The sequence below is a fragment of the Mustela putorius genome, unplaced genomic scaffold (assembly GCF_011764305.1).
Source record: "Mustela putorius furo isolate JIRA1106 unplaced genomic scaffold, ASM1176430v1.1 tig00000107_pilon_pilon_pilon, whole genome shotgun sequence".
Classification (NCBI taxonomy): domain Eukaryota; kingdom Metazoa; phylum Chordata; class Mammalia; order Carnivora; family Mustelidae; genus Mustela; species Mustela putorius.
The window spans coordinates 2,557,226-2,629,314 of NW_025421284.1; the positions used below are offsets into that span (position 1 = coordinate 2,557,226).

General features: G+C 44.3%; 1 long non-coding RNA gene across 1 annotated transcript; it reads right to left on the minus strand.

Annotated features, from left to right (window-relative positions):
• Positions 1 to 36,853: 36,853 nt before the first annotated feature.
• LOC106007384 lies at positions 36,854 to 49,239 on the minus strand. The gene is made up of 3 exons (XR_001182089.2): positions 48,943 to 49,239; positions 39,922 to 39,998; positions 36,854 to 37,649 (listed from the first exon to the last, which is right to left on the minus strand). It is a non-coding gene; the product is annotated as an uncharacterized LOC106007384 (long non-coding RNA).
• Between the last annotated feature and the right edge of the window lie 22,850 nt (positions 49,240 to 72,089).

Sequence of the window (72,089 nt, forward strand, 5' to 3'; positions counted from 1 at the left end):
GATTTCCTAAGTGTTGCTTAAAGTTTCCCCCACGCCCCCCCCCACTGCCATTTTTTAAAAGGACCAATTGAAATATAATAGAGGTGCTGAGAAGATTTGCTATAATCTTTTCTTGCCCAGTTTCGCAGTCCAAGTAAAGCTACTTTAAAGTCCTTTTACATTCCTGAATGGAGATGAACTGATTAAGAAATTCCGTGGGGAGAGTCACACCACTGTCTTGTGTGAGTGTTGGAAGCCCGCATGCATGGAGCCTTACAGAGAAGCCCACCTCTCCAGTTCCATGTGGGACCAGGGTCTGTTTCTGGAAGGACGATCTCTACTGAAAGGTCCATCCTAAGCTACAGGCACACTATGGATCAGGGCATATTTTAAAATTTGAGAAAGCTAATCCTCTGTGTTTCTATTCAAGATAATAAACACAGATTTTAAGTTATTTATTTAGGTATACTTTTGAAATCAAGTTCTCAAGGAGATATTATTATGCTAAAAGACATACTTTTGTTAATTCAATGGAAACATCTGAAAAAGTGTACATTCACCACATAGAAGTCATATCATACAATATGCTCACAAGAAAAAGATAATAATTTCCTTATGAACCTTATTTGGAATGTCGAAGCTTCAGGCATCATCTCTTTATATATAACTTCACAGCTGAGTTCATCTGTTGGAAGGAATAGGGAAGCTTCGACAAATTCCCGAGAGAACAGAGAACATTTTCTAATAGAGAGACCCCAATACTCAGCTGAAACAAATGTTTGTGACATTGGCTTTCTGTGTCTCTATTATCAGCTCAAGCTTTAAAAATAGGCATCAATTAAGCATTGCTGATAAGATATTTTATCCCAACTAAAAATAATTCTGTATCTCTTCACAATTACATCTTCCAAAAGAACAGAATATTCAAATTCTCTACCAGATAATCACTAAATAAAATAAAATTTGTCTCTCAAAATTTCTGTTAAGAGCTAATCTTTTCAAAGATTTTTCACATGAAAATCTTGCCAACAATTATTTTATCAAACTCAGTTCATGAATGGTGGAGAGTCCAAGGTCATTTTACTGGAATCACTCATGGAACATGATCTAAACTCTCAACTACCTATGTTTAACTGATATTTCAGTTGTTTTCCCCTTTATGGACATTTTCTGCCTCTTGAACAGGAGAGAGGTGCACTTTATTTTGCTTTTTAAAATATGGTAAGTGTAAACCATATGGTTGTCTAAGAGGAAACGCCTATAAATAACCAAATTGGGCATTTACATTATATTTAATTCCTCTAAGTTTTGTCCTAATTTCGGAGCATTATTTCATTCACACACATGTCAATTTCAGCAAACGATCCGTCTGACAAACTTGTCAGGATCATTCTCTCCACGAGGTAAGGGGAGATGGCAGCATTTGAGAGCGCGTGGGGTAAACAAGCCGCGGGCGAGTCATTTGTTTAAATCCCCCCGGATGCCTGTGCTTTACTGCCGTTACATGGACTCACGGTGCTCAGTGTTGAGGGTAGAGAAATAAGGGGAAGGTGAAACCTACCCACAAGTGTATCAAGGTGTGGCAAGCAAAAACAAAAATAAAACAAAAGAAACCCCCCCCAAAACAAAACAGTTTTGTGGTGTGTGAACTGTTCTGTAAGTACCCGGGTAAGGACAAGCCCAGGATAACAAAGGACCCTGGGGGAAGAGTGGCCTGGGAGGTGCGTAAAGGCAGTTAGGGAGAGCAGGTGGTGCCAGCGGTTAAAAAAAAATGTGTGTGTGTGTGTGTGTGTGCACATGTGCGCGTGCGCGTGTGCATGCACTAAATGACCTCAACCTTCTGGGAAATTTCAAGTGGTTTCTCTTAGCTGGAGATGGGAGCCGGGGGGAGATGAGTCCAGAGAGGCAAGTGCACTGTGGACAGGGATGTGCTCGTAACACTTAATTCAGGCTTCTGGGCTTCAGCCTATGGATAATGTGGTGCTCCTGAAGGGTTCTTCAGTGGGACAGTAACATGCTGGCAACGTTGGAGTTGACACAGTGACACAAGGAAACTGGAGACAAGGCAGGACAATATCTGAGTAGAAATTGCAAAACACGGGGTGACCAGATGAAGGGAATACTGATGGGGGAAGGTGCTGGGAGGCTTTGAATCAGAATCCCCGGGTTGCTGATCCAGTAGCTGTTCTCTGAACTGGCCCCCGCCATGTCTGCCTCCTGGTATTCAGGGCCTTGTGTCATGTCCTCTTCATGTGCACTTGCTCCTCCCCAGCAGAAGACGGTGAGGCTGAGGGATGCCGCATTTTAGTCAAGTAACAAAATACTGCCCCTATCTCCTTGCTAGCAGGCTGGCCGCATTGTCCTCTTGGCTCACGTACTTTGATGAAACAAGACACCATGTTGAGAGTCCAAGAAACTAAATTAATCTAAACTAAACCAAAACTCAATCCTTAGTCCAACAGGCATCAAAGGTTTGAATTCTACTGACAGATACCCCAGCTTGGAAACAGACCTTTCCCCACGTACATGTTCACATGAGACCTCAGGTTCAGCCAACTCCTGACTCCAGCCTGTGGGGAACTGAGAGAGAAGGTCTGGTGAAGTCATGGCCAGACGCCTGACCCACTAAAATGTAAGATATTAGATCTGTGGTATTTCCGGCTGCTAAAGTTAGGGCAATTTGCTAGGCATCATTCAATAACTGAGGCCACACGAGAGAAAGAACACGTATGATACATTTTCAAAGAGTGACCCAAGACGGGGGAAGAGAAAGAGAGAGTGTGCTCTTTATGACATGCCAAAGGAGGGAAGTTCAAGGACAAAGGGGATGGGCAGGGTGCTAGAGGAAAGTCGACTGAGTGAGAACAGACATTTCACCAAGGAGGAGCTTCAGGCTAATACGGAGGCTGTTTTCACTTGCTTTCAAGTTCAGGGGGTGGTGTTCTTAGCTAAAGGGAGAGGACGATGGTGGTGAAACAAGGAATAGGCAGAACAGCATGTGAAAAACAGAAAAGGGGAAAAATGCATGAGAGCTACTATTAGGATGAATTAGGGCTGAGCGAGGGAGTTATTTGGGCAATGCCCAGTTGGGAATGACTTGAGCATACTTAGTCAAGAGCACTGCCGGAAAGTGCTAGTGTGAGAGCGTTATTGGTATGAGTTTGAAAACATTAATTTATATATATATATATATTCCCCCCCCCACACACAATTGTTGGAGTCGACCCAGGGGGCAGAGTGGAAGGAAAGTCATCAGGGCTCTCTGGCAAATGAATCACGATAAGTGCTAAAGAAATGGCACTTGAGTCCTGAGCATGTCCTTGTGCCCATACGAGGAACCCTGCACCCCAGGAGTCTCTCTGGTCCTTCAGGCTAATTCCTGCAGCTCGGGACAGTGGGGCTGGGAGGGGCTGACACTCCGTCAAAGAACAGGCTGGTGCCCCTCTCTGTGGACGTGCTCTGGTATATTCGCCTTTTTTGTCGTTGTTGTTTGTTTGTTTGTTTGTTTCCCAGGTAGGGTTCAGCGACTCCTCGGCGCATAGAACACCCAGCGCTCATCACATCACGTGCCCTTCTTAATGCCCCTCCCCCGTTGCCCAGCCCCCCTCCCCATCCCTCCAGTAACCCTCAGTTTCTTTCCTAGAGTTAAGAGCCTCATGGCTTATCTCCCTCTCTGATTTCATCTTACTTTATATTTTGCTTTTCTAACCCCTTGGTTCACTTTGCTTGCTCTTAGATACAGTTGTTCAGTCTGTCCCACATTTATTTCTTCATTGTTTCTGGCTGCCCTCATGTCTTTCGGTGGGACTGTCCAACTCTGATTGTGAGGGAAAACATGTGTCTTTCATGAAATGTATGCAATTCAAAAATCGCTACCATTACATTTTAACAATGCATCCGTATTTAATCAGTGTTTGCGATAAAACTGGCTTTGTAATCTCCAGCATTTCTCCAGCCATACTTACAAAATAACAACAGAAGCCCTGAGAAAACTAGAATGCGCTGGATTGGTTCTGCTTTACATGCAGGGCTATCCAGATGGAGGTCTGTATCATTTGCATAGTTAACCCCTCTCTTTCCTAAAGTCTGTGATAACCCCCGGGGAGGGGCCATGGGTATGCGCGACCCACAGGGCCTGCAGTTCTTTGACATCGAGTTGATTTTTCTAAACCCACAGCGTGATATTCTAGCACTTAATTTCAGAATGCAGCTTAAATCACAGAAGCCATAATATGTCAAATGATCCCACACTCACACGGGGAAAACAGTAAGTAATGAAAAAGCTATGATTGCTTTTCTGTCCCTCCAAATGACAGTTATCACCTCAATGACCTGCTCCGGGCGGACCGGTCTAAACCTGACACACTAAGGGATAACGTCATCTAACAGGGTAGTTACAAAAATCAATACAAAACCCATTTCAGAGATACTCTGTGTAAGAATCCTGGTGTAATGTTCATTTATTGAATAGGCCTGGGGAAAAAAACACAACAACTTTTTCTGATATATATGCCTTACCTCTTGAGCAAAGGAATTCTGTAGGTAAGCAATAATTGTATTTTTCAATCTATTACTTAGACTTGCCATGGCTCGGGCTGGAATCTAATATATGGATGGCGGCTATAACTCAATTATGGGGCCTCCACAGAGTCCCAGGGTGTTCAGAGAGCAAAGGAACAGAACAGGACAGCTCTCTGTGCTCCTCTAGATGCGTGAGTATGGGGGCACGGATGCGTGGGAGCTCTTCCTTTATTAGCTCACCTTGTTGCCTCTTTGACTATGAAGATATTAGAATATTAAAATAGTTGTATTTAATCAGATCATGTAATTTGCTGGCATTCCTTGCCCCTGCCTGCTTATCCCATGGTAGGTCCGCAGTGAGGAAGGAATGAGCTTGTTTTGGATAAACAGACGCACAGTTGCCACAAGACACTGTCTGGTTGGGACTGTCCTCATAAATGTTGGATGCTGACAGCCAGCTGGTACCAGGGTGTTCTCCCACATGCGTGCCTGGTGCCAGCCACGGAGACGGAGCACTGGGATTGGTAAAACTTGGGCTCAACCAGAGTGACAGTTATTACCAAAAATTAAAAATAAATAAATAAAAATAAATAAGAAAGTTACAAAAGGCATGTAGGGAGGTCGCCCTACACAACAATTTGCAAGGAAATATTCCGACAGCTGGTGAAAAGATTTTAACTCAAATTAGTGCCACTCCTGGGAAATGCTAATGAAACCTGTTAAATCAACCTACACACCAGAAGTCCAATCATCTTAACCTTCACACTTGATGACCATCACATTGTTTCATTACCTGGACATTCTGATTCTAAACGAAGAACCATCATGACATTCTTCAAATCACAGAATATTAACACCAGCATTGTATGGTCAGAATAATTCCTTTTTGGGTTTTTAATGCTGATTTCATAGGTCTAATATCCATTGACCATACTTCTTATTAAACCTAATAATCTACTGAATTTTAACTATTCTCTACCCCTCCATAATTTTCCAAACATGTATTGATGGAATGACCTAGAAAGTCTTATTACTACAGCTCATACTTGCTTGTTCAACAAGTTTTAAAATTTGGAATATATCTTGGCTTCTGACCAACCCCTTACATGCTTATGTGGACTGAAGGTCACATTCAAACGTCTCGTGTTACTCTAATCAATCATAATCAGGGTGTGTGTGTGAAGTCTGCATGCTAGCAACACTCAGCTTCAAATATTTATGTTTGCATTGACTACAGTACGGTGAGAGCATAATCTTACTCTTGTGTTAAAGTCAATTTTGTATTATTGTCTCATTTCGAATATTAAGACAATTATATTTCAAGCTGCAAAGTGCGTTCATTGCCAGTTCATTGACAACTTTTGAAACCTTTATTCTTTCCATGCCTATACTTGGGAGCACAAGTACCCAGATTCTGTCCCCAGATCACCCCAGTTCAAATCGTCACTTCAATGTGTGCTGCATATCTTGGGCCAATCACCCAACCCTCTGCACTTCGGTTTCCTCTTTGGTACAGTGGGCGTGGAAACAGCATGAAACTCGCAGAGCTGGCATGGATCTTGAATGTGTCAGCCTGTGTAAAGCTTTAAGATCAGTATCTCTAGTAGTTTTCTGTTTCAGGTGTGTCCCTTAGGTCTTTAATCCACTTTAAGTTGATTTTTGTATATGGTGTCGGGTAAGGGTCCAATTGCATTCCCATGCATGTAGATATCCGGCTTTCCCAACACCAGTTACTAAATAGACTATCTTTCCCCATTGTGTGTGCTCGGCACTCTTGTCAAAGGTCAGTTAACTCTAGATTTATGGATTTATTTCTGGACTCTGTTCTGTCCCATTTTTCTATATGCTTGCTTTACGTTAGTTAGTACCATGCAAAACTACCTTACGAAATCAGGGAGCCTGATGGCGTCAGCTTTGTTCTTTCCTTCAGGATCACTTAGCTTCACATGGAGTGTTTATGGCTCCATATGAATTCTAGGATTTTTTTTTCTGTTTCTGTAAGAATGCTACTGGAATTTTGGGAGGGATTGCACGTAATCTATAGATCATTTGGGAGCAGTATGGAAATTTTAACAATATTAATTCTTTCATTCCATGAGTACAGCATGTGTTTTCATTTATCTGTGCCTTTTAAAATTTTCTTAATGATTTATAACATTTAGTGTACAAACCTTTGACCTCTTTGGTTAAGTTTACTCCTAACTGTTTTATTCTCTTAGTTGCTATTGTGAACAGAATTAGGAAAACTAATTTTGACATGGGCTTGAGCAATTATATTTTGGCCGTGACACCAAGATCACAGTCAATAAAAGCAAAAATAATCAAGTGGAGTTGCGGAAAAAGAAAGAGCTTCTGTGTAGCCATGTAAATAATCAACAGAGCGAAAAAGTGACTTATAGAATGGGGGACTATTTGCACAATATGTCAATATATATATATATGTATAATAAAAAGTTAATATCCAAAATATGTAAGGAACTCAGTAATTCAATAGCAAAAGCATCAAAACAAATAACCTGGTTTAAAAAAAAAAAAATGAGCTAAGTACCCGAATAGACATTTCTCAGTGAAAGACATACAATGGCCAGGAGATAGAAGAGAAGATGTCCAAGAGCAGAGATCATCAGAGAAATGCAAGTTGTAGCATCAGTGAGGTAGTAGCACCTCCCACCTGCTGTAACGGTTACGACCTAATGGACAGATGAGAACTAGTGTCGGTAAGGATGTGGAGAAAAGGCAACCTGTGTGTGCCATTGGTGGGGATATAAACTGACACAAGCACTACGGGAGACAGTACGGGGGTCCTCAGAAGTGTCAGCATAGATACCTCACACGATACAGCCACACAACTCCTGGCTCCATTTCCTAAGGAAACGAAATCAGGATCTTTAAGAGGGATCCGCCCTTCCATGCCCATCGGGACATCATGTATGACTGCCAGGATGTGAAAACAACTTCAGTGTCCATGGTGGATGAAAAAATGGAAAATGTGGTTAAAAAAATACATGTATGTGTGTGTGTATATATATATATAAAATATTATTCAGCTTTTTAAAAAGAAGGAAAGTCTGCTGTCGTCTGCAACAACACTGACACACTTAGAGGACATTACGCCAAGCGAAATAATCCAGACGCAGAAAGAAATGTTGCATGACTCCCTGATGTGTGGACTCCTCATAGCTGAACTCATGGAACCAGGAAGTCCAAGGCTGGCTGAGGGGTAGAAGCTGAGGAATACGGGGAGATGTCAGTCGTAGGTACCAAGTTTCCATTGTAAGATGAATGTATTCTAGCGATCTAATGTACAATGTGGTGAGTCTAGTTAGCAACAGTGCATTGTGTCCTGAAATTTGCTGAGAGAGCAGATCATAAGTGTTCCTGCCACATACACACACACGAAAGCTAACTCTGTGAGGTAACAGGTGTGCTAATAAATTAGCGAGACTGTGGTGATCACTTCACAGTCTGTATCAAAAAATTGTACAGCTGCACTGTACATATACCTATATAATTTTATTTGAGTTCTATTTCAGTAAAGCAATAAATACAATTTTAAAATTATCTCTAAAAATTATCTCTAGGAGCATAAAACATCACAATCTCAGAGAAAGCATTACCTATTTTAAACTTAAAGTTCTAATTATCTGAATTTCATACTGTGGACATCTCTCTTGGTATCGGAGGATCGAGGGCTCCCTCCCAGGGATAAGATGAGCAGGACTTCAGGGAATTGGGTGCCTTGCTCAAGGACTGCACTGATGCTTTCCACAGGCTGCCTCAGCCACTGCTGTAGTCCATGGCCTGATGACTTATAGCCTCCGTTTTGCTTCCTTTGGCCTCCAGAAGATGGGTAAGAAAGCCCGTAATAACTGAATGTTTAGCAACCATCCCCGGAGCGCTGGAGTTTTGCCCTGCTCATACCGTTTTATTGACAATCGTTCCTATAGGAGATGAGTACCGAACTTTTCCTAAGTGTGATGGAGAAGGGGTGACTCGAGACGGCTAGAAAGTAGAATGTGACCTAATGTTCTTATATTTAGATCTTCTAACTGCTTATGCATTTTGCCTTCAAAGCTATATGAAATGTATGCTAGGGTCATTTAGTTTTACAATACAGAATTATCACTGGAAAGGAAAGTCTGCGGAAGTAATCCAGGTTGCATTTCAAAGTTCACCACGTCAGATGGGATGAACAAGCCAACCAAGTGAACATTTTATGACACGTTGCAAACCTTTCTGTATTAGAAGCGTGGGGATAATGTAGGGCAAAGTTGCCGATTTGTTTGAAAACCCAGGTGACATTATCTCTAGAGTATAGTCATACTTGCAAAAAAAAAAAAAAAAAAGGAAAAGACAGGTACTAGTTTACTACATTTAATGCATATGGTTATTGTTTCTGTGTTTTAATAAGGAGAAAGGGAAATTCTACATCCACGGGCAAGCAATACAGAAAAGCAAACCCTTTTCAAGGCAATACACTCACATCAGAGAATTCAAGTAAAGGACTCAATTTTTCTATTAACAGTTAAAACAGCCAAAGTTCACCCATTAAGTCATTAACAATAAGATCAGATTGTTAGATACCGGCATCCCTGGCCACAGTGTTTCATGCTGTAAGAACACGGAGGAGAAAGACAAAACCCCCTTCCAAATAATGGTTTGTGCTGTTACTTACCGAACAAGTCAAGCATGACATGCTGTGGTTTGAAGCCATTTAAAGAGATAAATACTCATGCCGTAAATACAGGAGAGGACGCTTAGAGAATGTCTGCAACACTGTGTCATTTGAAATCGCTCCCTCCGAGCAGTGCTCTTGGGGCTTGGGGCCCCCACAGCCCTGTAACCTGCATGACAGTCGGGTACCTGGTGTCCAGGTGGTTCTCCCCCATGTCATACCTGGAGTGAATTTTGTTTTCCCTAGGTGAGTCATGACTGTTTTACACACCATGACTTACCGGCTTTGAAACAAGGGAGCTTGGGCATGTTTCGAAGGTTCCGGCTCTGTTCGCTAAGAAGCTCCTCTCGGGCACTCGCACAGTTGCTGCGTCTATGGAGTGCAGGAATCCAAGTTCCTCGGCCGGTGCCTGAGTTCTGGAGACTTCTTAGCAGGAGACCCTCGAGAGCACCTGTGTGGCTCTTTTGCTAAGTAGGAGCACAATTGTAACAGCCCTGTCCCATCACTGAGCCCTGGGGATTGTATGAAAATAAGGAAAATGCGCTTTTTTTGGCCTTACTGCGTACTGAGGGAATTATGGAAACAGAATACTTAACAAGAACATTATCTGGCTTAGGGCGCACACACACAAAGCTGCCGTTTTAAGGTTTGCCCTGTCTTTCTGTAGCTAAGAATGGCCAATGAGAGAAAAGCTTGTCTTCCTTAGTAGGAAACTGCAATGTACACTTTCTAATGATTGACTTTGATCCTTGGATCACGTGAGTATGTGCACAAGCTCCCTATCCGAAGATCTTTATTCTTGAACTTACACGATCGAGAAAGAGGCAGAACATTTGCTGAGAATTCTGCTTCCTGTTCTGAATAGTGTGTTACAGCCAGATGTGCGAACCGCAGTCGGAGTCCTCTCCCCACGGCTCACTCTGGTTTTATCCCAGCCTTGGCTAGTGCACGTTAGGAAAAACCGTGCTGTGTTCTTCCTCATCTCAGTAAATGCTACCACCACCCACTCTGCTCCCTCAGTGGGCCTTCTGTGGCTCTCTTCCGTTCTGCTCGTGACTGCCTCCTCCTCTAGCCCATAACCATGTCCTCTTAGCTCACTGACACGATATGTTATCAAATACACATTTATCCACTGCAATAATTTGTTCCTAGGGATCCTCAACAGCAGAGCTAGAGCAGATCAAAGTCTATGCCCAAGCCCCTTCCCTAAAGAAAGATGAAAACTCACTCTGTGCAGGTTTGAAGGAAGAGGTTAAAGTCAAGAAAAGACTGGAAACCAGGTGACTTGTCATGCTCGCAGCATAAAAGCAATCGTGCCTGTCAAGAGTTTTACATTCTAAAACCCTTTTAAACAGACGGAGTAACTCCTGCCAGTTACACTCAGGACTTGAGCAGAATCTCATCACCCATAATCCCTGATAGGTGGTGCTGCGGGGTTAAGGGACAGGTTTAGAGAGAGGGTGTCCTTTCAATCCCGTCTCCTCCCTGTCAGGAGGAGGCAGAGGCAGGAGTCCAAGGTCACCAGCAGTGCCTGGCCTAGAGAAACAGCAGCAAGTGTCAGGGGTGCTCCCTCTGCGCGGGGGCTGGGGGTACCTGTGCAGCTCAGGAGCCCAGCGGAGACGAAGCCTTGCAAACACACACACGTATGCAAGCACATACGTGTGCACGCACGCTCGCACACGGGAACGTGGAGTCGGAATGCATGCTCTGGGCAGCACGGCCCGGAGGATTGGACACGACCAATATTTTAGGAGGAATCCATCAGTGCTTGTATTTGACAGTTGGCAGTAAACTGTAGCACGTGGTAAGTGCCTGAAGGATATACGGACATTTTTTTTTTTTTCCTGCTGTGGCAGGTATGTGGCCATGCCCTACTGCTGCCCTAGAATGTGCAGCGCCCATGCCCCTTCCTTCCAGTCAAAGAAGGACCTAGAAAGGAAGACCTGTCGGGCCCAAGACCAAGTTTACCAAGAAACTCTTGGGACCAGTGCTGTTGATGACTGATTATTCTTGAAACTTTCTGTGATTTTAGTCTTGGCATCATCTGGATTTTGACAATTCTGGACCTGGGAGCTAGTTTATAAATATTCAAGATGGATGGTGGGCTGTGAGCCTCGCCATCTGAGTTTGGGGTCCGAGCCACCTGAACGGCAGGTGGTGCTTGGGGTGGTAAGAACCCACTTGGGTCGGCCGGACAAGCCCTCTGCACTGAGGCTGTGCATGCTCCAGTCAAACCAGGCCCGCCACGTCCCTCCATCGCGAAATTAGGGCACACTTCAGTAATCATGTGGAAAGCATTTTGATTTTCTGTGTTATTTATTTCCCGTAGAGTAAGTCCCCAATCGTCACTTAGTATTATTTCATTGTGACTTATAGTGAGTCAAAGTAACAAAATGAAAAGTCTCCAGAATACTATTTGTTAGAGGTTTTATTTATTTGTGAAGTTTTAATCAATGATTCTATTTGTTCCTCTGAAGAGTGAGAAAAAAAAATAAATAACCGTCTGTGGTCTCTAAAACCAAAGATTACGGGAGGAAGAATATACTTCATTCTTGCTGGTTTACTGTTTTCTTTCACCTGTTTTCAGAAACGATGATAAAGTAGAGGTGTTTGTTTCCCCTCACAAGGACCCACCCACCCATATTGGAAAATACATGCATGTATTTTAAAATTTGATTTTGCTTTAGGATTGATACTGTGTATGTCTGTGTGTGTACACATGTACAATAAAGTAACTTCAAAATTATCAAATTACAGAGCAAGCTTGTCACCCATGTCAGAATCACATGGCGATAGTAGACACTTCTGTACATCATGAAGTCTGGGACCGCACGGCCCAACCTGGTTATCTCAGTCCATGAAGCAAGGATCGTACACTAACATACGCTGAAGGAGAGACCTACAGTGGAGACCTAGTTCCTTTTATTTTCTAAATGGAAAGAGGCATGCAAAAATATGAATAAAACTGATGATGAAAATACATTTCACTTTGATTCATGAACAGTACCATGGCAATATTCCAGAAAGCACAAACGCATGTAAGCACATGCGCGCGCGCGCACACACACACACACACACACACACACATCGGGGAGGGAGACCAAGGCAGGGCCAAAAATGTCATTTGTTAGTGTAAGAGTTTGTTAAGACAACGAGATCTCCATATTCTACCCAGATCCCACTGGGAATCTTCAGTCCACAGAATGATCCTAATTGAATTTTCCCTGCCTAAATGGAGTTGCCCTGATGTGAACTTGCTTTGAACATGATGACAGGATAGGACGTCTCAGAGCATCCATTCCCGGAGACCTGCGGCCCTCCTTCTATTACCTCCATTATCTAAACAAATAACCTTGGACAAATCAATTTACATTAATCCAACCTTGCGGTATACAACTCCCCACTCTCCTTCAAAATGTCTCAATCAAGATTCAAATGAATTTGCTTCAATATTTAACTGCAAAAGAACTTAATCTTCTTACTTAAAACTCAAGTCCATTGAACATTAACTTCTTTTTGAATTAAAAAAGAAGAGGTAGAAATTTAAATGGACAAGGAAAGAGATAGTATGGAATTATAGCCTCTTTATATTATGAACAGTAGAATTCAGAACTTAAAGAGTTCAAAACAAATAAATAAACCAAAGAAGTAAGATTAGGGTATACATTTGTCAAAGTCATTCTTTCTCTTGCTAATGAAAGTAGCCCTTTGGTTGACAGGAAGCTTTCTAGCATGTCCCAGTGCTCAAAGCTGATAGGACTGAGCCTTTGCACAGTTCGCTAGAATCTTCAGACATGTGGAAGGTTAGAATGTTCAGAAACAGTCACACTTTCTACCCCTTCCAACTCTTACATTCAGTTTATATTGGGTTTTGCCATGTGTGTTGGTTTAACACAAAGGGCTGATATGGTGGACAGAGGATGCTTCCCTTCTCCATGATTTGGCACCCAGCCAAATAACTTGCTTGGGTCATTGGGATGTTACCAAAGGTCAGGCAAGAAAATCACCCCTGGATTTTTACCACCCTTTCAGCCTGTGTCCAAGATTGGCTTGGAGCTCACTTCAGCCAAAGGTACAGGGACACACCACACCCTCCTGGCCCACAGAAGATCCAGTGAGCTGAGTCTGGTCTGTGTCAGTGACTCCCAAACTCATGAACCACAAACAATGATTATTGTTTAACCAATGAGTTTTGGGGAGAGATGGGTGGTTACAGAGAAATAGCTCATTGAAACGGCATGATGCACCAATGACCAGCTGCGTTAGCTTGATGATGCCAGGTCTCCACTGTCCATCCTCCCATTACAGACCATCCTTAGGTTAACCCTTACTCATGGTTGGGACGGATGTGACGGAGTGGGCAGTGGTGTGGGGGGAGGACTGAATTAGGGATTCTGAATGGAATCTGGAACAAACAATGTAACTTCCAGGAAAAAAAGGGGGGAGATATTTGAACCCATTTAGGATGCCAAAGTTTGAATGAGCTTCATTTTTGTTCAGTGTTGGCTAGAGTAATAAAGTTTGTATCGTCTATAGGCAGATAAGACTTGTCCCTCTCAATAGGGAACCCTTGGGACATGCTTGGAATGTTCACACTTCATGGTTCTAAATCGGGAACAAAGGCTTCTTGGAGGTGGATGGTCAGGTCTCGATTTTGATTTACCAACTTCTTCAGTAGGGACATTCTCTCATCCTCATTCTATACCACGTTACACAAGTATCTGTCTCGTCAAAAGGCAATGGCTGCATTCTTAGGCAGACCAAAAAAATAAAAAATAAAAGCAAGCCCAGGGCCTTGTTTTCAAAGATTTTTTTATAGTCCAATAAAAATGATCTGAATAGAGAAACAATTAATTACGGTTTGCACGAGAAATATATATGACAATAATGACAATAATGATCAGATCATTTCTGAGGGCTCACCATATATCAGGGAACACCGTCAATGTTTCATACATCCTTCCTACATAATTGTGATAAAATCTGTCTAAACTTGACATTGTTATATGCAATTTACAAGTGGGAATATAAAAGCACACATGGTTCAAGACAGTGGCACATCTCACTGGGGCAAGGGTGTGTGTGTGTGTCAGGCGCGCACGTGAATTTTGCCCATGATCAGCCTGACCGCAGAGGGCCTGTTTTAACCATTATGCTGTTCTACCTCTGAGATTCTCTTGTTAGACACGGTAGAGCTGAGAAGGAAACAAGATATTATCTCAGGGAGGTGAGTGCAACAGAACTTTATGACCAGTGACCCATGAGGATTATCCCAGGAGCCTGGCCTAAAATCTGACAAACAGGGATAGAAACAGGAGGCCCGCGACGCTGGTTCATTAGAAACAGTTTCTCAGAATAGCTGAAGGAAGAACTAAAGCAGCAGGACCTGCCCGGGGGAAAGAAGAAGATTTTGATTAGAAAGGTGGCAAGTGTCAAAAGTCAGTTCTGATTTTATTTTTCACACCCTTCCCTCAGACCAGCCCGGACACCCCTACCGAGCAGCGCGCGCCACAGACTGGGGGTCTCCGTCCGCTCTAAGTCGTGCTTTCCAAGTTCAGTACTTCTCAGTGTTCCTCACAAAGGTTGATTGTGTGTGTGTGTGTGTGTGTGTGTGTGTGTGTTCATACCCCTGTCTATTAATTGAAAAAAAAATGAGTTTCAACTTATACTTTGTTCAGGAATACGTTAAGTACGGTAACACTCAGAAAGAAATTCACTGGGAAAGTGGAATTTCATTTGCTAGATTTATAGGTAAGTGCTGTGTCTATGCAACCATTTGCTCCCTTAATGATTATTTTGCATGTTTTGTCATCCATTCCACGTCCCCTGCCATCGAATGTAAAGCCCGATGGGTACAATTTATACCAGGAACTTGCTAAGAGTCCGAAAAGTGCTCTTCCGTGTTATGAGGTATCGATTCCTATGACCAAAACTCTGGTGAAGAAAAGCCCGCGCCTGGGTTCCGTGGCATGAAGAGCAGACGACCCCTTGCCTTCCAACCCACAGGGTCCCATTCTTTACGACCTCCCAGGCTCTTATCTTTATAATGAATTTCCCAAACTATGTAAAACCGGAATTTGACTATGGCCTGAAATGAGATGGAGGCCAAGCGGTGCGGCCAGGAGGGTGGGGTGTGCCGACCCGACCGGGGTGCTGCCTGGGGGCAGGGGGCTTAGACCGGCATCAGGGGGGCCTGAATGATCACCTCTGCTGGGGCTGGGCTCAAGTCGGCTCCCAAGCAGAAATCCTGGAATGGACTGACTGGAGGCCCATCAACCTTCCAGGAGAGAGACTGAGTATTTCCTGCTGTGCTCAGAGGCTGGGTAGGACTTTGGACAATACGCACAAGGAGAGACATGTGCCAGTTTCTCAAGTTGGTTGAATGAAACGAGAAAGGGAACAGACTGGCAGAGTCGTGGCCATCAGGCTGGGATTGATCTAGAAGCAGTCTAGGACTCAAGGTCAGGATGGATTCAGAATGGGATGTGCCCCAGAAGCAGACGTGAGGGCTGTCTTCCTCCTGGACAGAGGACCATGAAAAGTCCAAGGTTTTAATTAAAAAATACAAATTTTGCAGGAGTTACCTGACATTTGTTTTTAAACTTTTTTTTTTTTTTCCAACTTAAAAACCCAGACAAGGAACTGCAGGGCACACTGGCAGATTTTTTTGACAACAATGTTGAAAAAAAAGCATCTGCTTTGGTCTCTATTTTTAGTTGGCTATGGTGAACAAATTCCGATAGCAGTGCTATCGAATCTACAGCGAAAGCCAGCCAGCCTCTCCACCTCTATTTCAAATGGAAATTTAATGATATCAGTAACCAGAGGATTAACTTATTTGGCACAAGCACACAAGACCAACTACTATCTTAGAGGGGAAGAACTTTTCTCATCGCTTCAAAATAAAGATAAATTCACTGGACTTGAACTCGCCTGCATTTTAATACACAGGATGAGAGTAGCCAAGCATACAGGCTTCTTTCTTTGGAGACACTCGCGACACTTCACAGGAATTTGAGCTCCCTTTATCCTCAATAAAGCTTCTAAGTAGGCAAATTAGATTACTTCTGAGGAGCGGCAGGAATTTCGCACGTGGGATCACTTTATCCTCTCAGGATCTCTGGCCAAGCAGAAGCAGGATGCAAATACCACTGGGAGGCTCCGGCTTCCCTCTCTGCCAGAGATGGGATTTGAGGCAAGGAGACGCTTGTGAGTTTCTGCACTTTGCCCATTAATCACGGCGACGTCGGAATTAGAAAAGAGATTTCTGATGGCAAGCACAGGCAAAGAGAGGGTCATTAATATTGTTTTCGTTTACGTTAATGTGTAAAAAACGCATTGTGAAGTACTCAGGGGCGGTCTCCATATTGGATGTTTTAACAAGGGGAATTTGAGAGACAAAATCTGCCTTATCTCCCAATGATATTCCACATGTGCTTGAGTTTTCGAGTTCCAATCTCAGGTTTGGGGTTCGCTGTGTCTCACTGTGACAGAGCTCTAGAAGCTAATCCACCATACACGATTCCTAGAAAGTTTTACCCGTCTATAATAATAAAAAAATGTGGAAATTAGGAAACACCTATGATTTTAATCCAAGAAGAATCCTGATGTCCCCCATTTTCTCCTTTGTTTGTTAGATTATAAAAAAATTAAAATTTTATGGGAGTTACGTGACATCTGTTTTTAAACTTATTTCTCAACTTAAAAAGAAAGTCTGCTGTCCTTTTGTAAATTGGCCACCCTTCTGTCTCACGGGCAACCCTTCCCACTCGCAAACATGTCTAGGTGACGCCGTCCGTTCGCCTTTGCTGTGAGCCAGCGAACAGTTTGCTCCTTCCGTCCCCAGACTTCCATCCTGGCCTCTCGGTCTGCCCCCTTCAGCCTGGGGGGACGCACTGGGGACGCCGGGCCACCACGGAGCCCCTCCTGGTGTCAGGTGTGGCTTTGGGGGCAGTGAAGGGGGGACGGAGGACCGTCCGGGAGCACAGCAGCACCCTCCGCTCCCCGTGTGAGAGACAAGAAGTCTGAAATCGAGGAGTTCTGGGGCGGGCTCCTCTGGTGAGCTCTGAGGGAGAAAATGCCCGGTGCCTCTCCCAGTTTCTAGAAGCGCCCACAGTCCTTGGCCTTCCATGGTGGGGGGCTCGCGTCCCCGCTAATTCCTGCCTCCGTCATCCATGGAGATCTTCCAGCGAGCCTGTTGTCTTCACGCCTGTCCTTGTTAGAAGGACACAAGGCTCCAGTTCAGGGCCTACCCTGATCCTTTACGACCTCATCTTAACCTGCTCACACCTGTGATGACCGTTTTTCCAAACACGATCCCATTCACAGGGATCAGAAGATCGAACTTCGACATATTCCTTTTTGAGGCACCCTTCAACCCACAACAGAAGAATGAGACCAGAAGGCCCATTTGGAAGGAAAGTCAGCTGACGTGTCCGCGGAATCTGGGGTGCCTGAGAGGAAAGGAAGCAGACGTCACCTCTGACTGAGGTTCATGTTTGCTCAGCAGTCCCACGAGGCAAAGCAGGCTCTGTCACCAGAGAATGTGTAAGAAGCTACAAGGGGCTCAGAGAGCCGGGCTTCGGGAAGGGAGCTGGAAATACAATCATCTCCAAAAGCAAAGCTTGTCTCTGCTCATCTGCCCATGAAGTTGTGGGAAGTAACCTAATGCGTGATAAAATATTAACCTGGGAAATGCAACTTAAAGGTACTGTCCCTCAGGTGTTGCTCTTACTCTACTTTGGTTTAATAAAGGGCAAGCATTATTTTCAAATAAGTATTAAAAAGCATAGCAGGATATTCATTATTTTTTAGATCAATAATGTTCTCTGGACACCAGCAAAATGTGCATTTTGAAACTGATGCGGAGCCTTCATCATGCAAAGGTTATCTGTAACGTATGGGTTACATTGGGTCTGCCCTAGACAGCACTTCAGAATAATGGAGAACACGGATTCCTGCACTTTCCGCAAATGGTGGCCAATCCTGTCTCTTGTCCTGCAGCAGGAGCTGGAGGGAGCTCACAGCCATGGTGCACTCTGGTCTTTTCCCCATGTTTGTTTCTTGGATTCTTGTCATCATTCTCACTGCATGGCCCCTGACAATGGGGTCCTCAGCCATTCGTGCCAATGTCTTAGTTTCCTCTCAGCTCAAGTCTTAGCGGTTTTGTATTTTTTTAATGGTTTAACTGCAAAATTGAAAACATAAATATGTGTCACTCGCATTAAAATAATTTTGCATGACAACAGACACTTTGCCGTGTGGTTCTTGTATCAGCTGCCAGCCACTGGTGCGGTAACCTATTCTCATGGATCGGCTCTCTCCATTGCAATGACAGTTCCATATCATAGCTGTCTTCACAACTTTTTTATATGGAATAGTTACTAAAGGTGTTATATTTCTACATTCCCCTTTCTGCCCATCCAAATGGAACAGACTTTTTTCTTCATTTTTTTTTTTTCTTTTTTCTCAGTGTTTGAGTTCTGTTCATTGGCAAGCAACTCAACAGTCAGAACTCAGCAATCAGAAAATCAGACAGGGTGTAATGTTTTAATGACAAATCATGTTAAACGTGTTCCCGATTTCCCTTCCAGGTTTTTTCTGAATACATAACCTTTGCTTGAACTCACCTCATTAATCTTAGGGGGAAAATGCAGCTACCACAGCAAAGGAAACAGTCAACAAAACAAAGAGGCAACCCTCAGAATGGGAGAAGATATTCACAAAAGACACTACAGTTGAGGAAGAATGTATGAGAGTCTGCTAGCATGCTCACTTCTCAAAGAATGGAGGAGTGCAGGGGGTCCGGCTCAGATAGCCTTGTTTTTCTGTCAATATGTTCTGAGAAGTTTGCCCAGTTGCTCTGGGCTGTGAAACGGGCTTGCCAACGAGTAACTCAGCCCCCAGGACGGCTGTGCGTGGTGTTCTCACTGTCATTTCTGCTGTAAGTCGTGCCCAGAAGGAAGCAGAGGAACCTAAATTCACTGGTAAATAAATGCGTGATTCTTGGTTTTGGACGGTAAAGCAGAAAGAAGGCAGTTTAAATAATTTTGGTTATTTTTTATATATACCTGCAAATATTTATTTATTCCCTGGGAACTTTGGGGGGGAGGCAATATCCACATTTTCCTTACTTAGTGAGCATCACACAGTGAGTGATGTTTGGGAATGGTTCAAATTCAAGCTCAACCCCGTTCGCTGGGGGGCAGCTGCCCTCTCTCCTGCAGCGGGCCTCCCAGTCGAGGCCAACGACCTCTTTCACTGATGCAAACCCCAACACACAATCACCAAGCAAAAGTTTTGTTCTCCGAACATCTGAGATTGGCAAGCACATTTGGTACCTTTCTGACCACATTCTAGTCATACCAGTAATGGGAGCAGCTAAGAATTTAAAACCCAAAGCTTTGAACTTCAACTGACATGATACAGGAGGTGAGTGGGAAAGAAGCGTATGTCATCTTCCCGCTTGAAAGAAGCAAATTCAGCTCATGATCTTCTCTGACTAGACTGTGCAGCTGTTAAGTGAATCTGAAGAACCTCTACTTGGGGCTTCTTGTATTAATCAAGAAAAATATGTTCAAATCGGGTAAAAATACAATTGCCGCCAAAATTGACAAGAACATCTGGGGAGAGTTTTAGCTCTCTCCTGAAGGCACATGGCTTCAATATTAGCAGGCAGATGAAGCCTGGAAGAATCAAAGGGAAGCACAAAAATTAAAGGCAGTCTCACTGGACGCCTTTTCTTGAGCATGTTTAGACTGAACACAAGATCTGTGAGCGAGAATCCACATCTTACTCACTTTCCGAAGCCTGGGGGGCACTCGTGGGACTCGTTCCTAGCGATTCACCAGTGTCTATACTTTCAGAAGACTGCAAACGAGAAAGCCACAGCCTTTGCTCTTTTCTTCAGCCAGTATTCACTCAACATCTACTATGTGTCCGGCCATTTGTCCAGGCATTAAGGATCAAGCTATGAAGAAGAGTGCCACAAAACAGAACAAAACACAGAAACTCCCGTCCTCATGCAGTTCCCCTTCTAGAACACAGAGAGAGAGAACAAGCACAGGGAAACAGTAAAACATATGCCCCGTCTTACGCAGGGGTGAGTTACAGGAAAATGTCAGCAGGGGTGAGACCCGAGAGGTCTGAAAGGCGAAGGCCGTGTTGAAAAGGCTGAAAAGGTGAGTGACGGCGACAAGGTGCCCTTTGAGCAGAACTCCAAAGGCCCAGCGTGGATTGCAGGGTGGGCTCAGCGAGGCCACAGCGAGTGTCTGTGCGGAGCAGGTGTGCGGGGCTGTGCAGCGGTGAGGCGGTGGGGGCGCTGCAGGTACAGCGCGCCCGGTCTGGTGAAGCATATGTCAGCCTTGCCTGAGCCCGCACCACGCAGTCTTCCCCACTCAAAGCTGCTCCGTGCACCTGCTTTCCCGCACCTATCTGTGGCGAGTCCGTCTGTCTGGCTGCCCGTGTCCAAAGTCTGGGCCCAGCTTCCTGTTTCTAGTGCCTCCCACCTAAATCCAGTGGAAACCCTGTTGGCTAGCCTTCTGAGAACACCCGGAGCAGGACCACCCCTGGCCTACTGACCCCATCCGCTGCCACCACCTTCTGCCTGTCCTAGCCCCAGGATCCCCACCTCAGACAGCACTCAGGTAGGGGACATGGCCCCCAGTCCCACAAAGGAAAGTCAAAGTCCCGTAATGTGACTCATCTGTTGTCTCACCGAGGTGCTGGCAGGATATTGAGGCCACACTCAGAATATTTGATGAGGATTTCAGCTGGAAACCCGCTCCTGGGCCTTTGCACTGTCCGATTCCTGGGTCTGCTCAGGCTTCCTCCTGATGTCTTGAGGGCTTCACAGTTGCCCAGGTGTGAGTTTCTCAATGAGAACTTCTCGGCCACTCTGTGAAAAGTGCACATCACCCTCCTCTCTTTTTCTTTCGATCGTCTTTCATGTGTTCTACTTTTTCTCTTTTCCAGAGCTCTCATCAATCCTTGAAATATCACCTAAGATGTAGTTCTTATCAGTTATGTTGATTGTTTATCAACGGCTTCCACACACTAGGACGTTATTCCGGGGATGGGTCTGAGTGCCTGGAGCACAGCCCATTTCGGAGTAGGGACCCTCCATCAGGATATGCTGAGTGAACAGTGATGATTCCAGGGACTTGGGCTCCTCCTTGGTGCACAGTCAAGGTTCCACACCATGTTCTCCACCAGCTCAGTAGTAGTCAAGTCCTAGATGGAATCAAAAACCCATATCCAAGATCGTACTGTCTCTAGAAGGTAGCCATGCCCCACATACCTAAAAATGTGGAAAACTTCATTAATAGATAGTCAGTTTCAGTGGAATAAAGATCTCAAGAGTTACATTGAATTTTAAGCTTAAAATTACAAGGAAGAAAATAATGTAAAGGAATTTTAACCGACCAAAATAATGGGACTTTGTTACATTTCATCAGAAATGGAAATTTGCAGATAGGGTTAAGTAAAGTGGGCTGAGATGAGAAGACCATCCTGGATGGTCTTCGTCACCACAGCATAGTCTGGATGGTCTTCATCATCACAATATAGTGACTTACCACTTTCCTGATTAAATATGTGTTGAATACATAATATATATTATACAATATATAATGATTAATATGCAATCACAGGGCTCCTTGTAAGAAACAAATAGGAGAGTCCTAGAGAAGATGAAGAAGCTGGCGTGCTGTGGGCTGCAAGGCAAGGCGAGTCCTGCAGCCCTTCTGTCTCATCTAACGGGGGCCTCCTCGAACGGCATCGGTATCAGATTCCAGCAGACGTTCCTGTTACGTATTCTTCCCATCAGAAGTGTTGTCTCACCATGGCCAAATGATGCGTATCAAACTAAGCTCACAATTCCATTTCCTTTGTCCATCTTTCGTGGTGTCACTGATTTTCTTCACTGAGGGCCAGAAACACTGTCCAGTCTCCAGCCAAACATGCCTCCCTGGGAACCCACCAGGTACAAGCTGGGTTCTTTCTGGGTAGTCCCAAGAAGATTTAGCGGCTGGGCAATGTGTTCACTTGGACAATGACTAGGAAACTACTGAAAATGTCACTGAATTAAAAGTGAATATGAAGCATGCATTGACGATCGATAATTTCTGATAGTGTAATATTCCAGCTGAATATTCCAGGGAAAACATATTCCAGCTAATTAATCTGGGTGTTTAAAAAATAAAGTCACTAAGAAGTACAGTAGATTGTAAGGAACATGCTTTAAGAAGAGAAAAACACACCATGTCTGCAAACTCCTTTCCCTGGGGTCGGACAGTTAGGGGGGGTCATAGAAATTTGGCTCGGTGATACCTGGATCAACGCACACCTGTGGTGTTTGCACACCTGGTGAAGACCTCACTTGGGCCCCACCTTTTGCTCCTAGATGTGAGTAAGTGTCTTTTAGTGCGCCTGTCTCAGTCTCTCTCCGCATATCATCTCTCCCCTCACTGACCACAACCTGATCTCCCCAAATGCTCACTGCCGTGAGGACCGCATCCTGGTTCACAGCACAAAAACCACCTCTGGGGAAATCCATATCCCTGAATTCCAAACTCTTTAACCAAAACACCTTCATATGTACACTCCAAAATCCCATTGGCATCTCAAACTTAACAAAAAGCCACCTAATATGAAGCTAATGCTAAAGAAGGAGATTGTGACCTGGTCTGCCCCAAGTCTGGGAAGCAAGGCCCTCTGGGTGAGTCAACCAGTGAGTCTACTGCAGAGACAGAGGAGTCTGAATTCATATGGGCACAGAGGATTTCTCTCTTCATCCCATAACAGCCATAATCCTCCAAACACCAAAACAAACCTAAAAACATGTGTGCTTCCTATGAAATTACATCTTTAAGAAAAGCCAACTGCCCTCCGCATGCACTCTACCAATGATACCTCTGCTTTTCGGTTCTTCTCATGAGGAAACTCTGTGTGAGTGTTCCCCACCCAGACATCCGCGGCAGGTGCTGGTCACAGTTGTGGGAGGAAAGGTGACTGCTCTCCAGATGCTTAGTTGTGATTAAGCCAAGCACTTCTACTTCAGGAAATATTAGGCAGCTAACTATTTTCAAAAAGTGTTAAAATAACACTTGATTATGAAGATAAAGAGTATGCAGAAGTAAATTAAGAATTTTTACCTTTGAACCCTACAAAAAATATAAAGAGGAAAAAATATTTAATTGACATTTGCACTTTAAAATGTCAATCATGAACATCAATATCATGGAGTGTAGTCTCCCGTGTGTGTGTTTAATTCTAATGGAAATAATGTGAACTAATTTTGCCAAAAGAGCTCTTTAATTATCTCTATTGGAAAAACTTCAGCAAAAGGCAAAGTTCAAATACTTAGCTAATTTATAGTGGTTGAGAAAAGCTTAATGCCTAAAAACAGTGAAATAAATTTAGATTTATTACGGGTAATAATGGATAATCACAACCATTCCAATATATTCCATGATGGCATAACATTACATAAGCTACATTATATTTATTATGAGCATCTGGCATACTGTATGCTATTCAGATAACTTTAATTAAACCAGCCTCCAAGCTCCCATATAATGTGATGGCGGCTGTGGCGAGAACAGCCTTGCGTGTTCACGAATGACGGAGCCGAGGAAGCTGTCAGCTCCAGGGCGTGCAACGGCTGCCCCTGCACAAGAGGGGCTCAACTGAGATAATGGTTTGCTGAGTTCTGTGGACTCCAGGCCTGGTGCTATAAACTCGAATAAGGGCTTGTGAGTCCAGCTACCTAGACGCTGGTGCCCTACAAGCATTCCGTTTGCTGAGTATAGCACCGTTAGGGTCGGGGGCACAGAAGACCACGGGCCTGTAGCCGCTTGGGGGGTGGCGGTCCCTTGTTTTCCTCCGGGGGGGGCAGGCGCGGGCAGGTGCACCTGCAGACGGGCAGTGCGAGGACGCCGGGAGCGCACGGCCGGGGGGCCTGGGAGGGAGGCCGGGCTGAGACGCCGCTAAGTTGTGAGCATCCCCCACGTGCCTGATACTCTTTGAGGTCCTGGGGAAGCAGCGACGAGCGAAACAGGTGCCTCTTGGAATGGATGCCGCAGCGGGGAGGCAGGCCATGTGTGAGATGGATTAGGGCCTCTGTGAGCAACAGGGGTGAAGGGAGCCAGAAAGAGGCGACAGGCTGTGGGAGGGGAAGAGGCGGAAGGACAGAGGCGGGCGCACAGGGTGACCCCTGGAAAGAGCACCCCTGCCCGCCCCCTGAAAGCGGCGCCACATGAAAACAGAGACTGAGAAAGCAGAGGTGTGCTGCCCAACGCATGGCCCGAGCGCAGAGCCTGGCCCTGGCAATCCCCAAATCCTCCGGTTCTAGTTATAAAAAATGCAATTTACGGATTAACATTTTTCTCTTCAGCTGCATTTTCCTCAAACTTTGCTCCCAATTAGCCTTGTTTTGTTTTGTTTCCTTTAAGAACAGACCTGTTGGGTGAAACAGGGAATGAAAATCCATCCAACAGATAAAACAATTAGTAAGATTTTGAAAGATTTGGAGCAAAATCAAAGTTTGATTTTACGGACAGAGACCATGGATCACCCGGGTGCATATTGCACTGTCATTTATCTCGGCAACAGTATAAAGCATGGGTCATACCCCTTGCAAGAGTCAGGTTCAGTATAAAGCATGGGTCATACCCCTGGCAAGTTCAAATTCAAGTGGACAGAATTAGCTGAGTTTTCATCTAAATATGGAAGAAGAGGAAGAATAAACAGGAATATGGTTTGTTGTTAATGTAAGTCAGAAAAATAAGATGTGATCTCCTGTATTTTTTTTCTAGAAATAAAAATAGAAAGAATTTAGGGAAAGCACAAGTCTGTAACCTAATCTGCAGTGAAAAGATCACAAGAGACCTCTTAGCTGCTTAAAATTACTGCAAAGGACCGGCTTAACTCATATCGTGAAGTCCCCCTTCAAACACAGGCGTGCCAGAAGAAATTAAGATGGGCAAGTGTGTCCATTTCAAATAAGTGATTCACGGTATTTGTAGACTGGTATTCTCGTCACTGATTCACAGCAAGTTTCTAGAACGAATTGTTGGGTAGATCACTTTAGGGCAAGTAGAAAACTGGCAGAAGTTTCCAAAGACTGGTGTGAATTCCGCACGAGTGAGTCCTGTCCAGCCTGTGTTTCCATGAGGTCATTACAGCATAGATTGGTGGATATTATGGACACCATTGTGCCGACTTCTATAAACATGTGACATAGTCCCATGACATCATTTGGAAATGAATAAGGAATAAGAGTCATAATTAGAATTTCATTGGAAGAATTTGTTGCTAGTTACAAAACTGTTGTCAAAGAATATTAACGGATCAACATCAGTCGAGATGACTATCTAGCAAATTGCGGCAAGGCCCTGTTTCTGAAACAACTGTATTCACGAGTTCAACTGTGACTCAAAGGAGCGTCTTAAACATGTTTTTAGTAAATCTTTGTGTAATCAAATCCAGAAAGACCAGATAATGCAGCAGATGATTCAAGCAGGAGTATGGGACTTCCTGATGGGCTGAGGCCCAGAACAAAGGGCGGTCAAATACCCTGTAAATTCAAGGGGAGCTCTTTCCTCCCAAGCGCGACTGGAGAATATGACTTTGCTATAATGAAGTACTTGTGGGGCAGAGGGCATGGGATGGGACTTTCAAAGGGGCACAGTCACAACACCTGCCCTCGCTTTAGACAGAAAAATGGTTCGTGTTGGGTAAGAGCTGATAATAAGGCTGCGGAGGCGGCTGGACCGAAGGGGGAAGCGGTGAGTGGAACGGACCAGGCAGCCCTCAATGCAGAAGATAGTCGGGAGCCAGCGGGGTTGTGAGAAGGTACAATATGCATGTTCCTGCCTTCCCAGGAGAAAGCACAAGATACCTTTTACAAGGAACAAAACAAAACAAAAGCACATTAGATGCTGTAAGGCGGTGTATATTAGCAATCACAGGGGAATTGAAGACAGAGTCGGAAGGAAAGGTGTGGCACTCTGCGGCCCTGCGGCGTGGGCAGCGGCACGCCGGGCTGCTTTAGATGAGATGACCCTTTGCCCACACCATTCAGTCTCCAGCTAGCTTCACCCGTCAGCTCTGTGGAGACCCAGCTCTGGCTCCCGTGGGCTTTCCTTTTCATAGCAGCTCCTGGGAAGAAGGCAGAGAGACAGGACAGCGATCTGGTGCTGTTTCATGGCTCTCCTGCTCATGTGGATCCGTCTGTTATCCTGGCAACACACGAAGCCAAGGGCCCAGCGCCCGCCCGGACCACTGGTCGGCAGGTACATCCTGCCAAGCAAGACTCAAGATCACCTTTCCGCCTCAAGCCATGTAGCCTAAACCTCTGACAGCAAGTGGCTCTTGGAAATCAAGACGCTGTCCTCCATGTGTCCTTTTGGTGAAAATCCCCTCTTTCTGTGATTCCAGGGAGACATGTCACTCCTTCTAAAAATAGCTGCCAGCCCTAAGGAGGCTTTCGCTATTATAGCCTTCTCAGACCCCCTCAAGGCACAGGCTGGCCCACTCAGCTGGCTGTCTGACTCAGCTCCGGCGGCCGTCCGACCCTTCCCACCAAACCACACTTTGCCTTTGAGATGGAAGAGCAAGGTGATGAGGACTTGGAGACATCCCATGCAATGTGACCTGCTGGACAGAGTCCAGCCTCTGCAGAGCCAAAGGAAAGACAGCACAGGGATTCGGTCTGCATGAAACACTGAGCGACCCCTGAGCTGGCTTCCACCTGGAGGAGAGGAACATCTCCAAGACGCAGCATTCCCTCTCGATCCATTTATCGGAAGGTGACAGAAGTCAGCTTGCCTGTCCAGCATCAGCTGCTCCTGATTCATGGATGTTCTAGAACTCAGGAAGGTGACTCTCAGAGGCATTTATCGTGTGAAAAATGGGGCAAAACCCTGCCATCTGCACAGGAAAGCTTCATTCCCTTTCAGGAGATTATAAGCAATTATAAGTGAAATCTTTAGGTGCATAAATAAATGTTTTTAACAGTGCTTTAGGTCAGGGACTTCTAATTTTTCCTTCTGGCAGCCTCTTCCTTCAGCAGGGAATTGGACTGCCCTGCATTTCTATGTTGTATAAAGTTTAGTTGAAATTAATGATTATATTTGCATTCAGGAAGCAGGAGTGCATTTGCTTCTGGCTCAAAGACTCAGGAAAACTATAATATAAATAGTTATATTGATGGAATTTTTAAAAAGCAAAATATCATCAAATTTCCATAGAGTCTATTGTTTTAAAAATAATTAGATACTTCTGGAAGGGAATCCAAAGGATTATTTTGTTGGATTTTAAAATATTTTGTTGGGACGCCTGGGTGGCTCAGTGGGTTAGGCAGCTGCCTTCCGCTCAGGTCATGATCCCAGCGCCCAGGGACTGAGTCCCACATCGGGCTCCTTGAGCCTGCTTCTCTGTCTGTCTCTGCCTGCCACTCCGTCTGCCTGTGCTCGCTCTTGTGCTCTCTCTCTCACAAATAAATAAAATCTTTAAAAAAATAAAAAAAATATTTTGTGGAAGACACTAGTTTGTTTGTATATCAATAAGTCCGTATGTATGTATGTATTCATACAAAAACCTGGTGAGTCCAAGTGTGGCGCCACCACAGTGTGATTTTCCTTTATGTGCCTCCAAGACTGGTGGTTTGCGCCGACCTGAAGAATTCCCCTTCTGCCCTAGACTCCGCCCGACAAAGAAGCCCGATCCCCGGCTTTGGGACAGGGCGCGATGGGAGTTCACAGAGTTCAATTTTCTCAGCTCTTCCGCCGCCTCTGTCTTCCCTGAGCAGGAAATGGCGCGGCTGAGCGGACCCGCGGGGGGCGGCGGCGGCGAACCTGAGCCCTGGACACTGGCCAGCCCTGGACACTGGCGGCGGCGGCGGACCTGAGCCCTGGACACTGGCCAGCCCTGGACACTGGCGGCGGCGGCGGACCTGAGCCCTGGACACTGGCCAGCCCTGGACACTGGCGGCGGCGGCGGACCTGAGCCCTGGACACTGGCCAGCCCTGGACACTGGCGGCGGCGGCGGACCTGAGCCCTGGACACTGGCCAGCCCTGGACACTGGCGGCGGCGGCGGACCTGAGCCCTGGACACTGGCCAGACGGGCCCTGCCTCCGCTCCCTGCGCTCCCTGCACACACCCAGAAGGGCCCGCGTGCCCGGACTCGGGGAAGGAGGGGATCCAGCCCGCAAGACTCCCTCGTAGCCCTCTCCCGCCAACCCCTCACTGCCTTGGGTCTTCCGCCAAGCCCTGCGTCATCTCTTGTCTGTCCCTCGTGGCTGTCACCCAGGCAGGCCTTGCTCTCCCGACCATGGGCAGCGTCGTCCTCTGAAGGGGCTCCGCCCACAGCCTCCACTGCGCCGGCCAGACCTCCCGGCCCAGAGCACCTGCGCTCCCCTCCACCGGCACCTGCGCTGCGCCATGCGGGTGGCGAGGGACCGTGGGCCTCAGTGACTCAGGGATGGAGAACCACCCAGAGTCCCCCAGGACAGGATGCGTTCCCTCCGGGGCTCCCCGTGGCCAGCGACCTGGCGAGGTCCGCCTAGCAGTGGCGCCGTTAGCAGCTCAACAGGTCCCCCGACGGCACCCGCCGCTGCAGGGCGCAGCTCAGAGGCCCGCCCACAGGTGACTCTCAGGCACCTTCATAGCTGTCTGGAAACACGTGCCCTTTTTGTCAGATTGGAATACGAACAGATCATGGTCGTTGTGTGCGAGCCCAGTCCTGTGAGAGGCAGATCCCGAGAGGGGCGGACGAGGAAGGCTCCGTTAGACGGCGTGTGAGAGCGAGTGGGGGTGAGCGGGCGCTGGCGCGTCAGTCCTGCTCGAGCCCGCGGCAGAGGGAACACCCGCTGCGGGCGTCCCTGGGTGCCTGCCCTGGGTGCAAACCCTCGCCACCAGGAAGGGTCTGGCTGGGCGTGCCAGCCGTGGGCCCACCGGCCCCGGATCTCAGGGACCCCCTGCAGCCCGGCGGCCCGGGACTCTGCGAGGAGCAAACGGAAATGTTCTCTCGCCCTCTTGCGGACTTTCCTACAGCCCCTTCTTCTCTGCCTACACTCCCTTGGCATGGTTCCCTCTTGCTTCTTGTCCACACTTTCTCGTTTTGATTTTGTTTTGTTTGATTTTGTTTTTTCCTCAATCTGCTTATTATTTTTGGTTGAGCGAGGGCTTCACCTTCCCACCGGCCCAGCTCTCCAGATCCACACACCCTGTTGGGAGTTATCTTTGTCCGGCTCGCAACTAAGCTCTCTCATTTCCAAAAGCTCTTGAAGAGTGTCTTCAGAATTCCACCTGGTGATCCCACCAGAATGATAACCATCCTGAAGCTCCCCCCCCCCATTCATGCAGGTGATTTCTTTGCTTTTCCGCTGCACTGCAGTGGCTAAGACCCCCCCACCCCCACACACACCCACCAAAAACTGTTGCCTGGAAATAAGCAATGTTTTCTTGCTCTTTACTTGAATTTGAATGTCATGGTTTTTCCTTGTTGAGTATGGTTCATGTTGAATTTCAATGTGTTCACCTGTTATTGTAATAAAAGATTCTTTCTGCTCTAGTCTTTGTTATCAGAAAGAAATACTGTAGTTTATTAAGTATCTTTTTTCAGCTTTTAGCAAGATCAAGAAACTCCAACCCATGTCAGCTCTTAGGATAGTAAAATATTTTCCTGAAATAGCCTTTACTTGTTCATAGTGTGTTTGTATTTAACTTATGGATCTGTTGCTGATTTTTTCAAATTTGTATTTATTGTTTTTGGTTTTGTTTTTATTTCTTTTCACCGTAACAGTGTTCTTTGTTTTTGCACCACACCCAGTGCTCCATCAAATTTGTATTTATATAAAAGCATGGTCTGTGCTTTTCTTTGACGATGCCTGAGATTCTTGTTACACTGGCTTCAAAAAGAGAACTCATTCTTTTTACAACAGCTGAAAATGAAAGATTACTTGGCCCAGAGATTTTTTGTTTTTACCACTTCTCCAAATTCTCTGGTTCCGGTGCTACTTTAAGGAGGTAGGGGATACTGAAAACAGTCACTGTGTCTGTCGAATGGATTCCTCGCCTCTCTTGCAGAAATAGTTGGATGTTTATTTTGCCAGGTTTCACGTAAAATCCTATTCAATGTTGTATTGTATTTGTATTACAGTAAAGATTCATGTGGGAATAATTGACATTTAGAAATATTCATTTTAGCTTCTTACGTAGATTCACCCCCTTTCCTGTAATTTGCTGGAGTACCCCGTCTTGTTTCTATAGGTCCTTCACTCCTGTGGTTAAGTTGGTTTCTATGTGTACATATTTTTGTCACTATTGGGAATGGGCTTTTTTTGCATAATATTAAATAGTTATCTTGCAACCAGGGATCTTAATCCTACCAGTTGATCCTCTCGAATTTTTCAAACACACATTTAAATTATTCATAAATAATAATTTATTTTTATGGGTAACATTTGTAACTTTTTTTATTTTTCTCATAGTATAAACTGAAACATTCAAAATCATTTTAGATAATATTTGTAGTAAGAACATCTGAACATTTATCTTTAAGTATCTAATAGCTTCTAGTTTAATAAAGATACTCCTTGTCATATATTTTTTTTTAATTTCATTTATTTATTTGACAGAGAGAGATCACAAGTAGGCAGAGAGGCAGGCAGAGAGAGAGAGGAGGAGGAAGCAGGCTCCCTGCTGAGCAGAGAGCCCGATGCGGGACTCGATCCCAGGACCCTGAGATCATGACCTGAGCCGAAGGCAGCGGCCTAACCCACTGAGCCACCCAGGCGCCCTCCTTGTCATATTTTTAAAATTATTATTTGCATTGCATTACATTGTACTATGCTGTTTTAAGAGATTGATTTTGATTTTGAGGCAGAAGTAGAAGTTACATTTTTGGGTATTTAATCTCAGGACTTGGTGATCCTGGTCAGGGTTCTCATTTAGTCTACTTGTATGTTAACATAGCCAGTCACTTTTTTTTTTTTTTTTGAAGATTTTATTTATTTATTTGAGAGAGAGAAAACAGAAGGGGGAACAGCAGGCAGAGGGGGAGGGAGAAGCAGGCTTGCTGAGCAGGGAGCCCAACGTAGGGTTCAATCCCAGGACCCTGGGATCATGACCTGAGCCAAAGGCAGACGCTCAAGGACTGAGCCACCCAGGGGCCCCAAGCAGTCACTTTTTGAAGTCAGTGGTGCTTTCATTTCTGAAGAATACAGTGGTTGGTTTAGAGGGTGTTTGAAAGTGTCGATGTCTATCTTCAACCTCATAGTATTGTGTCCAGTCTGCACCGTCCCTCATAACTATGGCCGGCTGCTTCTCTTCCGTGGCCATGCCTTGTTTCTCTGGCTTCCAGACACTGGGATCAGGCAGCATATGGTCTGTTTATTGATGGTTCTGAAGGCATGCCACTGGTTGGGAACTTACTGTTTATGTGGCTTGAAACTGAAATAATTCGCTTTTCAGTGATCAAGGGGTAGTGACTTGTTTTGATAATAATTTCTGGACAGCATTTTATTTTCCACCATTTAAAAATTTAATGCTTTGTTTTGAAATCCTAACAATTTTAGGTTGTGGTTAGAAACTATAGGCTGCCCAGTTTTTTAAACACCTGGTGTGACCGCACACGTTTAAAGCGCTCAACCGGATGGGTTCCAATGTATGTCGATGCCCATCACAGCATCACCAGACTCCAACCTGTGAACACATGCAGCACTTCCTAGCCTGCCTCGTGCTTACTTACTCCTTCTTCTCTCCATCCCCACATTCTCCCACAGCAACCTCTAATTTCCTTTCTGTCAGTGTGAATCAGGTTGCCTCCCCAGGGTTTCATAAATGGAATGAGAATGCATTGGTCTTTGTTGCTGGCTCGGTTCACTCACATGGGTAAATCTTGCAATTTACCCACAGTCCGGATGTGTCCCTAGTTGATTCATCTTTATCTTGCTGAGCCATTGTCTGTTGTGTGGACATACCACAACTTATTTGTGCACCTCTGGAGGACATTCAAGTTTCTTCCATGTTTTGGCTCTCACAGATAGAGCTGCTAGGAACATCCACGCACAAGGAGATTTTTGTGTGGGCTCTATTGCCCCTTCCTTTGGGTAGAGAGCTAGGAGTGGGGCGCTGGGTATAAGAGAGGTATTTCTCACTCATGAAGAAACTATCAAGCTGTTTTCTACATTAGTGGTGCTACTTTACATTTTACCATGTGTGAGTGAGAGTCCAGACCCCCTCACACCCTTGCCAACACTCGGTGTGGCCCAGGCTTTTCATTTTAGCCATTCCAGTGCGTGTGTAGCGGCACCTCATTGTGGTTTGACTTTGCATTCCCTGATGCACAGGATCCACTACCCTGGATGCCGGCTACGGTCCCCACATTCTCAACCTAGACTGTGCCGCGCTGTCTCCTCACCCCGCTTGGCATGAAAGCCTCATCAAAGTTGGCTGTGTGGGGCGCCTGGGTGGCTCAGTGGTTAAGCCGCTGCCTTCGGCTCAGGTCATGATCTCAGGGTCCTGGGATCAAGTCCCGCATCGGGCTCTCTGCTCAGCAGGGAGCCTGCTTCCTCCTCTCTCTCTCTCTGCCTGCCTCTCTGCCTACTTGTGATTTCTCTCTGTCAAATAAATAAATAAAGTCTTTAAAAAAAAAAAAAAGTTGGCTGTGTGATAGTTTGTCAAGCATGTCTCATGGCAAAGCACAGCAGAGAGGATAGAGCTGTGGACTTACCCAGAGTCTGTGAGCTGACCCAGGAAGAAGAAGCAGAGCTGTGTGTGACCTTAAGGATTATAATTTTGGACCATGGGATCATCTCTGATAGAGACGGCATCCAGGGATCAGAGCTGAGGAAGTCTGGGTAACGGGGAAGAATTGCTAATCAGGGGATTTTAAAAAATAGTTGGAAGAATGAGAAACACTTTTCAAGAAGATTACTCAGGAGAGCTGTATTCTCAGGTTGCTCATGCCTTAAAACACATTTCTCTTGTCTTCACACCTGACAGAATATAAACGTGTGATGTTCGCTTTCCAACTCCGTGCGCTGTCTTTGTGTCTTCTTTGCATTTTCCTGTGTGGAGACGTCTGCAGACGGAACAGGTCAGTATCTGTTTAATTTATGTTGTTAAATGGATGTTTCTAGTATATTTTAATCTTTGAAATCCAAAGACAGCACCAAAAAGTCTGTGTGTATTTTTAATAATTTTTGAGATGTGTTAAGCCCACCCAATCTGCACATACAGATCTTCCTTGATATACCACGTGGTTATGACCTCTAGACACTATGGAGAGAATGAGGGTCCTGGATCCCATGGCTTAGTAAAGGTCTTTTTTTCTTTTTTTCCTCTTCTTTTTCTTTAAGATTTTATGTATTTATTTGACAGAGAGAGAGATCACAAGTAGGCAGAGAGGCAGGTAGAGAGAGAGGAGGAAGCAGGCTCCCCGTTGAGCAGAGAGCCCAGTGCGGGTCTCGATCCCAGGACCCTGGGATCATGACCTGATCCGAAGGCAGAGGCTTAACCCACTGAGCCACCCAGGCACCCCAAGGGTCCTTTTCCTAAATATTGTGTTTTTTAGTTTTATAAATAATATGGATATAACTTGTTACACAAAAACAGATATAAATTGATGTTATTTTTCTTTATATGCTCACTGTGTCATCTTATTAATCCCAGATTGGAGATCCACTGACTTCAAAATTAAAACTAAATAATCTTGTTTTCTCAATAGACTGCCAAAATACATTAATATAGTTTATAAGGGCACCATACTCTAAAGCAAGGCGATTTATATAACATGGAAGGAGACGAAACTGGAAAGATACATTTAAGAGTTAAGAAGAAAGCAAATATAAAAATGCATTTCATAAATATCCATAAACTTGCGAGGGATGGGCATGGGTTTATTCTGATGGTTTCCATGGCCAGGAGAATGAGAAGAGCCTGCTCAGTCCTCCCGCAGTGTTTGTGCAATAGAAAACAAACAGCAGTAAGTACAGGGTGCTCAGGAGGCCCACGACTGACTCTGGTTCAAGGATGAGTCCAGGTTTCTTAAAGGGAGCCCGCGATGATGGCGTGTTCTCAACCACATCCTTGAAGTGGACACAGCGATGGGATCACGAGAGCGCTCTCTGGTCTAGTCTCGTGAGGAGGGCCAGGACCTGCGTGCAAACCAAACCTCAATAAAGAACAGTGTTTTTCAGGAGGGGGACGTGGTAGCGTCAGAGGAATCAGCTACACTAAATCGAGCCAACAGCACTTCTTGAACACTCCTAGAATAGCTGCCCTTAGTCTTCCCGGGCCCCTCCCCCAGGATCTTCTTTCTCTGGAAGCTCTGATAGACCTTCCGTGGTGGGCAGGCTCCGAGGCTACAGACAAAAGGCCCGTTTGCGCCCATTCTCTTCATCTGTTAGACGCAGACTCGGAGGTCCTGGTAAGCGGGGCTTCCATGGAAGAAATACTGGAAGGGTCTCACACGACCGCAGGCCCAGCAGGACAAACCCCGCTCTTCCGTAGAGGGGAGTCCTGGGGCAGCTGCAGGAATGGGTGGGCTGCACGGGAAGCGCTGCCGGCGAGTCTGTTTTCTCGACCAGAAGACGCTTTCCCCTCTTTTCTCCCTCTCTCAATTAGACCTTTTTCTGCCTCATCCTTTGCTTTATTGAGCCATACGCGTTTCCCTCCTGGCTGGATCTCGTTGCGCCATGCCATCGAAACCTCTTCTGGCCGCCCCTTCTTTCTTCAGGGAGCGACTCACAGTATCCAATGCGACAAGGCTACTGCTGTTCTGTTTATGACGGACTGCCTCCACAATAACTCACGTGTAGCCTCCCTGATAAACCTTAACAAATCACTGTTCTTCTTTACTAAGTTTGCAAGTTTTATTTTAAATATCGAGTTTATTCAGAACAAGAGCTACGCATAACTGTAACGCAGAGCTTGGTAGCTAACGAAGCCGAGAACTTGCTTCGTATGAAACCACGTGTTGGAAGCAGCTCTAGCGTGGTCCTCAGTGACCGTTGCCTTCTGATGTTCTCAGACTTGGCGGTCTGTATTTTTTTTTCCTACTGGGCTACAAATTTTGTGACATCCATCTTTTTAGCAGACTCTCTCTCACGCTGGTCTGTTGAGAGGACCTACAAGCTGAGGAACTGGGATGGGTCTCTGGCCACCGGCAAGATAGGAACTTAGACTTTTTTCTTCAAACATCTCACGAGACAATAAATATGGCCGACAACTGTGCGTATCAGCTTGGAAGCAATCTCTTCTCCAGGTGAGTGCCGATGAGGTCTGAGTCCTGACCACCACCCTGAGAGGACATGAGGCAGGTCAACCAGAGGAAGCATGTCCAGACCCTTGACCTACAAAAGGCTGACATGGATACGTGTTGTTTAAGCTGCATAATTTTGTGATTGTTTGCTATGCAGCCATAGATAACTAATACAATACCATATTTTTATCTTAGCTTCTTTTAAAATCAATTTTTTTTAATAGAAACAACTCACAAAATGTAGTGCCCTTCAAAGACTAGTAGAGATTTTAAGCGAAATTTTATCAAATTATACCATATGGTAATGTTTATTCTGACCACTCTGAATTAAAAAATCTTAATGATTTAATATCACTAGCCAACATTGGCTTCATAGATATCACATTTTCCCAGAGAAAATTTTGTAGAATTTGATTTGTAGAATTATTGTATTGGAATTGGAAGGTTTGTAGAATTATTGTATTGGGATCAGGTGAACAGCAGCCTGCTTCAGGAGAGCCCAAGCCCATGCTCGGCTCTCATCCTACCAGAAGGGATTTTCATGTTGCCTCTGTTTCCCTCAGAATGATGTTTCTACTCAGTTATCTTGGTTTATGCTGACAACGTACATGGAAGAGAAAATAAAGGAATCCTATTTTTATCTCTGAAAGATTTGTCACTAGCTGGCTTTCCTGTGCTTTTCAGTGTGACAAGGAGGACACCTGCAAGGGGTTATAAGAGCGGAGTTTGGGAAGTGGGTGGCGCAGTGGCTGCTGGCAAATCATCAAAATACTTTCTACATAAAAATTGTTAATTCTTGGGGCGCCTGGGTGGCTCAGTGGGTTAAGCCGCTGCCTTCGGCTCAGGTCATGATCTCAGGGTCCTGGGATCGAGTCCCGCATCGGGCTCTCTGCTCTGCAGGGAGCCTGCTTCCTCCTCTCTCTCTCTGTCTGCCTCTCTGCCTACTTGTGATCTCTCTCTGTAAAATAAATAAATAAAATCTTTAAAAAAAAAAAATTGTTAATTCTTGGGTCCCCTGGGTGGCTCAGTAGGTGAAGCCTCTGCCTACGGCTCAGGTCATGATCTTGGGGTCCTGGGATCGCGTCCCGCATTGGGCTCCCTGCTCCGCGGAGAGCCTGCTTGTCCCTCTCCCTCCACCTGCTGCTCCCCCTGCTCGGGTTCTCTCCCTTTCTCTCTCGGACAAATAAATAGATCTAGTCTTTAAAAATATTAAAAGTGTTCATTCATTTTAAAATAATGTGTCACAATCTTTCTTAGAGAAGAATTCCAAAATGTGTAAATACATCCCCTGTAGAAGGTAGACTTAATGGACTGTCATGGACCAGACTCGCTGACTTTCTCCCAAACAGGAATCTGGAGGGAAACAGAGTGGCTTGCAGGGGAGAAACCTTGGCACATGTCCTGGACCAGGTGGCCGAGGTGGACACAACCAGCAGTGCCATGGGACCACCGTGAACCCCCTGATGGGAAGTCATGAAAAGGCACCTCAGCCTTATGGTCTTCTTCCCCTAAATGTACAACTCTATTTTAGTGACTGGAAAACATCAGGCATACCTAAGCTGATGAGCATGCTGAATAAGACAGTATAGAAACCTAGATTGGATTTTGGAACAGAAAAAAAGCACATAACTAAAAAAATAAATAAATAAAGTAAAATCCAAATATAGTTCATTGTTAGTTAGGAGTATTATATAAATATTATTTGTTTCCTTTTGATAGCTCTGGCATTGTCATATACAAAGTGACCATTGGGAGAATCTGAAACAATGGTAAATGGGACTCCGTACTAGCTTTGTAACTTCTTTCAAAATTCAAAATTATTCCATCATAAGAACTTTAAAAAAATGTCATGTCATCTTAGTTGCTTATACTAATTGGAATGGTGAGTAAAAATCCAACATTTGTTTTAGAAAAAGTACAGAACTCTTTCTAACGGCCTTGTCTTATTTAAACCAGTTTTAGTTATGTATTTCGTACTTAAAGAGTTTTTTTTTTTTAATAGTAAATTTGAACAATATATGTTTAGTTTAGAGATTAACACAAAGAAAAACGTTTTGATGTTGGGCCTCGAGACACACCTTCCTGAAAGGATTCTAGCCGTTTGGTTTTACTATGTCGAGTGAGAGGGCACTTGATCTTGATGCAAGATCCGGGGGTTTGACGATTTCATTCTCTTGTGCTGTTTCGTGGGGATTTGCAGAAGACTGTAGAATTAAGCACAAACCCAACAATGTTAAGAATCCCGACTGAGGTTAACCACAAATTACATAAATGAGACAATTAATCCATTGAACACAGAGTTCATTCACATATTTTCTCCGTACTTGTCTTTTATCGACTGCTTCAGTCATGTATGGTTCTCACTGAAAAGCTCTAATACCTGTGGCCAACGGCCGTCCATTAGGCAGCTTTCCAGATGGCATCCTGGACCAATAGGGAAATTTAAGCAGCAGCCCACATAACCCACCTTTTCCAATCCCAAAATCCAAACCATTATTTTGTTTAGAACCCAAGGCAAATCTATTTTGGTGCCTGAACTGACTTTATTAACTGAGGTCTATGGATGGTCTGCGTTCAATTACAATCGTATAGTACGGTTTAGTCGCCCTTGAATCTCTTTGGATTGAGCATCACAACGTCCTCATGCTATGGAGCAGGTCAAAGCTCGAGGGTGCCGCCTTAAAGGCGGTGCTTTTCTTAAATAAAAACAGTTAAAATGTGTCATTGATTGTAAGTTCTATATCGTGAGGGATAGTCAACACGAAGCCATGTCTCTTGTAAACCACTCATCGTCGAGCACTACAATTATATCAGATAGTAAACATCGGGAAGAACATCTATAATTACATTGCTTTAGTCACATTTTTTCACTTTTTTTTTTTTTTAGTTTTAGTGAAATATAATTGATACATGAAATGTTAAGGTATTTGAAGTGTAAGTCATAGTAATTTAATAAATATATATGTTTTGAAAAAGATCGTCATTTAGTTAGTTAACACAATGATCACCTCAGAGATTTACCTTTTATTTCTCCTTGATGAGAACATTTAAGTTCTACTACTCTTGGCAAAGTTCAGTGATACAATATAGTGTTATCACAACAGGCACCATAGCTCCTCAGAAATTTCGTCGTCTGATAGCTGAAAGTTCATAACTTTTACCAACCTTTTCCTATTTCTCCCACATGCCAGCCACAAGAAACCGCTTTTCTTGTCTCTGTTTCTAGATTAATTTTCTTTAAGATTTCACATGATGTGAGATCATTCAGTATTTTTCCTTGTCTGACTTACCTCAGTCAGCATAATGCCTTCAAGGTCCATCTGTGTGGTCACAAATGACAGGATTTCCTTCTTTCTCATAGCTGAATAATATTCCAGTGTGTGTATGTGTGTGTGTGTGTGTGCGCGCACGCACGTCACCTCTTCATTCACTGAGGCGCAATCCCGTGTTTCCATATGTTGACTGTTGAAAACAATGTTGCAATGAACGCGGTGGGGGTGAGTATCTCTTATATCCTGTTCTCATTTCCTTTGATATATACCCAGAAGGGGATTGCTGGTTCATGTAACATTTTTAATTTTAATTTTTTGAAGAATCTCCATATAGTTTTTCAGTGAGGCTGTTCCAGTTTAATTCCGACCAGTAGCTTGACACACTTAAATCGGTCAAGTTAAAATAAATAAATAAATAAATAAATGCAAGTAGATTATAATATTCAGTAATTTTGAAATTTTAATTGATTTATAACTTAAAAAAATAGCATCCAGGAAGTACTGTAATTGTAGAGATTAAACTTCTCTGTGTGATTTTTAATTCATAATTAAGTGATTGGACTTAGAGATGTATTTTGAGGATTTTACCAGAGATTATTGGATTTAGAATCATTGTGCAGAATAACAGTAACTTTAAATGACCTATTTAACTCCCAGATAAAGGCCTTATTCTCTAGAATAGCGGGTTTCAAAGCCCTTAGGCACAAAATTAAATAGACCAAGAAAATAAGAGATTCATATACATTGACATAACTGATGGATCTGACACTCTTTCATATTTTTCTGTATCTCTTTCTAAAGTCTCAGATGTAAATTGAATACTTTCCTGATTGTTGAGTAAGGTTTCAGAAACCAAGACTGTGTCCTATATTTGCAGTTAAATTTTAATGGCCCATTTCTTTAGAAGAGTAGGTGTCTATCACTTCTAGCCCCCTTCCCCCGCATTGAGTGAGACTTCGTGCTGGCTGAATCAGGGCCACCTCTGTGATGAGGGACTGCACACTCTCACACTGAAGAATATGTTCCAACGAATGGCATAAACCTTCGCACACAGATATTTAAGTTCTTTTTAATTATTCATGTTATAAATTTACGATAACTTGGTTCTATGGAAATATGGCCCTTGTATAAGACTTTTCACAGAGTGTTTCTTATGGAGCCTCTTTTTGGTCCATCATGTGAATCCCCCGACTTAAGCCAGTACCTGTGTATTTAATTGACTCCTCCTGGTGAGAAGCATTTACAGTTCAGAGAGGCTGCACCCTCATTCCTCGTTCTTTCCTGTTGAGACAGAGCATAAAAAAGAAAGCAAAGCGAAGTCATTATATTAGAATCACGGAAGTAGCCTTATGGTGCCTTACAAATAGCTTGATTAGAATCGTTTAAGCTGCTTCCAGGTGGGTTTTCCTTCTGTGCTGGTACAAAGTTAGAAAAACTGTTAGAAGCAGCATCCATCCCTATTCACTTGCCTGTCACAATAGCCTTGTCGAATTTTGGTGGAGGTGCTACAGATTACCGGAGCGAGTGCTCTGAGAACACCCAGATGGACCTCTCCTGCCCTGCGCGGGGTAGCTGATAATCAAAGCGAGAAGGGAGGCGAGGTGGGAGGCACCCGCGATGTGTCAGGAAGTCCTGGAGAGCATCTCCATGAACATTCAGAAGGTCAAGCACCTTAAAATACAGCATTGCCTTGGAGAGGATACTGGTAAAACCAAGGGAGATTAGTGGCCAAATTAGTGACACCTGAACACATTCTGGGGATTTAATTCAGATTAATGCGTCCCTGTCGGTCCTCCAGTTGTGACAAATGTTCCCTGATGAAGTAGAAGGCTAACCCTGGGGGACATTGTGTACACAGTATGTGGGAACTCTCTATACCAATCACAACTTTTCTGTAAATATAAAATTATTCCAAAAGAAAGAGTTTACTCAGGAAAACAAGCCCAGGAAGTTGTCATGGTATAGGAAATCCACAGAGCACACCACACTCTTCAGGCTGCCACACAGGGAGATGGTGGGACGGAACAGGGATGTCCAAAACCCTCTCCCAGAGGATAAATAAAAACCTAACTACAGTTATACGTTAGGACTGAACCTCCGCTGAAGCATCTAGTGTATCAAAAACCGGAAGCAACAAAACTCAATGTTGTCTACCCCATAAAACATTGTTTACACAACATTGGAGGACTAAAAATGGTGATATCCATAAACTCAGAAATGTAAATGAGCATTCAGTAAATACTCACCTTCAGTTTTGACAAGTCCACGTGCTGGTTTAGTCATTAGGGTCCATAAATTTGATTGTAGCTGAGAAGTAATTAACCAGTTTAGAACCCCCCACAGTAGAATGTCGCCAAGGACCCACAACCATGCAGAGTGCTTTATCCCAAAGAGGGCCTTGTTCTCCCCAGGCCCCACCTGCTCCATGGGGAAGAGCCATGGTACTGGTAGGAAAGTCCAGAAGAGTACTGCGTTCCTTCATTAGACAGGTGCTCATCACACCCCTACTCTATACAAGGCAACATGAAGTCTGGGAATACAAAGATTAGTAATAAACCTCCTAGCCTCATGGGGCAAGTAGTCCGGTGTGCAAGACAGACAAAGAACCTGACAGAGCTCAGCGCAGCAGGAGACCTAGACGTGCCATTAGGACACATTCAGAAATGAGTTACCCTCTTGCCAAGAAAATGCACCAGGGTCCACATCATGGGCAGCAGTAAACCATTCCGATTTGAAATAAAACAATTCGGGCTATAGACATGAGCTAAATCTCAATTTTTCCTCACACTAGAGAAGATGGTAGCTCTCTTTCCCAACATATTGTCAAAACAACGGCAACAACAAAGCAAGCCAGACGTCACGAAACATGCTGAGTGCTTTGTTTGCATGAAATTGTAAAACTCGAAGCCATGTTCCTCTTGGGCAATAGTATTAACAATATGCATTTCGGACTAAGGACTATACTTAAAATATGAAGATTTTGAAAATAATAAGAGCTGGAGGAGGCTGCCCTTGATCCATGAAACATTATTAAGCTATTTGGCTGCTCAAAGCCTGGGGTGATCATAATAACCTTTAAATGTTTGATGTGGGGTTTTAAGAGCTTCTGGTAGAAGGCATCGATCCGACCAAGAAATTTTCATAATGAAGTTGCTCCCCAGCCTGGGATTTCTGAGGCCGGCCTGTCAGATTCTGGGCACGAATGTCACTTGTACAGCCACAGCTTCTCTCCTTCTTTTCTTTTCATTCTGGTGGCATTTTTTTGCTGAACCTAAACCGATAATAATGATCTACTTACACAGCCTGTTCTGTATATCTGTCATATTAAAGTCTGGGCTGTTTGTTTATCATACTGTGATCTATAGCTTTCTATTAATTTAATTATACTAAAAGATCTTAAAAGCCTTAGGCTAAGTAACATGTCAATTAGAAATGAGTTTAACTTGAAATAAATATACATTTAATACTTGTAATTTATTGCTTTAAATACAAACAAAGCCCTCACTATGACACAATCTATTATTAATTGCTCCAATGCCCGAAGTCCAATTAAGTCAATCCATTTATATTTTCTTCAGAGAAAGTCAATGTTCATTTCTCATAGGAAGTACTCGATGCCTCTATTTTGCTTTCTCATAAAGCGGTAATGCCACAAAGCACTCTTGTGCTTAACGAGCGAAGTCCCGTGTGAAGGAAGGAGAGCAGGGTAGAGCCGGGAGCGAGGCTCGCATCTCTCAAGAAAGTAACGCCCAGACCATTGCAGGGCTCGCATAAGTGTTTTCAAATAAAATATGATTAGACCCTGTTACAGACTAATTAACTGCCGTTTTACGAATGCTCTTAACTTGCAGCACATGTGGTTCAGGTAGACATCTTGAACTTCAATACTAGTATGTTTTCAGTCATTACACGTGGCTTAGAAACAGCTCGACTGCTAGCTTTATCCCAGCATGCGTATGAAAAGTCACACATAAAAACGTCAGTCTCTGTGTTGAGAAAAGATAGTTAATGCCTGGGGTCACATTTTATGGAGAAAGTTATAAATCCCCGAGAAATAATATTTATAGTGGAAACCTTGACACACTATTATATGCACTCATGCTATCCACAAAAGAGAGTATTTAGGAGTTTAAAAATTTGAATGTGTGAAACTATAAACAAATATATCAAAATCACCTTCAATATTTTCTCTGTTATTGCAAGCACCCGCTGCACCAACACAGAAGAAAATTCTCTATCCCTTTTGGGATGTTCAAATGAAGATTGCCATCTAAGCATGATTTATTTATCTTACCTACTTCTCACGAACGTGATTCTGCTTTTCTATCTAATAATCCAAATGCTACGTATCCTTTGGCATGTGTTGGACACCAGGTTTCTCTAAAATTTTGAGTTCAATAAAACCTCTGTTCTGTGGGACCTAAATCCTACTCTTAGTTTGAATATGGAAGACTTCAGCTTTTCTCTTGCAGCAAATTGTTGTAGTTTTAGGAGTGCAGGCTCTAGCGGCATCCTACTCCTTAATCAAGGACCCTACCTTTCATCTGGGAATGAGGCTAGCAGCCCCTCTCCTCGTGTGGCACAAGGCACGGTCAAGACAGTCACGTTCTGTGAGTGCTGTGTTGCAGTTGAGCCTTCAAGACGCCACAGATCTCATTAGACTCTTATTTTTTTTTTTAATTTTACTTATTTATTTGCGAGAGAGACAGTGAGAGAGAGCATGAGCAAGGAGAAGGTTAGAGAGAGAAGCAGACTCCCTGTGAAGCTGGGAGCCTGATGCAGGACTCGATCCCGGGACTCCAGGATCATGGACTGAGCTGAAGGCAGTCGTCCAACCAAGTGAGCCACCCAGGCGTCAGATCTCGTTAGACTAAACAAGTATTCATGTCTCACTGGCCTTTGGAGAACCCAAAGGTGGTATAGTGGTATAGTCAAGGCTTGTTTACCAGGTTACAGAAGGGCCCGCATGTACGGTTTTGCAGGTCCTAATCTAAGGTTCATGCTTGATTTACTGTCTCAGATCTAATTCAAGAAAGAAGGAAGTCCATTGGGTGCCGAGATGGAGGACAGCTCCCATTCTTCCCAGGTTAATGTTCCTCCTGCTTAAGCATTAATGTAATGTCTCTGTCTACAATCTAGAGGATAAATTCTTTTTTAATAAATCCCCAAATTGAGAAAACAGCTCCGTATGGACAAAACCTCAGTAAGTTAAACTGAGATTCAATAAAAAGGCAGAAGTAACACTTTGCTTCCCAGACTCTCAGAACCTCAATAGAAATATCTTTAAGTTTCAAATTTTACCAGCGAGAGAAGGCTCAGGTCTTTTGTCGGCATGTGATGATGCCTGGATTGTCTCAATGAGGTCTGGATCTTACAGCTGAGTGACCTCTGCATTAACCCATTTCCTACACCTGATTAACATATACATACTAAAAACTCATCACTTCCACAAAGTTCTATATTACATGCTGATTATAAGATGTGTGCATTGATGGCAATATTCCGTGTACATGAAATATCTAAATTTTATATCTCAATGGAAATATATTTCTTGCATTTATCATTCATTTGGAATTTATTAGTTTTTGTGTTTAATGTGCATGGAGGCAACTGCATTTCTCTCCTGGGGAGGGGAAAGAGGCTGTTCTCATGCATGTAGGCAATGGACTAAGTGCGAGGGGCTCTCAGAGTCCTCCTTCTATCGATTCCACAGGAAGGCTTGTCTGCATGGCTGATATTAGTTGTTTAAAGTAACAGATCTATAAAGAAATAGATCAATCGTTTTGGAATATGTGCTAATGTATGTATATCATTATTGAGGAAGTTACACTGAAAGGGAAAAAAAAAATCCAAAAATAGTGTTTTAATATTGGTAGGACACAGAAACACAGTAGGAAAAAACCCAGTTGTTCATCTACTAATTATATACCTATTCAGAGTCTGCATTCTCTAAGTGTAGGAATATGGTCATGCTTATAAAAATTAGATTATATAAAATTTATACACAAATAAAGTATAGGCAACGTGTATAAAATATAATAAAATTAATAAATTTCAAAATGTTACATTTAAATGTCTAATTAATTTTAAAGTGCTTCAATTCAGTTATTATTTTAATGAGGTTAGAAGTTTATAATTCAATAAACCATTTTACTATTAGAACAACATCTTATACAGAAACAAACGTTTCAAGTGGAATAGTATGGTTATAATAAGCCATTCCCTGCATTTCCATATTTATCCACAATTGAGAGTTATACATCCCCTTATAATATGCCTGAGAACCGGCCACCAGGACGAGACACATGACGGCCTCCTGTTCACCCTCCCAAGAACACTGAGAATGTAGGTTCTCCTTCCCAGGTTCCCAACAGGGGAGAGAGATGATTAATTCAAAGCGTGCTGGCCTTGGGATGGAGCTGAGATTTGAATCTGATCTCTCTGACCACAAAGCCGAAGTGTTAGCTACCAGGCTTGTCTGCCTCTACGTCTAAATGGACGTGGTCTTGAACCATTATGGATACTGGCCCAAATACACAGACACACAGACACACAGACACACACGTGCATGCACAGCCATCCACAGCCACAATGTTTTGTTTTGTTTCGTTTTTTCTTTTTTCTGTCCTTGCTTCTAATGTTTAAAGCCCAGTCGTAGGTTAAAAGACTATAAATGTTTATCCCACTCCCAAAATCTAACCTTATCTAAATTGTGATTTTCAAATTTTGCCTTATAGTGAAAATCACAGGTGTTGTGTCATTTGGGTATAAAAACTCACTCTTATGACGCTGGTATGCATGCCCATTGATAGTCTGTTTGAATTTGTTTATAAATCCCCCTGCCCGGAAGACCCACACAACTACATCTTCATCTGTGAAGACACATTTTATTTTTCTCTCTGTGAATTAGATATGGTTTGGGGTGTGTGAGATGAATGCAAACCTGGGCTGGTTTATATCAGAAAAATGGAATTGAGCAGGGAGACAGGGAAGTCAGGGAGCCTGACTGCACGATAAAATATTCACAAAGGAAAGCCCGCAACCACAAATAATTGAATTAAGCAAGAGCGATGCCGACAGGGGCATTGCCTGGGGATTCATGGTCATCTGGGGGAGCTGACCGTCCAGGGGGATCATCAATTTCCCAGAAAATGCCCTATACCAAGGTCATTGTGGCAGTAAGGACCTTTTTCTTTTTTCTTTTTCTTTCTTTCTTTTCTTTCTTTCCTTTTTTTTTTCCCCCCCTATAGAGGCTTAAAAAATCCTTCATTTTACTTGATTTCCTGAAATATTATCGTTCCTTCCAGTGGCTGTGTGAGGGATGATTTTGAAGGGTGATATTTCTGAATCATTGATCTCTAAGGCAACCACGAAGCAAACTCATTTTTCCGGTGTGGAATGGTTTATCCAGGCTGAGTAATATTTCAGATTTTTGAGCCATGGAAATTTAGTAAAGGCTTAAATAAAGTTTGTGGTTTGTCTTAGATCAAAACGCTGCTAGAAAAGATCTTATAAATCACATAGTCTTAGTTTTCATCCACATTCATAAGGGAATAAAGATACAAACCACAGTGATTAGGACGATCGTGGAGGAAATTGATCGGGGATATGGGAATTTAGCTCTCATTTGCAGTAATACTAAAATTTATAGTATAAATGGCATGATGAGAAGTGGTCAATTAGGGACATAATTAAATCTGTCTATATTAGCCCTCAAACATATTTATGAATAAACCCATGTAAGGACGTTTTAAAATCCGAACTTTGCGTAATAGAATTTTTCTAAGTTATTACTTACCAAGACAAATGTATTGTCTTTGAGTAACACATGTTATCTATGCACTTGCAAACAAATAATAAGATAATAAGAACATTCTAAAAAAAAAAGTGTGGATAAGAAATAAATTGCTGCTAGTAAAATTAGGTCAGAGTTTAGACTTTAACAAGCGAGATTCTTTTTTATTCGGAATTTTCATTGGAATCATGGTGTTCTAAGACTTTATACGTTGGGCACATTTGATATGCCCTCTCCAATATTTTTGGCCTCAAAAGTCTGCTCAGCCCTTCATGCTTGCCCAACTCTGTCCCTCAGCGTGGGGCTGATCGCCCGACCGCGCGCTGAGTCTCTCAGTCGCCTTCTGAGTGACTGCTAAAGACTCCAGACGAGGCAGCCCAGATCTGTGGCCGAGTTAGCTCCCTTATGGAACAAACACTGAACAAGGGGATTCCTGAGGAAGAAACAGCCAACTAGATCAAGTCCTCTCCATTCCTCCCTCCCAGGGACTGGTCAGCTAACAGGCTATTTTTGCCCAAGGCACTGACCCCTATCCAGCATCTCCCAGTGTCCCCATCCCGTCCTCTGTGCCTCACTTCCTGCTGACCCCAATCGCACATACTGCCGACTGCAGTTCTTAGTCCAGCAGTGGCGCTCATGACTCTTTCCTACGGATATCAGGATGAGATGGTTTATATTCAATCATGCGAGCCTAGAACAGCAGAGTGACCATGCCCTCTGCATGTGCCTAGTTTTGTTGTGTGGGCTATTGTTTCTCCCATCGGTGGATAATTTATTCACAGAGTTATTAATTTTTCTCATTCATACTTTATTTATATCCAAGTTTAGGCAAAGCTGAAAATGTGTTTACTTGGCTGATTGAATTATAATTGGCACATTATGTGTTCAATTTATTGCTCTGTAACTTTTATCTCCATTGGCTTTCAATACCTTGGGTGATATGGGGCTAAATACTTTCTGTCCATATTTATTTCTGCTCCTGTCTTCTCGGTCTTCTACAGCTTTCTGGATAAAACTGTGTTGTGCAGACAATGTTACTTGATTTTCTAATACCTTTCTCTTTCTTATAATTTAACGGAATCAGATTTAATTATTGGTAGCACCGTGTCTTGGCAGCATACATTCCATCCTGGATTCCCGTGCAGGTAGAGGGACCCCATGGGCTACCAGCGAAGTGGCTGGGGTGTTGGCTGGTGAACATGAGCTTTCTTTGCTTACCTAACCTCCGCCATCCATCCTCCTCTATGTTCTGTGCCTCAGGAGTTGATCTCTGGGGGAGTTCACCATCCACCGGTTTTTGGAGTTGGTCAATGGGAAGCTCAGGAAGATGAGAAAGAGAAAAAGAGAGACAGAGAGACAGAGGCAGAGACAGAGACTAGAAGAGAACCTAGTGAGATGAGACCTTTATTTCCCGGCTGCACACTTGAGCTGAAGGTCCAGTTCTTGCCCAATAAACAACCTTTGCATTTACTTCTCTCTGTTTCTAAGACCCCATAATTCCCAGTTGGCCATTTTGCTTTCAGGGAAGATCTAGATTAAAGATGTGGATGAGTCCCTATGAAGACCTACCCAAGTCCAACAGGATTATCTCTTCACATTTGCAAACCATTATTTCTTCTTATTTTACCGGTCGTTTTTAAGATGTCATTAAAAATCAAGACATTTCATATACTCATCACTTCAACTTTTCATCTTCTATGGTTACTCAGCATGCTTTCTAAAAAGCACAGTTTCTCAAACTTGCCCTGGGAACAGAAGACCATCTGTTTCTAGGTGGCGTGACGCCAGATGCGCATCTCTCACATCCTTGTGGACCTGGTGCTCAGGCTTCAGAAGAAGCTTATTTGATCATATCTGATTTAGGTTACCCTTTTAAAGTGAATTTTTGGGTTCTTTGGGTATGCTTTTTTATTTGGCCAAACTCTGCCTGTTTCCATGAAGATTCTGTAAGTGCCCTGGCCTGTCGAGGTCACTTCAGGTGTCTTTAAAGGGGACTGATGGGATACTCTGCCCAATTCACAATAAGTTCTTTCCTTCTAGTGTTTTTAAAAGGCAATTTGGAGCTGGATAGTAGCATCCTGATCAGGAGTCTGCACAGAGGCTCTCCGTCTGATTATATGCTGCCCGTAAAGTCTGCAACATGAGGCCAAATTTGTAGAACATGGATAACACCACACAATGCCCACACAGTGAACACTCCTCCACCCACAAAAAAGCACTCTATTTTTTGCCATATTAATCTAGATTTATCTACTGAAGTATAAGCTTGCATTAAAAACTGATGATCAAAATTAGATATGCCCAAATTTCCACATATTCCACATCCACAATCATCCTATTCTTTCCTTTGAATGATAATAAAAATACGTATCTGAAATTAAAATCAGGAATGAGAACCCCAGGCTAAAGACAGCAGGTGCTTCCACTTACCAGATACAGAAGGACACAGCAGTTTCATTTTGTCTTGTGTTTTCCGGAAGGTCCCTAAACAATGCCTACTACAGTTCTGTGGTCTGGATCATGTCATCTCTGAAAATCATAATAATAACGTAAAAAACAACATTGTTCTGTTTCTTTGCTAACATGCTCTTCCTGTGTCAGGATTAACTAAATACTATTCCGCAACATACTGCCAACCTCTGAGCAATTTCCCTACTAGTACTCTCATATAAAATATACTTAAATAATAGAACACCATCTAGGGTGTTCCAAGGTATCACATTAGTGTCACATGTCAACAATGTCAGCTTGCGCTAGAAGATACTGTGGGAGTTTATTATGGGAGCAAGTTTTGCAAGGATTTCAACAGCCATGCTATTGAGTACACTCATTTCTTTTTTTAACTTGTAAAATAATAAGGCTATTGTAAACCTCCTCCATTTAACCATCTGTCTTGGCATAATCTTTAGCTGCCAAAGATCCTTTACAGGATGAATAGCTACATGTTAAAGGGTGTTGGGATCTTAGTTCCTTTTTTTTGCTTTCTTGGGAGCAATGGGCTAGTCCCTTCTTTACTCACCCAGGCTGAATCTTGTCAAAGAAAACCACAAGGAAAACAAAGCAAAGCAAACAGCAAACAGACAATTGAAAAGGGGACTTTGTGAGGGAGGAGGTGTTGACACAGCTGGAGTATAATGAGCGGCTATTCATGTGGATATAAAAAGTGAAGCACGACAGAAATCTTTTGCAGAGCTCTTGGGACAGTGCGTCCTGGGTATTTGAGTTTTTCTTTTAGAAAAAAGAGAGATCGGCGGGGAGACTCGTCCGCCACATCAGGACGTGCCGTCTCATGCGTAAAACCACGTTAAGCCGTTGTGGCGCACGGCCACTTTAACACAGAAGCTGTCCCTGACAGGGAACAGACCCTCGGCCCAGATGTGCATTCATCTGTGGCCCACAGAGGTGCAGGATGGTCCTCTTCCATCACTGAGGTCAGGAGCTACAGTGTCCACTTTCTCAGACTCCTCCTGAGCCTGTGTCTGAGCCTGGACCAGGTCATCTAACTGGGCTCGCCCATCCCCACGGATTCCCGCTTGCAGCCCACCTCCTCCCACCGGCTGGATTCCCTCGTGGTTCTCTCTGCCACCACCGCCCCTGTATTGCTCCTTCATTCACTTTATATCCACCCGTCCTCTCATCAAAGGCTTTACAAGCCCCCACTGAGCACCCCCGACGTGCCAGGGGAAGGGGCTCCCGAGAAGCTCTGCTCTTGTGAGCCTTGCACAGGCAATAGAAAGACACCAGTCTTAGGGGATAGTAGCCAATATCACTGTGCAGATGGTTCGCAGAGAGTGGCGTGCAGACAGTGAGTGGGAGGTTTCCAGAGATCAGGAGCCGCAGAAGGCCCTTTGGGGAAAGCACACTGTGAGCTGAGATGTAGGTGCAGAGGGGGATGGCAGAGAAGGAGCCAGGTCTGCAGGCTGGGGTGTGTCTCCTGTGTCCCTGGGAGGAAGATCCAGTCCCTCGGAACTGGGGCATCACGTGCTTTCATGTCTCTAGGCCAGGACCAGGTCACCAGGAGTTTCTGTTCTGGGAAGACCGTGTGCAGAGGGAAAATGGAAGCCATTTGGGGGCATCCCAAGCAGGGGAATGGCCATGTGATTTGGGCTGCAAAGCAATTGCTCAGCTTCTGCAGAGAAGGATGAAGGGGAAGCCGCTCCTTCGGAGAACTTCGCTGCCGCACGAACTGAAGCGCAGTCTGCACTGCCTGCAAAATGTTTGCAGCCCCTTCTGAGCGGTCACTCCTGAACGTGGAGAAAATGAACGAAATCCGGACAATGGAGCCTGGAGATTTTTATTTTATTTTCTTTGTAAGGATGTGATAGAAAATGTATTTCCAAACTTTTGTTGTGTTTAAATAGCTGGCAAAAAAAAAAGCAAAAATGAAAACAAATCAAAACAAACAAAAAACTTTCCTGGATTACTTTCTGTTTTATTTTAGAAGACAGCTTGAACTTGGGGTGAAAAACACCCCAAGACATGTGTGCCTAAAAAGCTCTCCTTGAGGAGCGCTGGAAGACATGAGCAATAACCACGAGTGCTCCAGAGAGAGGAAGCCTTGCCGGGTCCTTGCCGCCTCACACCCTGGGAGACATCCAGTCTGATTCTTCGGACGTTTAGTTGATTGTCTCTGGTCACATGATGTTCTTTTTGGCTCTTCTCCATTCTCATGAGTATGTCACATGTGACATGGAAACCCAGGGCCTTCTTGGGAGCTCCCCCCTGGATTTTCACAGTGCAGTGATGACCCTGTTGGTGAGGCCACTGGTATCATTCCCTACACTGGCCTCGGAGCACATGGGTATTTTCTGAGGGATGCGCTGCTCTTACCTTGTGAAGACTCTACCTATACAAACAAGAAAATACAAATCTTAACATAGATAGATCTCCTACAGTGCCATTTCTTTCTTGAGTGCAGTGCAATTCTTGTCTTGAGCAATTTTTCTCCCTTGAATGCATTGGCTAACAGACAGAAGTGACATTAACTCGGGACCCAGTATCCAACAGGTATGTCCATGTGGTACGTCTGTGAGCTTACATTCCAGTTAGGATCCAGAAAAGAGATAAACATTCCACTTATATTGGAGAAGTCTGTGGCATGACCACAATGTTTACATTTGCAAGTAATTGTTTTTTTAACAAATTTAGCCTACGACTCTGCATCTGCTTGAGCAACAAAACCTGCTTTTAAACTCATCTATTTTCATTCAAAAAAATCTGGCTTTGTCTGCAAAGGAGCGATCTGACAATTATGTGGTTAACATTTTTTAAAGCAATAGAAAAAAGATAATTCGGAGCAGAACTACTTCACTTTGTACACAAAGTCTTTAGCTTATGCTATCGTTTTTTTTTTTTTTTTTAGGGGGGGTTCACATTCCATTCTTTTGTTTATTTAATCCTTAATTATTTGCACTGGTTTCTTAACCGTCCAACCATCATGAACTTGTCCTTATGTTGATACTTCCTGCCAACTGTTTCACACATGCAGAGTATTATTAGGAAGGATACTCTGAGTTTAATGCGCAGCTACAATAGTCTTGCTTTCATTAGGTGTGGTGATACCCATCAATAGAGGCTTCATCGTCGGCATTTACCATTCTACTCTCCCCACGTGCGTTGCCTAATCATGGCTCTCACTCGAATAATTTGGCAAATGCTGGTATAGCATCTTCAATTAAAAATAAATAAGGTAGAAGAATGTTCTTTCTGTACTGTTCAGCCTTAAAAAAAAAAAAAGAATGTTATCCTTTAGATCTATTAAAGGAACCGTTCCAAATCTTCTCCTTCCAGTGTAATTTTTCTTAGGGCAAATTAAAAATCTGTGGTATCTAATCCAAACAAATGCCTTTCGGCCCCCACACTTCCTGTTGCATAAACTTCCCAAACCATTGTTTCATAAGGTCTTACTAAGCGCGCAGACCCAGAGCACCTCCTCTTCCTGGGCTGCATTTGCAGCGTTGAGCAGGGGTCACTTGTGATGCCTGCAGACCTCTCAGTTGGGACACAGGCCCCCTGACTCATGACCCCTCATGGGCGCAGTTGTCTGGGGCTCTGGAATGGGTAAAAACTAACCCAACTCTTCTCTAGATGACTCTTGAAAACATGATCCCACGTGCCCGCTGTGTCTCCGTCCATTTGGTGATATGTTCTGGAGTGATGACGTGGAGGCCACTTCAATACTAATTAGAAATGTGCTTTGTGAAGTATTATTAATTTTGACAGGGTTGGCATTCTACTGATGTTTGTCTTTCATAGAACAGCAGTAAAAAGGCTGTGGTCCTAAAACATTAAAAATGTTACGCCAAGTGGAACCTTTGAGCATTAATAAGCGATAGAATCTAAATGTCCTAAATCTGCAGTAAGAAAAATAAAATGAAAGATGGTGTGTGTGTATGTGTGTGTGTGTGTGTGTGTGTGTTTCATTTTACAGTGAAAACAAAGCAAAACAAAATGTACCAGAAAGTAGGAGAGAGTAGACTGTAAGAAGAGTTCTGTCCTTTTCTCTCTGAAATGAAATATTCTGGGCACATATAACCTTTTGTTCATTTTTATAATCCTGTCTCTCATGTTGCAGTGGGAGTCCTGGTGTTAACGACAGAAAGATCAAAAGGTTCCCCGAATCCGACTCACAGGAGCCAGAGAGCCCGTCCACACGTAATGTTCCCGTAATTCCCTCCGAAGCACAGTGCTGTTCTCCTCAGAAAAGCAGCTTTTACCACCCCGCTGCAGTCAAAAGTTCAAGGTGATTAATTCACTTTCTAAGTGGAGAATTGATCTGCATTTTGGCATGTCATCTCATGGAGGAGCAGAGGTCCTACGATCACGACAGGCCAGGACCTGCCGCGGCAGGGCTAGAATACGTACCCACCTCACGGGTGAGTCCACGCGCCGGTGGGCTCAGAGGGTCACCGGGCCAGACTCCCAGGAAGCCCATCTCGCAGGGCACCGGGAGGGACGCACAGAGTTTCCTGGATTGTGTGCAGGACGCCGGATTCTGGAAATCCCACTTCTGTGGAACCATCCACTGGAAAACCAGCTTCACTTTATCAAAGTAAGTGAGGTCGGGCCTACAGAACTATTGCCCAAGGAGTGCAGGTAACAGAGAAGCACGGGTCGGGTCAGAGCATGCGGAGCAAGCAAGTCAGACCCCACTGCGCTGTCTTTAAAAATAATCGATCTCCCATCCAAGTACTAACCAGGCCCGACCCTGCTTAGCTTCCGAGATCAGACGAGATCGGGCGCGTTCAGGGTGGTATGGCGTGGGATTATGGACATTGGGGAGGGGATGTGCTTTGGTGAGTGCTGTGAAGTGTGTAAACCTGGTGATTCACAGACCTGTACCCCTGGGGATAAAAATATATGTTTATAAAAAATAAAAAAATTAAAAAAAAAGAAATGTAATAAAAAAAAATAATCGATCTCTGTTACTGCTTCGTGAGATTATGGTTTGTCCCACACTTTCCCTCTAGTAAGAGACCCCTCGGTCACGGATGCTGAGGTAGTGCCTGACAGCCGCCCCTTCTCAGCTGCCGTTTTGTGGCCGTGTGAAAGATGGGCTCCTGGGGTACCGTGGTTGGGAGGAATGTCTGCGAAGTGTGCTTCTCCATGGAGTCCCTGACAGTAGCTCAAGGTAACTCAAATTGTAAGGTAGATGGTTTTAAGCAAAACTTCAAAGTACTCTTTAGACTGAAAGGTTTCAGAAGCACACAAAGACTAGTGTGGCATTTCGGTCTGAGTGGGAAAGAACTAAATGTTGGCATCATCTGTTCTTAGATTTGTTCTTGGGTTTAAAGACCTAGAAATAAAACATGTGGCTTGCTTAGGGACACTGGAATATGCACTAGTTAGTGCTAATGGTGACACCAGACTGCCTGAATGCTATGTCCTCGCTCTCTTGTCCCTATACCTGAATCCAAGAGGAAGCCCATTACTAAAAATTGGAGCTGACATGCGTTGAACATCTGTGTGTCAGGCAATGGCCCAAATGTTTCAGACATATTGTTTCAAATTAATTCTCACACGAAACAGGTGAAATAATTATTATCTTTATTACCAATTGGGAGGTTAGAAAACTGAGTGGGGAAACTAGTTGTCCTGCACAGAAAATATGCATCAGAAACAGGGTGTGAAGTCAAGCAAATCGACTCCAGAATTTTCATTCTTTGTGACTACTTTACCCTACAACCTTCTGAAAATCATCTAAGGCTGAATTCAATTTTAAACAGATAATATATTGGCTTGATTATTTAAAAAATAAGTAAAATATTAAATAAAATATTATTAGCGTGGTATTATTTTTAAATATCATTTGTTAGCATGACATTTGATGAAAAACATTAATGTTTAGCTCATACCAGCTTTCAAAAATGAAAACCATGATATCCTTCCTATGATTACTTACAGGACATTTTCAAACAAGTAAATAGTGAAATCTGTCATTCTGATAATAATAACATAGATCTGGGGCACCTGGGTGGCTCAGTGGGTTAAAACCTCTGCCTTCAGCTCAGGTCATGATCTCAGGGTCCTGGGATTGAGCCCTGCATCGGGCTCTCTGCTCGGCGGGGAGCCTGCTTCCTCTTCTCTCTCTCTGCCCGCCTCTCTGCCTACTTGTGATCTCTCTCTGTCAAATAAATAAAATTTAAAAAAACATAGATCTTCACCTTCAACCTCAGAAACTCAAAAAACAAATTCTCTAGTGGCCAAGGAAGGTCACTATGAAACAATGATTTTATTTCTGTTTATGAATAGGAGAATAAAAAGGGGGTTGCGATACACAGAAGACCTCGGCCCGTTCCTTGCAAGAGCAGGGAACCCTCGTGAATGTGCTCACCAGTGTCCTGTGCTCTCCCTCACACTGGGTATACCCTAGCCCCGTGGGGCTGGGAAGGAAGGTTGGGGTGGAATCACACTGACCGGCTGGTACTATCATGCTGCAATAGGGGGTTTCATACACTTAATAAATGTAAATGAAACAAAAATCTAAATGAAAATAACCATCACACGCATGTGTCACTATGGAGAAAGTGACTTGGAAGGAAAGACAAGAAGAGAGGGCCGGGGAGGAAAAGGGGGCAGGGGCAGGAGAAGGGCCGAGTGAAGGGAGAGGAGGGGCAGGGGCAGGGGCAGGGGCAGGAGATGGAGACGGAGACGGAGAGGGCAGGGAAAAGCGGACGAGGAGGAGGAGGAGGGCAGCATGGAAGCTCTTCTGTGCCCTGCTGGCCGCACACCTCGCTGCTGACACGGGCCTGTCCGGTGCTTGGAAGCTGGTGACAAGAGCCTACTGTTGCTCTCCCCCCATTCAGGGAGTCCGGTACCAACGATTTAAGGAACCTGAGGGAATATTCTTTCCTATCCCAAAAACAACATTCCGAGTTTTCTTTCTGTGAATGTTTTCGTGAATGAGTTTGAAAAGCTTTTGTTTTAAGGAACAGAATGAACCACATTGTGCCGACAGTGAACAAAGACTCATTATTTTCCTCTTGCATCTCGAATTCGTCCTTGGCTGAGATGAACCACATTTCACTCTTACCTAGAAGTGCCATTTCTTAGTCTTGGACTTCTGACACACACGTCGCTTTTGCCCCTTGCCCATTCTTGTGATGAGCGACTCCTTTTTCTCCCTCCCTGTGGGTTCCTTCAGGTCTTTAGATTTGCTTGCCCTCCTTGTGGAAGAGAACTTCCTTCTAAATTTGGTTAGTGCATGCGATTACTAAAATAACAGTCGTAATTTCCCCCAACAAGTTTGTTAAACCAACATAAATTAAAATAATAAGCAACAGGAAAAAAAAAAAAGGCAGAAGTCCTTATGTTCACCTGGGCTGTCACCTTTAGCAGTGAGCAGACACAATGTGGCACTCTGGCTCGGGTGTTCACAAGACCCAGAAACTAAGCGGGAAAAAAAAAAAAATCTGTTAGGAGGACTTTTATTGAAAAATCGTATTTCTTTTAAACTTTCAGAAGACTTACTATTTTTTTTCTGATATAAATTGCATCTTATTTAGGGATCATTTGGGGGATACTCCTGCACTTCGTGTGCTCTAATCTAGGTAGCTATTTTATCTAGACCTAGAAATGACACATGTATTTGTCGTTGTGACACTTAATAATAAAATGGACACTATGATTGGGGTTTTTATAGAACCAATGTGTAATATATTGAATTTCAAGCATTTCTTGAAGTTCCTGAAAAAAATCCTCAAGTTGTAGTTTTTGAGATGTGATTGTTGAATTGTGACTTCAGAGACAGAATTCAGTTAAACATTAATTGTCTATATCAATGGGTCTCAGTACAGGTAATTTTGACTCCCACCCTGGATATTTGACAATGTTTGGGAACACTTCTGTCTGTCACAACAGATTACTAGTCTGTTGGTCAGAAATGCTGCTTAACATCATACAATAAATAGGACAGCGTTCACAAAAAGAATTACATGGCCCAAGGGGTTAACAGTACCAAGCTTGATTGGGGCCTTTAGTTCCTTTGCACTTTGCTATCTGATGCTCTACCTGTTAATGCTCTAGGGTTTATCCGGTGTCCTTTAGAGAGGTGTCTTATTTATTTACTTATCAATCTATTTATTTAATTATTTATTAGTTTTATGTTATTTAAATTCAATTAATTAACATACAGGGTATTATTAGTTTCAGAGGTAGAGTTCAGGGATTCTTTAGTTGCACAGGACACCCAGGACTCATTACATCATAGGCCCTCCTCAAAGCCCCTCACCCAGTTACCCCACGCCCCGTGCCCCTCCCCTCCAGCAGCCCGCAGTGTGTTTCCTTCCTCAGTTCTCACTCCCGTCCCTAATGACCCCGTTACCTGTGCTCCACATATAAATAGAGCCATATGGCGACTCTCTTTCTCTGATCAACTTATTTCACTCAGCCTAAGACCTTCTAGTTCCATCCACCTTAGTGCAAATGGTAAGTATTTATTCTTTCTGGTGGGTGAGTAATATTTCATTGTGTATATGAACCACATCTTCTTTATCTATTCCTCTGCCAGTGGACAGCGTGGCTCCTTCTGTCTTTGGATGACTGGGGACATGGCTGCTATGAACACGAGACGCAGGTGCCCTTTGGATCACTTCATCTGTGTCTCCGCCATAAGGACTACTAGGGAAATTGCTGGGTTGTCGAGTAGCTCTATTTTCAACTTCTTGGGGATTGTCCACACTGTTTTCCAGAGTGGCTGTAGCACTTGCATTCCCACCAACAGTAAAAGAGGGCTCCCCTTTCTCCACATCCTCACCAGTCTGGATTCCTCCTCCAAATTGTAGAAATGAAACAAGCACCAGCGGACTGGCTCTGAAAAGGCCGTTGATTGCTTCGATGGGTCAACACTAGGCAGAAGGTCTGGGTTTGGGCCCCGGATCTGATCCCCCAGAAGAACTGAGGGACAAGATGTGCCTCCTATTACCCGACAAACCCCTCCCATATCCTACACACGCTATCCACCTCCTGACATACTTCCAACTGCCACTGTGGGGCCACATCTGGAAACCAGGATGGCAGAAAGCCGGTGCTCAGGACATTCAGCTGACCCTGGGCTCCACAGGCAATAGCCCACAGATAATCCACACGGCAGTCTCTGCCCCTATTGTTATATTTATGAGAAGTGGTTTCCCATATTTTCCTAGAATAAAAGAGCCTCCACAGGCTGGCCCACACTGAGTTTCTTGGGAGGGCTCTCCGGGCTTCAGTTCTTAGGGCATCTTTTTGACCACACAGAGGCAATTTTAAATGAATGATGTCTCAACTCTGACTATTCTACATTGGGTTCTATTTAAGAAAACTGTTCTCCTGATATTCATTTTGAAAAAGTATCTTCTTTGGAATTCTATTCCTCCTCAGAGAGATTTCTATGTTCTTGGCCTTCATGACTGAGACTCCCTGGTGAGCCCTTCTGAGCTTTATATTCAGAGATTATTGTATTTGCCACATTTACTTTAAATGATGAATTTTTATGTGTATACTTCCAAAAGCCTTAAGGCAATAGATAGACCTTAGAGAAATCAAATAAAGAAAAATACAGAAGGAAAGAAAGGTCTTGATGTACTCAATAATCAATAATCTTTATTTTAGGATCTGGTCAAAATCACAGGGTTGGAAAGTCTTCCCGTAAATACAAGCTACGTGTCTGACAGGTCACCCTGGGGAACGCTGGCTTCCGTGGCGTATGAACAGATAATGCTGGGTCTCTACCACAGGAACTAACTTGTTGGAGGAAGGGCAGAATTGGAGAAGACGAAACGTTCTCTGGTGCACGGCTCTGGCTCGATTGAGAGCAGGCCCCGACTCGTGGCTGGCTCCTTTGTGCTGAGTTGTTCTGCTTAAGGGAGCAGAGGCTACATGGCCATTTCCTCCAAGCAGCTCCCTACACTCCTGATTTCATCATGTCAGATTGAGAATTTTCAAGTAAAACTTTCTGTTCAGGTTCACAGTATTGTAGGAAAGGACCATATGCTCTATGAAATAGGTTCAGCTTAGAAAATTTCAACTCATACAGTCAGGCGAAGCATCTCATACTTGGCTGTGGCCAGTGTGGACGGGGTTAGAGAGTGTAGATACAGATAGTGTGGATAACGTCCGTGCAGCTATTTTGGAAGTGAGCTTGGCAGTATATCCTAGAAACAAAAACACACGTATCCGAGGTAGAAGAGCTCCATGGGTGGTTGCCTGTCTTAGGGCCAAACTGCCCAGGGGAGGAAAAGTCATGCAGGAGAGTGTTCTAGAAGGAAGAATTGAAGGGCTGGCTCATGGGAGATAGCCCAGGTGTTGTGTTACCTCTGGTTCATTCATTTCTCTCAACTTTCATTTTCAATACATCGGCAAGTCTTTTAAGACATGCAGTTAAACAAACAAAAAACTAATAAAAAGAAACCTGAAAAATACTATGTATCAGCTAACAAACAAACAAACAAACCAAACCAAAACAAGACAAACCAAAACAAACAAACAAACAAAAAGCCTTTTTTCTAAAAGAAAGAGATGCCACCGCGTGAGCCGGCATGAAAATGAACGTCCCCCCAGTAACCTCTCAAATCAGGAAAGGGAGCAGCCAATGGCTTTGTAAAATGATGATTATTGAGTCGAAAAGAAGTCTATGTCCTTTCATCAGACACCAATCTGTGTATAAATGTATGAGAAGAGTCTGGAAATCAGCCTTCAAGCCCAATTACAGCGGTTTCTCCTGACAACAGTGCCGAGGCGTGATCGGGCGCCCGTCTGAGGAAGACGCATTAAGCAGAAACCTGGACGATGAGGAGGAAGACGCTGAAAAACTGGGGGGAACAGCTTTCCAGGTGGGGAGAACTTTCAGAAAGGCCACGGGCAGCAAGAGGATAGGACGGTAAGTCAGAGCGGCCCATTTTCAGCTCAAGAGTTCCCAGTCCAGTGACCCCGGTGGGAATCTGTTGGACACCTTGCGGCCTACGATTAAGACACAGGGTTTCTATTTTGGAGAGAGCATCCTAAAGGCAGGAGCAGGGCAGGTGAGATCTTGGCCATCTCTGGCAGGACGTAGCAGTGGTGTGTAGGAGGGCTCAGTGGGAAAGAGAGCAGGGACAACACAGGGGACACCCTGAAGGGCTTGAATGTGAAAGGTAAGGGGTACTCGTGAACACAAAAATCCAGGATATTTGAGTAAAGTGCAGTGCCATTCAGGAACCTGCACACTGAGGTCTTCCTGGAGCTGTGAGTTTTAGCTTCTAAATACATAGCTAGATACCTACCCTGGGAGCTCGTGAGAGCAGCTGATCCCAGGTGAATGCATCTTGGCATTAACAACTAGAAGCAAAGTTTAAAACTTTGAGAAAAAAAAAAAAAAAAGCCCGTCACTCAAGCACCCAGCTGGGTGACGGACATGACGGAGGGCTCGTGATGTGATGAGCACTGGGTGTTCTACGCAACTGATGACTTACTGAGCTCTACCTCTGAAACAGATGATGAAACGTATGTTGGCTCATTGAATTTAAATAAAAAACAAAGTAAGATTCAACACTAAAACCATCAGTTGAATAATAAGATCTTACTTGGTGTTTTGTTTGTTTGTCTTCCTGGTGTCCTCATTCGGACCTCCGAGCACACTAAATATCTCTTGGCTATCTATGACAAATGATCGTACCCTCTTTGCAGAGGTCATTCTTCATGCATATGCATTTGAACACCTTGAACCAGGGCGTTTTTAAAAGATGTGACTGGGAAGCGGCAGTGATCACGGAACAGAGTCCCCTGCGTGGTGCTCAGTGGACCTCAAACCATGCTGTTAGCAATCGATGAGCCCTTCTTGGGGAACAGAAGTACTCGTAGACAAATTGGATACAGAAAACAAGGTAAATAATGTTTTAATTATTTGTAGGGGTTACTGTGGATCTGTGCCAGAACCAAACTTGTAATAATACATTTGTAAAATAAGCCCAATATTTCATTTGGATTTAATCATCATTGTGTAGGATGGTGATTAGCCAAAGAGCAATAAAGTTAAATTAAGCACAATGATTATCAATATTATTAAAGGTAGAAAATCTTTTTTAAAAGCCTACAATAGAAAAACAAAAAAATTCTTACAACGCAGAGATATTTCTGATACCTTTGCTATAGGAGTCTTTACCTTGGAAAATTTCTCATTTTATCTGGAACTCAACCCCACACTTCTTACCAGAGCAACAGGCTAACCTTCTGCTAGAAGAAGGATTTAAAGTTATAAAAGAATGGAACTTCATACTTTTATGTTGATTCATGATCTTTTTTTTTTTTTTTTTTAGATTTGATACCCTTTTCATGGCTTTGAAGAAGGATTGTGCATGAATCTGGAAGATTTTTTTTAGGGGGGGAGGGGCAGATGGAGAGGGAGACACTCCACACTGAGGCTAGAGCCAGACATGGAACTCGATCTCACAACCCTGAATCCATGGCCTGAGCTGAAATCAAGAGTTGGGTGCTTAACCCACTGAGCCACCCAGGCACCCCCAGTAGAAGATAACTTATTCAAGAGTTTACCCATTAAAAACGTATAAATGCTCTAATTATTCTGAAATAATAGTTGTCCATTTAGCGGAATCACTGTCATAGTGAAGATGGACTGAACATATCCCTTGGTGTGACTTACTCACGACGGTTAGATCTGTGGGGCTCTGAGGGCGACCCAGTGTCATCCCCAACACTGGGTCAGTGTCCAGGGGCGACAATGGGTGGGTCTAAGACATTTTTGTCAGCGTCATTTCTTGTAAAATTCACTTAGTTTAACAGAAAAAGAGCCACTTGTTTCAGAGCAGAAGACACTCTGAAAGAAAGGGAAATTAGGAGGGATAGTCCTGCCGAGAGTGACCTGGGCCCGGATGTACCTTCTCAGGGGCACTTTTGCCGGCACCAACCTCTCCTTTCCTTTCTGGGGATGCTCAGTCAGGAAATCCTGAGAATGCGTGCGTTGGACATGCCCATCTCCAGAGAGCAAGGACTTTTTTTTTAAGAAAATGAGCACGAGTAGGTATTGGAATCTTAATTTTCTGTGTGCGAATTGCCGTATGAACTTATAGAATGTATGTATTTCCTTTCTATTTCAAATTGCTCTAGATTTCTTTGATTGATGAGAAATGAGGAAAGGCCCTTCATATATTTATATCAACTAAAAGGCATTATGAAACATGGATTTTTGAATCTCATTTCTTCCAATCTACTGTATGTCTTCCATTAGTGCCAAACTTTATGAGCCAAAACTTTTCCTTAATTTTCTTGCTCTATTGTGCTCAACATATGTGAATTGTGCAAAGCTTATGGATTCCTATCAGGTCAGATCCTAACCATTAGTATTTAATGATTTTCTAATATACTAACCAAATCAGGGTATTAGTTTTCTGCAACCGAAGAGCTGTGAAATCCATCAGTGGTTCCTTGAAATTAATGAAGAAATGGGATTCTCTACTTTTAACACACACACACACACATGCACACAAGCACACAACCCCTACACATACACACACACTCACAAATGCACACACATATACACTCTCAAATGCATGCACACACACACGTGCACACACACTCACACATGCATACTCGCATGTGCCCGCACATGCTCACACGTGCATACACACACTCATACTCACACGTGCATACACACACAGTGCACGCACTCACACTCACACATGCATGCACACACACTCACACATGCACTCACACTCACATGTGCACTCACACTCACACGTGTGTGCATGCACACACATAAACACACACATCTATTTGACCACAGAAGTACAGACTCGTAATAGATCATCTGCTAGTTGCTGTTACAAGCAGGTATGATGTGTAGACCGGTAGCTGGAGCTCGTATTTACACTGAATTTTAACACATCAAAAAGTAGCAGAGGAAAAGTAAAATGTGGAAGATAAAACACAGAGATTTACACATCCCAGGATACTTCAAGACATTTTAGTCTTTGAGGTGCCAGTGAAATTACAGAGTACCCGATAAGATTTGCACCTGGTGCTTTCTTTGACTGATGAGAACCGAGAAAGAGAAAGGCAGAAAGATTAGGAAGGCCGTAAAGTCCGTGTGACTAAATAAAACTGTCCTTATTCAAGAACATCACAGACTGTTACCGGAATCGCCAACGGCTAGAGCAGACTGCAGAAATGGTGATGCGTCCTGGCCGTCATGGTGCAGAAAACGAGCTGTCTGGCAGGAAAATGAGGTAAGATATTTACATTAAATTAATTAACAGGTAAGATACAAAAGATAAACGAAAACTTTATTCTTAAAGGTTGTTCTTTCAGTAAATAAATCAGAGGCGCAGCTGGTAGTGGCTGCTTTTCCTTCTCTGACTGTGATTATCTGCTGTTAAGACCTCAATCCCCCAACCCTTTGCTGTAACTTCAACTCTAGCATCAATTCAACTTTTGCCCTACATAAGGGCAAAGTCCTGGGACTGATAACTATGATGGTCACATATTTTCTTGGGAAGATAAGAAAAAACATTTACTCTATGAAAATACACCATATGTAAACAATATTCTTGTCTTTCCAAACACAATGTTGACTTTTGCCACCTCTTGGCCCAGAAAGATATGTAATATAATAGAGAAAAAAAGCATTTCTTCAATGGACATGTTTTAGATGAGAAGGCGGACTAATTAGGTGGGGTGAACATTGGCTGTCAGCATTTATTTGCTGTAATACGACTGGCCTTTCCAACCGCAGTCGGACATGAACACTGATCTCTTTTTCCTATCTGGGCTCCTTCTGGCCGACTCCAGCCTGACGGAATGGAGAGGGGGAGGAAGAGAGAGACGAAAGCGTATGGACAATGTGTCTTCCACGATCACAAAATAATGATCGGTCTTGTAGATGCGCTTCCATCGGAAGGGGTAGTGACCTGATTCTTCTGTGTGTTCTTTGGGAATTAGAGGGGTTCAGTGTGACCCTGAGGAATGAGGGAGTGTCACCCTTGAGGAAAATCTGATATTACAACTGAAATCATATTTTACAAAACACAGTGAAGATAAGGCAAGCTCTTCACTTTTTATAAAAAATGCACTACTAGTGAGTCCCCCACTGCCCCCCTTGGTTTTGGCCAAGGATGGATTTAATTTTTTTTTTCATTTATGATATGCATAATGTCTGTGAAAAAAAAATTGACTTCCATGACACGGGAGTGCTTTCTTTAAGGCCAGATCACCCCAAGGCGTAGTGGAAGGCCATGGGGGTCCCACATAACTCGTTCCCAAGACGGCTGCATCCTGCCTAAGACCAGCAACCCTGCACGGCAGAGGACACGGTGGTTAGGGAAGGTTTAGTACTTCACTCATTCACTCGCTGAGATAGTCCCATGTATTTTTCTTGTGTTTAAAAACATCTTAGGACCTGACTCCCTGTCCATTTGCTGTAGCAGATCAGCAGCTAGCTCAGGGTCACATTCTGAACACAGGAAGTCTTGGTGACTTGCACACAAGCAAGCTACTGGCTTGCAGAGGCCCAGGGCTGAGGACTCAGTGAGCTGGAAACCCTCTTCCTGCTCTGACAGGGTCCATAGTGCGTCTGTCACACAATCTCTTGTCCAAGATACATGCAGGATACAAGTCACATTAAAAAAATTAATAAAGGAACGAGCTGTACTTTATACTTATGGTGCACTATTGAAAAAACATAACTCTTTTTTTATTATTATTATTATTGGATATAGAATAAATTTTCTCAAAGAAAGGAATGTATTGAGAAAAAAAAAATAATTCTAAGCAATGCATAAAAATATCAAAATGTCTCCGGGGATGTGTACTCTAGTGCTTAGGATAGTTGATGACCGCTGTTCCAAAAGGGCTTATTAGCGTAATGTGTAAAGCCTTGGGGCTCTGTTCCCTTTATTTTCCCTTTGTTGCATGTAATTCTGATTTGGGTAAGATCTGCTGCTGCATCTCCATCTGTGAAACCAGCTTGGTGGAGAAGCCCGCAGAGCTGCTTGTGGTTTGGTAGAGCTTAGAAATCAACAGAAAATTAAGACCAAGTGCTGAATGCATGCCTGCACATCTTTTTATAGATGGGACCCAGGAATGCAATTCATGCACATTCACTGAAGCATACCCTTTGAAAACCCTAGTCCCTTATATGTTTTCCAGAACCATTGATGTGTAACCCACCATTAACATATGGCCAATGTAGATGACACAACCCTACAAGCATGTTTGCATACCTCGGAGCCAGCTTCCCTTTATGTGGGTAGGGTGAGCTATTCGAACAGGAAAACCCCCGAAGATGAAGGGGGGAAAGCCTCCAGCTTCCAAGAGAAGAAAACTTTGATCCACTCTGAGACACTGTTTGAAGAGGCCGGTCATTGGCTTCCCTCTCTCGCATCCAGGTTTGACACATCCCTAGTTCTCCCACGTTCAGGGCAGAGCTGGTCCTTCTGGCCTTCCTTTGTGGAGGTCATGCACGCAGACAGCCGAGGCCTCCCACCACCTCCCTTTGTGTGTCTGGAACCTTCGCTGTGTCTCAGCACTTCCCACGCGTCGTTCCCTCTCATTCTTACAGCGAACGGGCCAGGCCCTGCCGTCCTGCTTCTGCAGATGGGAACAGATACCGCAGAGATGGTGGGATGTGCCCCAGGTAACAAATGTAGAGAAGGCAGACTCTCCGTTAGAACAAATGCAGCTTCTCTGGCCTCACAGCCCAGCCTGCAAAGGGCTGGTTATTCCACGCGCCCTTTCCAGAATTCTCTCTGTCGTGCAGTCAAGCTAAGGTGCCTAGTGACCATGAGCAGACGGCATGTGCCCTTTCTTCCTGAGGGCCATGTGCCACAGAAAAACAAAACAAACAAAACATCAACAACAAAAGCCACTTTTTAGTTTTGTTTTACTTCCTATTTTTTTAAAATATTTTATTTATCATTTGACAGACAGAGGCCACTCACAACCCTGAAATGTAGAGTCAGGTGCTTCCCCACTGACTGAGCCCCCAGATTAATATGGACACATGAATTTCACATAAGGAAAAAAAGAATCTTACAATTTGTGGGATCCTCTTTCTGCATTAGAGAGTTGACACTCACAGGACACAAATCCAGGCGTTTCCCGGTGGAACACACATGTCTCCTCCCCCAGCCCAAAACCATGTTTTGTTTAAACCTCTGTAGAGTTAATGCAGCAGTGAGGCTAAGAGAAGAACCAGACTGGGATCACAGGAGAACCTGTGTGAAGCGTGGGGCATTCTTCCTTCAAACTGCTCAATTTTAAGTCAAGTTCATTCTGAATTTAGGGCAGCATATTTAAATCTCATGATTTTTCTGTCATACAGAAATTCAACAACACTTTCTCACTGAAGTCTACAGCTCCTCCCCAACAGGCTTGCCTTTGATAAAGACAGTGCATTGTTTGCTCTGCGACACTGTATTTGAAGACTTCTGAGTCCCATCAGGGAGAGACAAAAAAATCAAAACTGAAACCACAACGGACCGAAAAACCTCTATTTGACAATTGTGAAATACTGTTAGCAAAATTGTTAAAAGTCCTAATTAGACGATAAAGAAGCAAAACAGCGTGTCCAGCTGATGGATCCCATGGAGTAGCTTCTGATCTGTTTTGATATTTCTGTAATTTGGGTGAGACACTGTAATCCCAGTGAGCACTGGGATTTCTCTGCCCACGAAGAAAGATACTTTCACATACATAATCTTATTTTAAATTCTGGATTTGAGCAGGTCAACTACGGATCAAATATCTTCTTTCATATCAAAGTAACGTTAGCTGAGAGGCCATTAGTGTGTGTTCACTTCGCCAGAAGCTCTTGTTAGGGGGACTAATGCTTCAAGACTCAGGAAGAACTAAGATGTCAGAGTTGTAATTTCTGACATGGGGATCGGGCGGACGTTGGCAAACGGGCAGCCTCACGTAACGTGATAAGAGAAACTCGACTCAAGTGGTGTGACCTGTTGAAGAAACTCCATAGTGGGAAGAGTATTGCACAGAGAAACAACCGAAGGTGCAGACTTATTTCTTGAAAAGGAAACAACTGGAGGCAATGCCAGCCCCTTCTTCTTACATCAAATCTCGGTCATGTCAGCCCTCCCATGAGCAGCCCACGAGTGTGGCCTTCGGTGCTGGCCTCGGGCTCCCGGCCGGGGCTTCCCCCCAGTGCGACCGCCGCGATCTGCCCATACCCGCGGGTAAGCGTGTGCCCCAGGTCTACGCTTCTCAGCCAGAAAGTCCCGTCTATGACCGGAGGTCTTGCTCCGGTTCACGGCAAGCGTCCCAGAAGTTTTGGCAAAGGACGCTTCACTTTATTCTCGCTTCCATGCGTGTTCTTTCTTATTCTTTCCTCGAACAACAGCGAGGCGCAGACAAATAAAGGAAGGGCATACGGTGAAACAGCACTAACGCTCAAGCCAAAACAATCCAGAACGGTCTTCCTTAAGAAAACATCAGTGTGCTCTGAGGAAGGTCTGTGGTTCCAAATCCCAGCCCTACCCTGCTCTGACCCTAGCCCCGGCCCCTGGGCATTGGCAGTCTCCGCATCTGTCCTGGCGCCCGGGGCAGTGGTGCAGAGAACAGGAGGGGGCGCTCACTAGCTCGCCTGCTCCATGCCCTGATTCGAACGTCCATGTCCTGTTCTGTCTGCTCCGTCCGTCTGTCGGCCTGAGGACACACTGCCAAAGTCTGGCCCCAGCCGTGCTCTTCTCATGCTTTCCTTGATCTGATGTTAGAAGCACTTTGCTCCTCTTCTGACTGCCCCCGAGCAGACACATCCCTCAGGCAGCATTTGTGACTTCTGCCTTGCCCTATGGCCAATCTTCTGTGACTCGTGGGGACTATGAATCCTCTGAGCACCGGAGCCTATGGACTCTATAATTCAGGCTTCGCCCACAGTGCTTTGCTCTGAGCTCGGCGTACACAGTTGCTCTGCGCATGGGGAAGGAAGAGACAAGGACGCTTCTAAGACAGCATTTCCCCCAGAGAGTCTTAATTCTCTTTTAAAAGTAGCAACATTACATGTGAGGGGCCTTATTACTGGAAGGTCCCTTGACAAAAACAATATTAAAAATGCATGTAAGAGGAAATCATTGTCTGCTTTGGATGATTAGTTAACTCTTGTCAGGGACAGACTAGTGGAACAATGGGCGACTTCATGTTATAGAGGTGCTCTCTATTTTTGTTGTTGGTAAGGATAAAAAGTTGGCAATGCTAAGATCGTTGCTTGATTTGGCGCTGAAAGCTTTCTCATTGCGTCACAATAAAACATTATTGTTCAGGATGTTTTCTTATCTTGATGTCCTGGAGACCGACTGAGTTTGGAAAGTGGGGTTGTATTATCGTCTCGTTTCTTAACATACTTGACTCACCTGATTAACCCACCACAGGAACCGTCAGGAGGTTTCCATTACTGGGTGAATGATTACATTGGCAAGAAAAGGCAAAAGAATCTAACAACATAAAAGAATGGGCACTGGCACCTTAATTATGTTTGAAAGGGTCTGTTCTGTGTAGATGGTGGTTGTCCAGGATAAAGTGACCACAGGCTATGGGAGCTTTTACAAATAAGCCACCAGAGGAAGGTGTCCTGAACACTGATGACCAGAAGGGAGCCGGGAAGCCTGGGTCCTTCAGCTTCTCCCCTGGCTCTCAGAGGGGGAGTCTCCCCAGTTCTAACCAGCCTGTCTCCTCCTGGACAAGGTAGTGTAAACCCCACCGATGGCCGTTAGCACTGGGTGCCATCGCTAAGGGAGCGACTGCCCGGATATTCCCAGCCGTATCCTCGACCTGGAGGGTGTGGGGCTCGTGATTTGTCCCACAGGAATGGGGTCGCCCTTACGGCCGCCTTTCCAGAAGTCTGCCGTTTAAAATTAACATGTTTCTCAGTGTTCGGTGGATCAAGAGGAAATCTCAAGAGAATGCACACAAAAATATAGAATGAAAATTTGGGAGAAGAAGTTGGAGCAGGGCTGCAGTGGGGGGTTTAGAGCAGTAACTGCTTATCTTAGGGAAGCAAGCGGGTCTTTCCTGAGTCTCTCCTCATCAGTAGAATACCGTGGCACTGGTGGAATCGTGTCCCCAGAGAGATGTGCGGAGGCCTTAACTCCAGGACCTGTGCATGTGACCTTAACTGGGAATCAGGTCTTTGTGGATGCGATCTAGCTAAGACGACGTCATGGTCCTGTGACTAGGGTCCTGCAAGGCAAGGGCAATGTGGGTTCAGACGCACAAGATGAGGCTCAGTGAGGACAGAGGCAGAGAGGGGCAGATATGCTGTCCCAAAGCTGCGTCCCCCGGAGAACAGCACTGATCACCAGAAGCCGGAAGAGGCATGAGGGAGACTCCGTTGGAGTTTGCAGCGTGGCTCTGCCGACACCCGAATGTCAGACGTCTGTCTTCAGGTCTGTGAGAGAAGAAGTTTCTGTTGCTGTCAGGCCTGGGGCTCCTGGCACTCTGTTCCAGTTGCCCCAAGAGCCTCCTACACATGGGGATCACTTCTGAAGGTGTATCAAGCCATCTTACCCCCACTTACCTACCTGTCCCAAGAATCAACATAGGTCACAGAATACGAGCTTCTCCGGGTCCGGAAAGCCACGATTCCACATTTTACAGACCTTCCTCTCCACCCTTGCTGACCTACCTCTTGGTGAGGCCCAGTCCACTGTCCCCTGCACCGTCAGGGCAGGTGCACTGACGGAACACATGCTCATCCTATGGGAGCGCCAGCCTTGCTGGGATGTGACCTCGTGACCTCGGTGGACCAAGAGGTCCTGTCCTCCTCACCTTCCAGCTGCGGCTTTCTCCGGGCTCCTGGGACTTCTTCACTTTGGAAGCCGGCATCCTCCCTGGCCTGTGCAACCTGCTGTCCCCTGTGACCCACAGCGTCACCCAGTCCCCGTGTGAGTTCAGGCAGAAGTGAGGCCTCACGGCAGAGCCACCGTCTACACAACTGGACTGCGTGCAGGGCCGCCCTCTTCCGTGGCGCTGACCTCCCGCTCCCTGCAACATGCCCCACCTTCGCTCTCCCATGTCTACTCCCGTGGGGTTGGGCTGCAGCCGCACACCCGAGTGGAAAGCATACAATGAATTGTCACGGCAAACTGGAAGTGCTCAGCGATGCGCTTCTAGGGTTATTTCCGATTTCACAAGAAGAAAACTTTCACCCTAGCTCATCATGTCACAGTCAAATATTCGGGGGGGGGGGCGGTTTGGGAGTGGAAGGTCAGTGGGTGAGCCCTGCCTCACCCGCCACACTCTCGGGAGGCTTTTGCCCCAGAACGACCCTGGACTGTGTCAGTTTAGAAGCCACATGAGGAGAACGATCTATCTGACCATGAACTCACAACACAGCGAGAGACCAGGAGTTAGGAAATCTGGGCGCCCCACCTCTCGTGCACTCTTCCATGGGCCCGTGGCATGGGGGGCCAGCAGAATCTACCGGTGTGTGCCTGTCAGGATGCTGATTCACTTCCTCAAACCCATCTACGTCAAAGGTCTTCCTTTAGGTGGTCTACACTGCTCTTCCCCAGGAGTTAACTTTTGTGTGTGGGGAGGGTGGTCCAGGCCAGAGTCCATACTGAACGCCCCACGCCTGACCTAAACCAGGTAAAACCTGGAGAGCGGTGTTTCCAAGGCTGACTTGGGACATGCACATTTATGAGAATTTTCATTATGCTCAAATCAAATTCGCAGAACACACTGTTACTCCATGGGACCACAACGACCCCTTTGATTCCTGGAGTACTCATTTAATGCACCAGCAAGCCCCTGTTTAACAGACTTCCTGGGATGGTTTCTTTTCTGCTTTCTTTCACAGAGGTGAGTTATACTGGTGGCAACCACCTTTTACATCGATTTAGTCTACTGAGAGATGGGATGTCTATAGATAAAGACTTTCTCACTTTTTATGAAAATGATGAGTTATCAACATTTTGCTTGAAGGCACGAGATGCCGCCCCATCTTCATTCAAATCCATTAAATATGCCAGAGACCCAGCTGTCAATACCATTGTGGAGTAAATTTAATTTCCAGAGTCAATATAGAGCCAGCTGCATTAAGCATAAGATAATTCTGGCACATTATTAATTGGAATGGCCATGTAAGGCATTGTCTAGACAAGATATAAGCCCAAGTTTTCATAGGCAATCTGTACATAAAATGAAGTATGCCAAGGTTGTAAAGAATACTAATAACACTGATCTGGCTTATTAACCAATATTGATTGCTTTTACTCTGACACGGTCCAGATCCTCAGAGGTGAGATGCTGAAATGCTCAGCACTAAAGCTCTGATTCCAACAAAACAGTAAATATTCCAAAGCCGTTGCAAGGTGCAAGGCATGAGGGCTTCCTTTCTTCTTTCTTGCTTTCTATTTTTTTTTCAAGATAGCAACTCAATTTGCAATTCTCAAAAAATTGATAACATAATTACGGATTTCAGTATGCTGGGAAATATTACCATTATTAATCCTTGCAGGGGCTTGCAACACTTCCTGCTCATGATGATTTTGATTAGTTATTGCACATCCAAGTGCCTCCCTGTCTAGGTCCTGTTCCTGCTCAGGCTCATGCAACATTAATCACTGACATTGACTGCAGCCCTGTGAACTGGTGTGGCTTACCACCTGAGGTCAGCAATGGCCCACTGACCCATCCAACAAGGGCTTAGAAACTCTGTGGCTGGTAATCCCTAAGAAACAAGTGTCAAAACATTCCCTCTCCTGTTTGCCGCTGGGGCCAGAGGATGGTAAGCACCGTCCAGCATTAGCACTGGGAGAACCAGCATGGTCCGGCTTGGAGGCTGTGCTGTGCACTGCTCCATACGTGGGCCCTGGTAGGAAAGCACGCATCCTACAGACAGACGGGCCTGTGTTAAAATCCTGACACCACCCCTCACCAGACATGCAGCTGTTGTCAACAACACATTTGATTTCGTGGGACTCAGTTCCCTCCAATTCAATTGAAGAGGAATCATGATTTATGTTACTCATGGTTCCAAGAGAAAACAAAACCAGTCCAGGTATTTCAAGTGGGCTAATTCATTTGTTCCACCAGTAGCACAAGAGCCAGGAAGCCGCACTGGGGGTGGAAGGTAACCCCGAGACCAGCTGTGCGGGGAA